The 72,089-nt window shown below is 34.7% G+C and overlaps 1 protein-coding gene and 1 long non-coding RNA gene across 2 annotated transcripts; one reads left to right on the top strand and one right to left on the bottom strand.

Annotated features, from left to right (window-relative positions):
• The first annotated feature begins 13,418 nt into the window (after positions 1–13,418).
• Positions 13,419–19,857, top strand: LOC131042592 (uncharacterized). Its single transcript, XR_009371506.1, has 2 exons — positions 13,419–14,302; positions 19,085–19,857. It is a non-coding gene; the product is annotated as an uncharacterized LOC131042592 (long non-coding RNA).
• Positions 19,858–22,144: 2,287 nt separating this feature from the next.
• On the bottom strand, positions 22,145–26,353 carry LOC131042591 (polygalacturonase-like). Its single transcript, XM_057975903.2, has 4 exons — positions 26,002–26,353; positions 23,620–23,748; positions 23,345–23,509; positions 22,145–22,457 (listed from the first exon to the last, which is right to left on the bottom strand). Exons 1-4 carry the CDS (start codon positions 26,212–26,214, stop codon positions 22,386–22,388), a joined length of 579 nt encoding a protein of 192 aa, XP_057831886.2. The 5' UTR covers positions 26,215–26,353; the 3' UTR covers positions 22,145–22,385.
• Positions 26,354–72,089: the final 45,736 nt, after the last annotated feature.

Here is a 72,089-nt window from a genome sequence, read left to right on the forward strand (position 1 = left end):
TAGCAATCATACCACAACACAATGATTTACGTGGGGAAAACCCTTTCGGGAGAAAAACCCCACCCTCCAAAAGCAGCTCAATATTTTATTCAGCAATCAAAAACAGATTACAAAATACTTGCAGAGCAAGCTCTTCGCAGGAGTAGCACTAATCAGAGATTCAGAGACAACTCAATAGCCATAAGACTCTTTCACACAACCTCTATCTCACACACCTCATAAATAGGAGATACAATACAAGAAACCGTCAAACGGTATTACAAAACCATGGGCTAAAACCACCCAATAAGGTGTAGCCGACCTTATCTCCCTTCTATGACATGTTAAAGCACACATCAACACGTGTCGCTCCCTTTTACAGCTCATTTATGTATCCGATACAAATTATTTTTCCTATTTCAGGAGTACAAACTTCCGGAGGCCATAACTTGAGAACCGGGTGTCCGATTGACGAACCGTTTGAAGCGCCGGAAAGCTCGCGAAGTTCTCTATCACCTCGTAACCCGCTTCACTGGTTATGGCAACTTTTCAGGGAATTTCGGAGCCTCTAAAGTCCCCAAAATTAAGTTTAAACATTTTATTGCACCCCTCCAAGACGAAAACTTTAATATCTTCAAAACTAGCTGTGACCTTGCGACGCAACTTTACCGGAATGCTTATCTAGCCAACCAGAAGCTTCAGGGAGAGTTTCACACCATTTCGTGCTCAAATGAAAACTTACTATAAATAGTAACCTCACATAAATGCAAGGTTGAGACACCATTTTTCCCAACAAGAGATTGCTCATTTTCAGATCCATGGAGAAGTGATACCCCAACAACCCATAGTTTTTTGTAAAGGTATATGGGTTTACTAAAAGAATCCAATATTTTTTGGGTTGGCGATTTTGACTGGTGAAGAGTTTGGAGGACATCTTCCGAAACTACCTGGAAGCCCTGAACCCCTTAAAAATAGCTCTTTTATAGTTACCCTAGTTGTACGACAAACCCAGATGGGAAACTTTTTGATTTTTTTTAACTTCTAAATGGGTATCTGGAATATGTAAAAATATCTGGGGGTTATTAGGAAATTTTGGTGGAAAAGACCAAAAAATAGTCCAAGAAGGGCTAGTCAAATAGGCCTAATAACAGCCAGTAGAAGCAAGTTGAAAGCCTAGGGATTGGGAGGAATGTGCAGACCTTGTAAATGCATAAAATAACCTTTTAAATACCTACACAACATTACCATAACCTTTGAAAATTCTTTTAGAGTGAAGATCCTTGGTGGAGGTCTTTCGAGCCTAGTTGGAGCTTTAGGAACCTAGTAAGAGACCATCTCAAAATCAAAGATTTGGGTCAAAACCAACAAGAAACCTCAAGAGGCTATACCTAGGAGGTAAGACAATAGAGTTTAGGCCTTGGAGGTCTAAGGAGTGTACCCTAACAAGTTACCTTGAAGGAGCTTGAGTAGAAGGGTGAGTTAAGGAGTTGGGGTGAGTAAGGGTGAATTGGAGAGCTAGGCACAAGATCTTTGCATCACTCCTCCAACTGAATCTTGAGCTCACTAAACTCTTGTGTCATTATCATGTAGGGTGCCTTAGAAATTGGTTGTTCTCTTAAAAACAAATCAATATAAAATCCACCTCATGAAGGCGTGGCATTAAGGAAATACATCTACAAACTCTCTAAGAATTGGATGATAATCTAATGATGCCCCTATGAATCCTTTGACTTATCACTTATGGTAATAATGAACATCTAACATCATCTTCTCATACACCACTTGAGCTAAATATATACATAAACATAAACATATACATATACATATACCTATACTTACACACACACACACACACACACACATCCAATATTTTTTGGGTTGGTGATTTTGACTAGTGAAGAGTTTGGATCACATCTTCCAAAATTGCCTGGAAGCCCTAAACCCCTTAAAAATAGCTCTTTTTCAATCACCCTAGTTGTACGACAAACCCAGATGGGAAACTTTTTGATTTTGTTTAACTTCCAAATGGGTATCTGGAATATGTAAAAGTATCTAGGGGTTGTTAGGAAAGTTTGGGGGAAAAGACTAGAAACCACTCCAAGAAGGGTTAGTCAAATAGGCCTAATAGCAACTGGTAGAAGCAAGTTGAAAGCCTACAGCTTGGGAGGAATGTGTAGACCTTGTAAATGCATAAAATGACCTTTTAAATACCTACACAACATTACCATAACCTTTGAAAATTCTTTTAGAGTGAAGATCCTTGGTGGAGGTCTTTGGAGCGTAGTTGGAGCTTTGGGAACCTAGTAGGAGACCATCTCAAAATCAGAGATTTGGGTAAAAACCAACAAGAAACCTCAAGAGGCTATACCTAGGAGGCAAGCCAATAGAGTTTAGGCCTTGGAGGTCTAAGGAGTGTACCCTAACAAGTTACCTTGGAGGAGCTTGAGTAGAAGGGTGAGTTGAGGAGTTGGGGTGAGTAAGGGTGAATTGGAGAGCTAGGCACAAGATCTATCCATCACTCCTCCAACTGAATCTTGAGCTCACTAAGCTCTTGTGTCATTATCATGTAGGGTACCTTAGAAATTGGTTGTTCTCTTAGAAACAAATCAATATAAAATCAACCTCATGAAGGCATGGCATTAAGGAAATACATCTACAAACTCTCTAAGAACTGGATGATAATCTAATGATGCCCCTATGAATCCTTTGACTTATCACTTATGGTAATAATGGACATCTAACATCCTCTTCTCATACACCACTTGAGCTATATATATATATATATATCTGTGTGTGTGTGTGTGTGTGTATGTATATATGTATATGTGTATATGTATATATATATATATATATGTATATACATATATACATATGTATAGATACATATATACATATATACATATACATATATATATATATATATATATATATATATATATATATATATATGTATATACATATATATATGTATATGTATATGTATATATATATATATGTATACATACATATACATACATATACATACATATATTTACACACACACACACACACACACACACACACATATATATATACATAAATATATATATATATACATATATATATATATAAATATATACATATATACATATACATACATATAAATACATATATATATATACATACATATATTTATACACACACACACACACACATATATATATATATACATACATATATATATTGTAGCGTCCTAAAATTGCAACACTTGCAATTTCGACTGCATTTGGGTCTTCACGATGGCAGTGCAACGTTGAACCTGAATGGAGACCCCGAAACCTGTTTACGACATCAAAAACTACATATTTCTGCACCTTGGCCTGATCCACCTTGCACCCTGCTGTCCCGGGAGGTGGGACCATGGCGCCCAGTGCCCTGGTCCTTCAGGACCATGGCGCCCAGTGCCCTGGTCCTTCAAGACCATGGCGCCTAGCATCCTAGTCCCTCAGGACCATGGCGCCCAGTGCCCTGGTCCCTGGCCCTATTTTGGGCCCGGTCTCTTGTTGGGCATCGGGTCTTTAAGTTTGCAATTCGGAAAATAATGCTTCTAGGTCGGCCTAAGGTCAGAAAAATCAGTCTCCTAACCCTAATTGACAAGTATATAAAATACATTCCCTCTCCCAAAAGAGGGAGGAAAAACATATGTGTGCAAGAGGCGGAAGCGATATTCAAACATTCAAACATTCAAGCATTCAAGCATTCCTTCAAGCAATTGAGCATTCTAAGTCTCCATTCAAGGATAAGTGTTGCATTCAAGACAAGGATTCAACCATTGAAGAGGAGATCACTTACAACATACAAAATACAACATTCATTACGCCTTTGCATGTAAGAATACAAACATTCTTACAACAGGGTATCAGTACTTGATTACATTACAAACATTTACATTTACAGCATTCTCATTTCTTGGTTAATTCCAAAACCAGGGTTTGACATAAAGGCAAACCCCTAATCCCTAACCCCCCAATTGTCCTCTCTTTTCTGTGTGTAGGTTGTAGGTACGCAGCTATAATTGAAGATCTGGAATCCTTGTGCAGAGATGAACAGATCCCCCTTCGTTTCGCGGATTTTTCGGAGGACCGTGTGCACTCCGGGCACCATCGTCTTATCAACTTTCGCTCAAATTTGCAGGACAGCATCATCTTGACATTTTATTGCTAATTTCAGGTCCGCAGCTTCATCCCATATCCCTATCTCCATTTATAAGCAAATCTTTCTTACTTTACATGTACTCCTAGTTCAATCTTTCTATCTACATTCTTTACAAAAGAGGGTATCCTTGCTGTCTCAACCCTTGAAACTCATCTAGAATTCAATCTTGCATTGTGTGGGATTGGATCTTATGAGTTTTTACCCCTCTTTTGAATGTAAAGTCCCTCCTAAGTGAAAACCGTCAATCCTAGTGACCTCCTTTCTCCTTGGAGTGGGGGAAACACCTAGGGTTCAATTTTTCGCTTTACATTTTGGTGAACCCGACGTGAACATCCTAATTGATTATTCAAAAAATTTTGCTTCCTTAATTACATTTCCATGTTTGATCTTTTGCAAATTTTAGAGGTTAATTGCACAAAACCCTAAATTTTCTTTTTAGTAATTGAGCTTGTGAAATGTTTAATTGTTAATGCTTGTTTCAGATCTACCCTTCTATTCCAAATTGTCAAATCATATTTGTGCTTTAATTTTGAAAATTAAGTGGTTAAGTGTCAAAACCCTAATTTTTAAAACCCTCTTGATTCAACCTTTGACCGATGATTTTACTGATCAAAACACCTCCAAATCGGCTGTAACTTTGGATTCCGCAACAAAATCATAATATCTCTCATCCCTGAAAATTTGGAAAAAAGTTGCGATGACCGTGTGCACCCCGAGCACCATTGTCCTCGACATTTTCTCCAAAATTTCGGGACCTAGATCTTACTGTATTTTTCTGCTAAAATCCAGAGTTTTGGCTGATTTCATTAATTCTAACACTTTCAAAATTAAAGTCAAAGTTGGTCTAGTGATTGCCTGGATTAAGGCTTCTAATCATTCTAAAATTGTTGAAGTTAAAATTCATGTCAAAATTGTGCTTCTTACTATCCTAAATCTGAAAAGTGTGTTGGCATTCATTCGAAATTTCAGTGCTTTATTCAAATTTTTGCAATTTGTGACTTTTGAAATTAAATGTTTAATTGCAACAACCTTGATTTCCACTTTCAAAATTGAATTTTGCATGAAATTGAGTCAATTTTTAAATTTCAGAACCTGGATTGCTTTTAGTATTCCCTATAAAATCATAAAATTCAAAATTTCAGTTTCCCTCTCTTTTTCAAAATTCAAATTTTGTATTTTTCAACAATCTTGGTAGGGTTCAATTTTGAGATTGCAACTTTAATTTGGCCTATCTACAGATCGTTAAATCACTCAATTTTTTCAGATTAGCTTTAAAATCATCATAACTTTCATCCCTGAAAATTTCGAAGAAAGTTGCGAGGACCGTGTGCACTCCGTTCGCCACGGTCCCTGACATTTTTTCTGAAATTTCGGGAGATTGTCCTGATTGTATTTAATAGCTTAAATCTAGAAAATTGGCTGATTTTATTGAAATTTGCTACCTCTAAAATTCAAAATATTCTCTCTCTCTCCCTAGTGCATGAGTTTTACAACAATAAGCCCTACTTACACTATTCCTGTTAGACGAAGCCTTAGAATTAAGTCTTTCCAAGGTTTAATTACTGAGGAGATGGAACCTAATTTGAATGGCCTTTTTAACAAGGACACATGTAATTCCTCTAATCCTCTTAATGATGAAGAAGCTCTCCATGAGGTTTCTATAGAACAACTTTCGAAATTGGATAACCAATTTGATGATTTTTGACAATGGATGTCTCAAGAATACCCCGATAGTCAAGCTCTTCCCTTAATTGAGGGTCTAAAACGTATGGTTCAAAATGATAAGAATGGAATTGATATTTTGCGTAGTATTGCACACATTGTGGATTCGAATGTGATGCCTATGAAGAGTTGTGCTGAAACTTTGGGTTATACACAACCTCCTACTCAAGTCAATCATTCTATCCCTTTGACAACTTCTACTGCTAGTATACCTACTTTTACATCAAATATAATGACTACTTCAATACAAGACATTCCACTTATGATCACCAGTCATGGGGGCAATCCTTCTTCTTCAATTAACCCTCTTCCTTCATTCAATCTGATTTCTTCATTCATTCCTTCAATGAGTGTCCCTATTACATCTCCACAAATGAACCTGGCGCAAGGGGGCAATTCATTTAACCATTCCATTCCTCCTTATAGTGTTCCTCCTTTCCAATCATCTCCTATGACTAACTATCATAGTGTCCTGCCACCTTACTCTCAATCAATACCTTCTTTCAATAACATAATACCTCCATCACAATCTAACACATCTAATATGAACTCTTCGACTGAAGCGACCATTAACAATCTTGCACAAACTGTCTCTTCTTTACAGCAACAAATTGCCTCTATGAATCAATCTAAGTTTAGTGTGCCCACATTTGATGTTGCGAGCCCACTTTCTCTTGACATTGTTCGAGCTATTCCCCCTAAGCATGTTGAAATCCCATAGTTGGAGCTTTATAATGGTAAAGGTGATCCTCTAACACATGTTAAGACCTTTCAAACAATATGTACTGATTTTGCTCATGACCAAAGATTGCTTGCAAAACTGTTTACTAGAACATTAAGAGATAAGGCTCTACAATGGTATTGCTCGTTGCCTTCCTATTCTATTACTTCTTTCCAACAACTTGCAAATGCTTTTATTCAACAATTTCAAAACAATATAAGTCCTAAAGTTACTCTGATTGATTTAATGCATTGCAAACAAGGTGTTAAAGAAAAAGTGACTGATTTCATTGGTAGATATAAGCATTTGTATGCTCAAATTCCTTTTCCAGTACCTGACAATGATATTCAAAGAATCTTTATTTCTAATTTACAAAAAGATATTAGAGAAAAACTTCTGTTTTCTGAGTTTACTTCTTTCCAATAGTTGTGTGCAACTCTTCACAATTATCAACTGACTGTGAGTCAAATGGAACAAGCAAATCCTATGGCTCTGAGTGATAAGGGTGATAGTAGTCAACAACCATTTGGGAAGTTTAAACTGAACAGAGAGTCCATTAAATTCAATGAAAACATCATCAACAATAATGTGAATGCAGCATCAGGTGTGCCTCCTATTTCTAAGTTTTTCAAGAAAGAAAGAAAGTTTACTCCTTTGAATGAATCATTGCATAGTATTATGAATAAGTTATTGGAACAAAATGTGCTTACTCTCCCTCCTATAAAGCAAATAGATCCTGCAAAGATTAATTCACCCTATTTTGATAACAAATTTTTTTGTCAATTTCATTGTCAACCTGGGCATGATACCAAAAAATGTTTTGCTTTAAAGGGTAAAATTCAAGATTTGATTGATAATAATACTATCTTTGTTTCAGGTGTGAATGATAAAGGCAACACATCTGTAGCTCCTCCTAACCAAAATCTTAAGATTTTTACTGATCCATTACCTTCTCATACCTCTAATGTGATTGAGACTAATGATTCCTCTTTCTCACCTGATAGTCTTGTGTCTATGACTCCGAATGTGATTAACTTTGTGGAACAATAGAAAATCCCTGAAGAACCTTCCATCACATTTGATTCCAGTGAAACTATCAGGGCACCTAATGGTCCTCTATATATAGTTGCAAAAGTCAAGAATACACCTTGTCGTGGAGTGCTTATTGATCCTTCTTGTATGGTTAATATCATTACTGAAGAATTTCTTTTTACTTTGCAATTGAATCAAGTGATCTATGACAAAACAAATGTGGTTGTGAAATTATTTGATGCATTTTCTTCTCCTGCAATTGGTTCTATTACATTACCTATTGAGGTTCATAACAAATCCCTTGATGTGATCTTTGCTATTATTCCATCGTCCGAACAATTTCGTGTGAAGCTAGGCTATCCTTGGCTATCTTCCATGAAAGCTATTACTTCTCCTATTCACAAGTGTTTGAAATTTCCCCATAATGGTGAAGTTGTTACTGTCAATCATAGTCTCTTTAAACCAGCTGAAAGAACTTCTAGTGTTCCTATTGATTATTTTTGGCCTAAACAATTCCAATCTCTTCCACCGCAAAGTGATCATCTTTTCAAATCTTATCAAAAGTGGAAAAAAGATATGATCCTATCTCTAAGTGAACCTAGAACACCCAAACTTGATATTCCTATCACTCTTGAGAAGGAAGTTCTTCCTTTGAAAGATAAAACTAATGTCTTCCCTCAAGAAGATTCCCAGCCCATCCCTATGGATGTGACTATGTCTATGCCTAATAAACTTTCTAAAGGTAGACCCATACCTCCTCATCATGATGGACTTGGTCTCCTTCCTAAACCAGATATTCCTCCTTTATATGGAGCAATTCCTCCCCCTTCCTCTTATAGAGAGAACAGACCTTCCTCTTCTCCTATTATCCAACCTAAGAGACCACAACCTAAACACCCAAGTGATAAGGATGAGAACATTCCTCCTCCTCAATCTTCTCAACTTCCTACTAAGACTAGACGAAATCGTTCTGCACGTGAACGTCGATGAAAGTGTCGTCTTAGAGCTTGTGCAGCTGCTTCTCAAACTTTGCAATCCCCAAAAACACCTTCAGCTAGCATTATTCCATTTTCTCCTCAGCCAAAAATTGAGCCAAAATCTCCTAAACATAAGATGCATGATGGTCTTGATCCTGTGCGAGTTAAAGATCCTATTTTTATAAATCTTGATGATGATATAGATGAAAATGTTATTCATGATGAAAATGTTACTTCTCTTCATTCTGATAGTGAATATGAATATGTTGATGTTGATAACCATTTATCTAACGAATTTTCTAAAGCACTTATCCTAGCTCCTAGACAAGAACAACGTGGCTTGGAACATGAACATAGCCCTTGTTTGGATCTTGTGATAGCTCCATCTGCTGTGTTGGATGTTCCTCCTCTAGCGTGTTTCCTACCTTCTCGAAATATTGATCAGCAAGATCGGGGGGTAGATGACGTGCTAGACTAGTTTCATTAGCATAGCAGACTCTCTCCTCCTCTCTTGATCTCTGTTGTTACTTCTTCTATGTGTTATTCTCATTCTTCTATTTGTTGTCCTTAGTGTTGTCTACTTGAGGACGATGCAAAGCATTGAGATCTCTTTTGGTCTCTCTCATGTTGACTCAAAAGACACATGTGTTCCCTTCTTCTAGGTGACATTCCTTGATTGGGGAATGAAGAACAATTATGCATACATACATATGATATATATGAATTATCATACAGCATACTGACCCCAAGGAAACCGAAGTCACCTTGTGCTTTGTGTTTTGTGTCTATTATCCTTGGGCTTATCTCACACTTGGGGGCTAAATCCTTGTGATAAAGTGCTCCTTTCCTTTTTCATTTCCTATATATATCACTACCTTAAAGCAATCACCCCCGATGAGGCATGTGTGATCGCTTTAACATAGGGGGGCATACACCCCATTCATATCTCTTCAAGATACTTGAAAATTTCTTGGCGAACTTAGCTTTGCCTTGAAAATTTTTGGTATTTTTCTTGCATGACTCATAGTGAGGGAACCTTACTACTGATAGTCATGGTTCTCCCTCGTGAATCTTCCCTTTCACTTTGTCAATTGAAGTCGTAAGATCCTTAGTCCACTGGGGGCTTGCTGTATCTTGCCTCCTTGATGTGGTGAAAGTCTTTCAATGTTGTTTCCTTGTACTTTACCGGAAGTATGGGCATACGCTTATACTCCCGCTAAAGTGGGGGCTAAATGTAGCATCCTAAAATTGTGACACTTGCAATTTCAACTGCATTTGGGTCTTCACGATGGCGGCGCAACGTTGAACCTAAATGGAGACCCCGAAACCTGTTTACAACATCAAAAACTGCATATTTCTGCACCTTGGCCTGATCCTCCTTGCACCCTGTTGTCTCGAGAGGTGGGACCATGGTGCCCAGTGCCCAGGTCCTTCAGGACCATGGCGCCTAGCGCCCTAGTCCCTCAGGACCATGGCGCCCAGTGCCCTGGTCCCTGGCCCTATTTTGGGCCCGATCTCTTGTTGGGCATCGGGTCTTTAAGTTTGCAATTCGGAAAATAATGCTTCTAGGTCGGCCTAAGGTCAGAAAAATCAGTCTCCTAACCCTAATTGACAAGTATATAAACTACATTCCCTCTCCCAAAAGAGGGAGGAAAAACATATGTGTGCAAGAGGCGGAAGCGATATTCAAACATTCAAACATTCAAGTATTCAAGCATTCCTTCAAGCAATTGAGCATTCTAAGTCTCCATTCAAGGCTAAGTGTTGCATTCAAGACAAGGATTCAACCATTGAAGAGGAGATCACTTACAACATACAAAATACAACATTTATTATGCCTTCGCATGTAGGAATACAAACATTCTTACAACAAGGTATCAGTACTTGATTACATTACAAACATTTACATTTACAGCATTCTCATTTCTTGGTTAATTCCAAAATTGGGGTTTGACCTAAATGAAAACCCCTAATCCCTAACCCCCCCAATCATCCTCTCTTTTCTATGTGTAGGTTGTAGGTACGCGGCTATAATTGAAGATCTGGAATCCTTGTGCAGAGACGAACAGATCCCCCTTCGTTTCGCGGATTTTTCAGAGGACCGTGTGCACTCCGGGCGCCATCGTCCCGTCAACTTTCACTCAAATTTGCAGGACAACATCATCTCGACATTTTACTACTAATTTCAGGTCCGCAGCTTCATCCCGTATCCCTATCTCCATTTATAAGTGAATCTTTCTTACTTTACATGTACTCCTAGTTCAATCTTTCTATCTACATTCTTTATAAAAGAGGGTATCCTTGCTGTCTCAACCCTTGAAACTCATCTAAAATTCAATCTTGCATTGTGTGGGATTGGATCTTGTGAGTTTTTACCCCTCTTTTGAATGTAATGTCCCTCCTAAGTGAAAACCGTCAATCCTAGTGACCTCCTTTCTCCTTCGACTGGGGGAAACACCTAGGGTTCGATTTTCCGCTTTACATATATATATAAATATATACATATATACATATATACATACATATATACATACATATATGTATACACACACACACACACACACACACACACACACACACATATATATATATATGTATGTATGTATGTATGTATGTATGTATACATACACACACACATAAGCGGGAGTGAGGAATGGATATATATATATATATATATATATATAGAGAGAGAGAGAGAGGGTTTGTGTGTGAGAGAAACAAAGATATAGAGATAAAGGCGGGGAGGGAGAAATAGAGAGTGTATGTTTGTTTGTGAGTAAGAGAGAAATATGGAGATAAAAATAAAGAGGGGGAGATATATATAAATAGATAGAAAGGGATGGAGAGGGTTAGAGGGATAGAGAGAAACAAGGAGGAGATTGAAGATATGTAGAGAGATATAGAAAGAGGGAGGGATAAGGCAGAGTGAGAGATAATATAGAAGGAGGGATTGATATAGAGATCTAGATATAGTGTGAAAGAAAGAGATGAAAGGAATGGTAAGGAGATAGAGGTAAGGGAGAGATAATTATATAGAGAGGAAGAGATAAATATATAAAGAGGAAGAGATGGGAAGAGAGAGGAAAAGGAAGAAGGAGAAATAGAGATTGAAAGAGGGAGAGAGAAAGAGAGAGGGTGAGATAGAGGGATTGATAGTTAGAGATAAGAATTTATATAGAGAGAGTGTTCTCAAAGGTGAATTTTCATATCCTTGAACATTCTACCTTGGGTATTCCCTAGAGTCATTACTATCCATAGATAATTAACGTGAAACAACTAATTAAATGTTAGTTTCTCTTTCTCTCTTTCTTTCTATATAACTTTTAATTTAGATTTTAGATTTGAAATTTATTTTATTATGTAAATTAAATAAAAATTTAAAATATAATTATTTTACAATAATCATTTAAAATTTCAATAAAATAAATAATTAGAAACTAAATTAATTCTAATAACTTTCAATTATTATATGCAATTTCATAAAACAAAATAAATAATTAAAATGAAATTCATATCTAAATATAAGCAAAAAGTTATATAAAATAAACTAAATACAAAATCAAAATCTATCCAAATTCAAATATTAATAAAAATAATAATTAAAAAATAAAATAATAAACTTATGAAGTTAGTAAATAATAAACCAATGTTGGAGATCAATTCTATTCCTGGACACAAAAAAGATAGTGAAAATCAAAATACTTGTATAATTGTTGAAAATGAAAAAAATTAAATTAAAAATTAAAAGTAACGTTTTGGATAATCTTCTATAAGATTTCTTGGAGACAAATAAGAACCTGCCTCAATAGATTATAGGGAAAAATAATTTATCAAAAAAAACGCTAACATTTTAATGTCAACTCATAAAGCAATTAATGAGAATGTGGAAAATGAGAAACGTAATGAGAAGTTTAGGCATTTTTATGAAATTAAAAAAGAAAAAAAAAAAAAAAAGGATGAATCACTTAAACATGTTATATATACTATTGCAAGTGTGATTAAATCTATAGTGAATGAAACAACTTTATATAACATACTTATATTTGTATAGCATTAAAACTCAAAGATCCAATCTTGTATTAGCATTAAAATAATAAATACACTCAAATATGAATTACTCTAAAAATATAATAATAATTTTTACACTAAAATAAAATTTCCATGTATAATGAATCAAACTAATACATCATCAACATTATTCCTTCACTAGCAATTTTAGAACCAAATCCGCCAATCTAAGTAAATATTCCTATTCATAGACCCAATCTATTACTTGAATGTAAGTTGTTCATGTAATTATTATTTACATCCACTTATTTTAAATAAATAAATTATATTATAACTTTATCCTTTAAAAATATGCTCCAAATTTTTTGAACGTGTCTAATCTGACTCCAAAATCACGCTATCGTATGAGCAATAATTATTCGTGTTATGTGAACACAAAAACTGTAGAATAGATAAGAATGACTGCGAGGCTCACTAGAAGCGTTGCGGCCACTATTCCCCACTATAATATAACACAAAAATTATTGATATAGAACAGATTTTTTGGAGGCAAAATAGCTACAGCTAATTTTTTTTCAAAATTTACTTTTTTAAATGTCAATGGTCAATGGTCAAATGGCCTGCTCATGATTGTCATTATTATCTTCTTTTATTTTAATGGGTAGCACATTATTGTCAAAATTATTATTTAACGGATGCAAGTCAGTCAACAATATAACAAATGGTCAGTAGATAAGTTGTAGCTTTGTTCGATTTGTGTCACATCAGGGGACCCGCATGAGAGCTCTACATGAGAAAAAGAGAAAGTTTGAAAAGAAAAAGCTGGAATTGAAAGGAAAGAGGAGAAGACGAGGGAATAGGGATGGAGGGTAATGGCGCCATGACAGGGGAAGGGAGTTCAGTTGCAGCCACAATACTCTGTAAGGGTCACCATTGTGGCACAAAAACCAATATGCTGAAAAGATTTTTTAAAAGCTATCAAACAAATGCAATTGGGAGGTGTTAAAGCGAGATTTCCCAATCTTTGTCGGAAGTCTATGGAAGTCTATCAAAGCAAAAGAAGCGAAGAATTTCGCCATAGAAAAGGGGGTGCTTGTGATTATGATCTGTATGCTGCGAGATTCGCTCTTCGAAGCAAAGCTCACAAAAATGGACCACCGCTTAGGAATCTTATCAAGATTGACAATATAGTGGGTAAAGAGAGCCCAACAGTTCAGCAGGTAGAGTATTGTATTCTATAGCAAATAAAAGGTTCTAGATTCAAATTTTAATTAGTTAAGTTTTGATCTATCTAAATTCGACATATCTTATAAGAAATTAGAGATCGACTAAATTTGCCATTACTGTGGAGATCATTTCCAACAAGAGGATTATTCAGAAAATGGGAAGAGAGATGTAGGACAGGCAGCTGCTATTTGGGAAGTTCTATTGACTGAACATGGGAGAGAAGCTACACAACTGAAAGATGGCAGAAATTTGAAGGGGAAATAGAGTAGCAAAAGAGACAAATCGGGAGAGTACGTGAGGGGGAGAACACCCATAAAGGAAAATAAAAGGCACACGAAGCAGAGACAGATGAGCAAGGGAATTTCTTTGAGGGGAAGGAGTTTTCTGGAGTAGCTGTCATGAGAAGGGATGATCCCATCGTCTGCATCAGAAACATCTCCAAGTACTTTCCTCCTCCGCTTTACTTTCATCTATTAGTACGCAAGTTTTAACTATTCACTCTTACTGCCTAAAAATGATTCATCTAGGCTGGTTATTGGATAGGTAGATGACAGTTAATCTGTAGTAGTTGTAGTATTCAAGAGAACATTAAGTTACTGCAAGATTAGTGATTTTTTAATGATGGATCAATGAGTTGATTTAAAGTGTCGATCATAAAAACATACACGGCTAATCTAGAAGCAATTCTTATAATATGAACTGTGGAAAACTTATATCTATTATTAAGTTACTGATCGAGAAATAAAATAATTATCCCTCTCTTCCAGCTCAAATAGTATAAGAAAATGCAAATGTGGAACCTTGTGAGCTATGGTTTTCCTTTGGAAATGGATTTTCAAAAATGACAATATGTTACATTGTTTTGTTTTAGTCTCTTCTATAGTATTCTTGAAAGTTATATATAGTGGTTAGGAAATTTTGGGTATAAGAATCTATTATTATGGTTTCTTTGAAGAGATTATATGGGGTTTTGTTCTCACCTAGAAGCGAGTATGTAGACAATCTTTGGGTGAAGGAGGTCCCCTTGACCAGGAAAGTTTAGGGAATAGCTCTAGGTTTGGAGTTGTTCCTAAATATGACTATCGATCATTTTTCAATATACTTTTGCTTGAAAATAAATTTGTAGTAAATGGCAATGACCTCTCCTTCCAATTAAAATGCCCTTACTATATAAATCTAAGTTAATAAAAAGTAATCCATCATCATCAAGGTTCTCTACTCTAAGGTTTAGTGTTTTTGGCTCTAGAAAATTTACTTTAAGTATTGGTTGAATTTAAATAGAGTCATTGTTATTATAGTATATCACTTTTTGAATGTGTAAGAATGTGTGAAATATTATATGTAGTAAAATAACCATAGTGTATGTGTCAAACATTATGACCTTGTGAACTAGATCATTAACTATTATGGAATGGCATATGTTAGCCTCTAGACCTATTGAGATCTATTCTTCCAAGAAAAAAAGGCATGATAAATTTAGCTATGATGTGGCTATGACTGATTTATGAAAACCCGGTAATTTATATTCAATTGTGATCTAAAAGCTATTGTGATCTCAAGAGGTAAATATCTCTTATTTTGCATGGATTTTCTACTTATGCTAAATTTGTGTTGGGCCTAGGATGGTGTTCGTTATGACCAATTTTATTAACTATGGGTGATTACCCTTCAATATTATTGAATATGCTTTGTTATATTGTTTGGTAGTTAAATGCATGATAAGTGTTATGACTAATAATTATGAAATGTTATGTACTGTAAAGTACAATATTGTCAATATTAATACCGTGAGTTGATGCCTATCTAATAAATAGCGTGTTTATGAATAACAAATAAATGAAGTCAGCACACTTGATTCTTTATGAGTTGGTAATAGTTTTGTATGTGTATTTTGATAAATTGACATAGAGATCTATGATAATTGTATAGTGTAATTTATCCATTTAGGGTAATGTGATTGAATTTACTAAACTAGGGTGTAAAGCATTTAGATAGTGCATTTTAGATAATTTGTATTATACCCTCTTATATCATAGTGTTGAACTAATATTTATATATAACTTTCTAGCATGACATCTACGATTGAGCAATGGACTCTATTGAAATCATAAACACAAGATAATTGCACTCTTGCCATTATTATCCTTAGCTCATCATTGTTATTGTAAAAATATATGAACCATTTATAAATAAGTTTATAATTATTGTATGATAAGATTCAAGGATTGTGCTAGAACAAAAACAAGTATTTGACCATACCACAGGTTTATCTTATTTTTTATTGTAGCATGTAGTTGTTAGATTCTAGGAAACTATACCAAATTTTACAAGGTTTAGATAATCTTTTTCTAGTGACATGTAGATGATGGATGCCAATATCTTCTTATCTCAAGGGCTTAGTATTAGCATTGGGGTGTTAGAGGAGATGTATATGTCGCCTATGTTGTATCTATCTAAGGTATGGTTTTGTTGTTTTGATTATTATTTCAATCTAGATAGTTGATAGTATAGGCACTAACCTTAAATCTATGGTAAGAATTTTAATAATTCTTGATTATATAAACTATCTAGTTGTACATATGATGATGTAGAGGGTTAAAAAGAGTTAATGGTATTACAAAAGTTATTAATGGCCTTACATGTATTTTTTTACACTTGGCCTTATCTAGTGAGGATCATAAGTAGTATGTGATTTATTTTCCATCATTGCAATGGGTGCAAGTTATTGAGAGAAATGTTGGGATCCATAGTGTAGTATTAGATGCATTGACATTGCTTTTCCAAATGAGATCTACTTATGAGCTTATACTTTAGTGAAATGTGAGAAGTTAAAAAATATTATAATAAGGTTGCAACTACTTCCTATTTGTTAGCTAATAACTATGTGTACTTGTGAAATTGTTAATATATTCATATTATTTATATGTGTTGGGTACTTGAGCTAGTCACACAATGCATATGCAATGCATGTATAATTTATTATGTTGTGTATATATAATGTAAGTTGGAATTGTTGGCAGTACATATATTTGTTGTAAGTTGGGATTATTCACATTGTGTATATGTGATATATGTCTAAACTAGTCATCATGCGTACCTATAATGTGGCTATGAGTTACTCACCTTATATATGTGTGGTATTCTTGATTTAACCACATGTGTACCTATGAGGTGCATAACGAATAATCACTTATATGTGAAACAAGTAGGAGCTACAATTATTTTGTATAAATAACGTATAATTGAGCCATTAATTTGGGGACATGTGATGTTATAATGTTTTGGTCCTTGTGTGGTTTGGTGTGTCCTAATACACTAATATTGGCATAGAATCAACACATGGCTAGAATTTTTGGGTTATCATTCTATTATAATTGGATTATTTTTTAAGTATAATATCAAGGAATAGTTATGGTTTGAAATCAAAATCAAAGATCACATATAATAAGAAAAGATGAATTCTCTTTGTTATTCGTATACAAATTATGGAACACTTAATTCCCAAAAGAGATATGTAGCTAGAAGCATTATGAATGAATCTGCCAGGGTTTAGGGATAACCCTAATATCTAGAGCTTACCATATTTAATGTTATTTTATGAATTGTGAAATAGAGTTGCCACCCTAGTATTGATGGAAAATTAAGAACTTGGAACTTCTAAATTAGATGGAAGATGCTTGGTTAATTTAATAATCACTATGGATAAAACCTAATAAGTAGTAGCCAAGAGGTAGTTATTACATTATTATTACTAGACCATGGTTAAAACACTAAACCTATACAGTTCACTAGATGCTAGATAAAGTAGATTGTTTTGTAGTAATAGTCCACTATAACTAAGTTTGCCACTCAATATGAATGCAATTTCTTTGAATATTTCCAATGAATTCTTAAGCTCATGAGAATGTTTAGCTAGTACTAATTTGGATATATTTATTATGAAGCAAAATTAGAGTGTGTAGTGAAAAGGTTATTGTATTTAATAATTGCCATCTCACATAAATTAATTGTTGCATTTGAATCTACACATAATGATGTGATGATTTTCACTCCATATTTTAGAGTGTTAAGAATCATCCTCATGGTATAAGCATTAATGCCTATGAACTTAAAATGCAATTAATTAGGGGTATAACATTGAATAGGTTAGTATGTGTTAAAGACAGAGATGAAACTATACACAACTTGATACATTAGTATTAAATAATCATTGATATAGTTGCAAGTTTGAATGAGTTCTTTGATGTATAGATCTACCATATAACTTATAGATACATTGAGAGAAAATGTGTATTGTTGATGTTATAAGTATGATATATTTTAATACCTAAATGTATGTACATGTGCATATAGAAGGAGTACTAGGTAGTTAAAAATTGCTATGCGTCAACTCATAAGAATGCATTTCTAACCCAACATGGTGCAGTTAGAAAAATTAAATTGTAAATAACACATAGGTTTGTGTTTCCATTCTTTGACAAATAAGTAAACTTTCTTAAATTAAAAAATTTCCGATATTGGTTTAGTGGGAAACTAGTTGTATGTATTGTAAGCCTCCTTAATGAGTTACTTGATTATGGTCGTGGCACTTAAATCGAAACTAATGAAATTGATTTGAATATACTAGGTGTACTTAATTGTAAAGAGTGATCGTTGATGTGTAGTGTTTTATTACATTCTAAGAATTAATGTGTGTAATTAATAGCATACAAAATGTCCTTTCTTGCAAAATCAATACATAAATTAATAAATATAAGATTGCCTCAAGCAAGAATGTATGTTTAAAGATATATCTTCAAATATGGACCTTTAAATCTAGTAAATTTGTCCAAACTAATCAAATTATGGGAAAAAAAAAAACACTTAACAGATAATAGTAGATTCAAATTAGTGATAAATATTTCGTATCAAATCTTTAAAATCACACTGAAAAACTCTTGTGTATTAATAGGGATCATATACAATACTTAAAATTGCATTCAACAAAAGAACATTAAAATTAAATTTACAGGGTGTACCTTTGACATAATTATTAATAAATTAAAAATTAAAAATTTACATCTTATATGCTATGTAGACAAAAGTATATAGTGGTGACGAATCTCCTTTACTTTGAGATAGGTGGAATCTTACCTTGTCTTTTGGCATTGAGATGGTCCACACTGACTAATAATAATGTCCCATGGAATATTTACTTTAATATAAAGTATATTATTTTGGTCAGGTCTCGTCAATTCTTAATGGACTTTTACAGCAGAGAGCAACCCACATTCACTTTACACGTTTGAGGGACCGCAACGGCAAATAAATATTCGATTGGTGGACGCAAACAAAATCTGGAAAATTGACGTAATGCAATTTTCTCAGTCATCTCCTAAAGCGTAAGAAGCAAGCATAGTAAAGCCAAGGAATAAGGCATAAGGACAAAGAAAAAGAACAAAATCTGATTTACTTGTTCTGCTTTGCTTTATTTATAGTGAACAATGGAATATAAAAAAGGCTTATAAGTCGACAAGCTACCCCGGAAAGAAAATGATCTAGTGCTACTGTTATAAAAAGGAAGCCTCTCCATACAAAGGTCATCGCTGAATATATTACAGGTAAACAAGAATTCACTCCTCTTGAAGTTTTTCTTGAGGCATTCATTACAAAGTTATCATCTGTGACTGCTGCAGGTTATCTGCTCCAACGACCGAGCCATAACAGTTTTACTTTCTTTTTGTTTTTATTGAAATAATTTTTTTTTAAATTTAAATTATTTTGTGAAGGTTCTTGTTAGAATTGGTGTGTTCACAAGCTTCGTATTTTTATTAGACTATCAAACTCATAAAAAATCATTCTGTCTGATTACTCATCTAGCCATACTTTCAGTGTTATCATTGATCAATTAGATATGTAAGTAAATTTCTTTATAAGAGAAATCCACTATAAATGGTTTTGTAAATATTTAAATTAAGGTTTTATCAAGCCAAGTGAACAAATAGGGATTTTTTTTTAGTATATTGTCTATGGAACATTATGAAGTGAGATTTATTTGTTCTATCCAAAGTTAAGATTTTGGAAACATTTTTTGGGAACTGAAGTCTTAGAGGTAATTGTAAAGCTTCAAATTGAAAATTCTATGAGACTCTGAAAAGATAAAATCACATAATAAAAAAACAAAAGTTTGCTTGGTATCGATAAAAAAAAAAACGTTTGCTTGGGTCCTGTTTAGGAGACCAGGGAGTCTTTGTCGTGATCTTTTCAATATTTTCTGTTTTTGGGGGTTTATTGTTCATGATGACAAATATGGTGATGAAGGTAACTTTTGGCATGTTAGTGAACCCCATTTCATTTAGATAGTGAATTGGTAAATTAATTTGCTTGAATCTTATTAATTAAAATATCACATATGAAATAAACTTGATGTCCCATTAAAAATCAAATTTTCAGTAGAGGCATTGGCATCACTATAAGATATTCATTGGTATCACTATTTGAAAAAATTGATTATATTGAGTCTCTACTTCTACTATTACAATGAATTATGAGACCAAAATCACCATTAGAGCTATGGATTTCATGGCCACTTTATTATAAGCAAGTTCTCTATTCATCATATGAATGTATGGAAATATCAAGTGATGGTGCATCATGTGGGTTCAAGTATAAGATCATATTAGTGAGGGGGTGTCATCTTATTCTTCAAATTTATCCAAGAGAGGCGTTGCTTCTACAAAATAAATTCAACTTCTATTTAACAAATTTGTAACCTAGCAAATCATTCTCCTTGTTGTTCTAGTATAACACTTTATTATAGTAGGTTTGCATCTCAAAATCACTTAAGCACATGATGGGTTTCACGTGGGAAGTGGTAGGTAGTTGAAGGAGGTGGATTTTTTTAATTGTGGAGGTTTCTAGTAATGAAACAACAAATAATATTTTTAGACAATCTACTCATTCTAACGAGAACCATCATATCATTTTTATGGAACATAATTACTTCAAACAAATATCATATTTCAATCCACTAATTAAGTAGTAGAAAATGGATAAGTGCTATAGTCTAGTTGCATAGATGTTCAAACAACTTTGGCACTTGTTGATAAATTTTGTTTGGTGTAGTTTGGTTAATGCACTAGTGGAATCATTATGAAAACTAGGGATAGCACAATTTAAGAGACCTTTCGAAAATTCTATTATCTTGTTGTATCACTATTAATATTTCCTATCTATTCTTAAATTTTCATGGAATCACACTCCAAATTAAAATGCGTGATGTAGATCTTCCAAAGAGTACATATATCATGCAAGCTAAAGTATTTCTCAACTTTGTGAAGCCAACTAGTGGAATAAACAACATCAAATAGTGTTAGAATATTATTTTAGAGCATTGTCTTTAGAGGATAGATCATTCTCATAGCCCATTATCCCATGTTTGAGGTATCATTTGGCTAACTTCTCTCATCTAACTACTTACCAATGTATCACATATTACAAATAATTAAAGGCTACTTAGAACAGGTATATATATATATATATATTGATAATTAGGGTATGTAGAAGATCAAGGCTCTAAATAAATGTTGTTTGAGTCTTTGTATTAGAGCGTATACTCTTCATAGGGGGTCTAACTTAGTTAGTAATGACAAGTCTTGTGGATATTTGTAGACCCCCAACATTAGTAGGCATGAGTTTTCCACAATCTATGTAGTATGTGCAAGATTTGTTTCTGAAAAAAAACTGTGTATGCTTTTTGAATTGACTTTTCCTCTTCATGATAATGGATTTCTAAGTGCAATACAAAATGCCGATTCAAAAAACATACTAAGTTTTTTTCCAAAAACAAATTGTACAAACCCCCAACATAATATTTTTTATCCTAAAAAATAATTAATTATTTTCTAGTAAAAATTGCTATATTCAGAAAGGAATGCTTTGTCCTAATATTTTCCCAATCACTTTTATTTACAAAGATCCTAATAAAAAATTGATACATAATAGTAAAAAGCCCCAATCTCGTGCTAAAAATGTTCCTTATATAAAAAATAGCAATAAATCATAACAATATGTCTATAAAAATCACATAATGCTTAAGAAATAGTCGAATCGTCATGCTTATTTCTGAAAGCAACCTCTTTTAAGAGCAATACTCTATTTTAATAGACACTTCCAAGATTACTTTTACTTCAATACAACATCAATGTAAATCTGTCACAAGGAGCGACTTATGAATTACAACCAACAACTGGAAAATATAATATGAAACATAAAGTTTTGAACATAGAATATAAAACATGTCTTTGGAGAGCACTTGCAATGATTAGATATCCAATTTTGGCAACCAAGTAGAAAAATCCCTTAGTGGGAAAAAAATTGAAGTAGACTGCTGCAAGCGCATAATTTGACCTGTAGGACTTCCTTTTAGATCTAGGCTACGGTTCCATACTAACAAAAAGATACAACTTTCTCAAAAACAAGGTTTAATTGTTGTATGAATTCCCCAGGAATCGCACAAAGCTACGTGTAGTGAGAAAATGTACTGATTAATTATGTTTTGGACCGCCTCCTTTGTGACAAGGAGCTGTGGGAAGTAGGCGACGTTCCACCTGCTTTCTCTGCAATCAAAAGAGAAAACATTAAACATTAAACAGTAAATGTTGATTGCCTTAAAAGGGGCGCCTTTTCATTAGACTCAAGCTAAAGCATTGACAACCTATGCCATTACGTTTTCGAACTTTCATGACCTGCAAATCCTTGTCATAATTATCTAACACATACAAATCATAATATGTAGGGAAAAGAAAACAGTATCACTCAAAACACAAAAATTTTCAAGAAAATTGAAGAACAAATTTTTAAATTAAGACACGGAGTATTAAGCATAATAGCTATACAAATAATTATATGGAGGCTCTCCCTATTTTGTATGATATGAAGAGAGGTTGTGGTCTTGGTTGGAAAAGGATTATTTGTGAATCTGATTCACAAGTGGTGGCGAACTTGTTGAATGAGCAGCGGATGGATGATATTAATTGGCATTTAGTTATAGTTATTCAACAGACGATTGAGTGGGTCTTTGACAATAAAGAGGGGTAAAAATTTATTCAAAGCAAAGAGAGAAATACATCAAAAGAGGGCAGACTGCCCAACAAAATGAAGACTACAAAGACTTATCCTGATCCACATGTTATCTTTTCTCTTATTCCTAAGGAGTGAAATACAGTTGCAGACTGTCTGGCCAAATAGGCTTCTGATCGAATGGAGGGCTGGAATATTGTAGATAGACGTCATTTGACTATGGCTTTTTCTTACATGTTGGAACAGTTAGTTTTGGAAGATAGAAATGTGTAATTCTTTGTTTTTACTAGACTGTATGTCCTTCTTGCTTTGTAATTCTCATAGTGTTTAATAAAATTTTATCCTTTTTTGAAAAAAGACACAAAATATGATACAAAAATTTCTATTAATAAATTCTCTTACTTCAGTAAAGTTTGGCTCTTACTTGTTCATTAACCAAAGTAGATTGCTCAGCCCACCCCTTTACATCCTTCCCATCAATTATACCTATGCCCATCAGAGTAAAACTTTCAGGTTTAGCGAATTGCAACAATATATCTGTATTCTTCCCACTTGTTGGATTTTCGAGTGCAGCTATGATCCCATCTACCTACACACACATGCAAAAAAAAATGATTTACTTAATTAATCAATCAATTAATTGATTAATTAATCAGTCTGACTACAAGTAAAATAAGCATTTCTCTTCAAGTTATTGACCTTAAAAATGAAGCCAGGTTCGCATGGCCCCTCAAAAAACAAGTCGTTTACAAGAAATTTCTTGCCAACTGGCACTAACAAAGTGGCTGATAACTTTTTACATGCTGCATTCCATGCTCTTACAAATGCCTGTCAACACAATTTTTACATAACATAAATTAGTTGGCAATCAATTTGTTCTTATTATTTTAAAATCTGCATATAAATGAACTCTCTTGCATTCTGATGATAGATCACGGAGTGTGATCTGAAATATTGATGTTAAAAAATTGCTCACACAATCAAATCCAGAAACTTCAAACAATATTTATATTGAATTTAAGTTCATGAAAACTTTCAACTCTTTTTTCTGTTGACAAAAACAGAGTTATTTTTTTTTACTAACTACTAAAATAACTCTGCTTAACAGTTGCCACTATTCATATATATTAATACTCACATTCCAAAACAAAAGGACTGGCTGGGTGATGAGAAATCAGCCAAGAATTATCTTGATCCGTGATCCCTATAGTAAGGTAAACAAAAAACAGAGCGATACAGGGGAAAACTAGTTTAACTCTGATATAATTGAAAAATATTTTACAAAATTTATATGTACTAATTTTCATGATTAAGACATTGCATCCTTCTTTAATTTGAAGGGTTTATCATAAAATTATGTATTATTTTGAATTGTTTAAACTTCTGTCGGCCAAGTATTTGATGAGAATATATGTTGGCTGATTCGAAGCTTCTATAAAAAAATCCTATTACTATGGCGGGTCTTAAATTTGTTTGAACTAAATTTGTTATCTTGATAGAGTTCAAACTTTAGTCAACAAACTTCCTAAATTATTAATCTTAACCTAAAATAATAAAATGTCATCTTCACATAAAATGGATCCTATAATGCAGACTGTATAAACGACTTACAACAAAATACTCAACACTATGAACCAAACAAATTAGTGTTAGACCTTGAACACATATAATCACCTTATATCTCCAATTACTCCAGCTATACTCTCATATCCACACCATTTCAAAATATCCATTTTTATACTTGATTTGCCCAAATCAACACAATTTGCTCAACTAGTTTTTCCATAACCATAACCGCCTGCTCTATATATCCAACGGCTTCAAACAAGAAACAGGCAGCAATCATAGGAAGCTTAAATCAAAGCCCAGTATAACAGAGAAAGGATGAAAAGCATTTAAATCTTATTCTACAGACTTCTATCATATTTGTACAATTTCCCACTCATGGTACTGCAGCATAAAATCTTGTTCATACAAACAAATAAAACAATAAACTTTCATGCCCTTTGTATGGGTTCATGGGAGATTTGTTACAGGAAGTTCTGCTGATGCACAACCCAGGTCTCTGCCCTTAATTGCTTGCCCCTCTTTTTTTTAAAAAGCATAACAATTGAAAATTAAGCAGCTCCTGGATTTTGGGCATCGTCTATAGAATCAAGCCTGCTGAGATCTCTTAATTCATTTGGAAAAACAGATATAAAATTGTGCGACTAAGGGACACTGAATTGCTGCAGAGTTTTCATGGATGATCGTGGAGAAAACTTCAATGCGTACTGCAAACTTCTCAGTGGACTTTTTCACGGTATAGAGCATTGTTTTCTACCTCTATTAAAATTAATTTACAACTCCGTTTCCTTTCCCTTCCTCTGATATCATCATTAGCCCAGGAGAGGCAGAATAAAAAAAGATTACCATCCCATTTCATTGGAGGAATGTTTACATTCTTATTTTACAGGCAGACAAACAAAACAATTTAACTGTCACATAATTGAAAAATATTGTGTAAAATTTAATTAAATTTATATGGATGTTGGAAATAAGTCACATCCTAATCAAAGATGGGTTGGTCTTATAGAGTTCAATAGTTCAGATCAGTTCAGCAACAAATGGGAGGTTCTAGATTTGAGTCCTAACTGATCCATATAAGCTTAATATGACATTTGAGTCAGGCTAGGAGCCCCAAGCATTCTACTAAAATGGTTTAAAGGTATTGGAAATAAGCTACATGCGAACCAAAGATGGGCTAGTTCTATAGGGGCAGTAGCTCAGTGTTAGAGTATTCCAGCAGCAAATGAAAGATTCTAGAATCAAATTCTAACTGGGCCATAAAATTTAAGATTCTAGATTTGAATCCTAACTGATCTATGAAAGTTTAACAATGAAGACGATAATAATACTGAAATAGCCATACTTTATTAACATAAAGAGCTCTTGATTAAAACAGGGCATAATAAAATAGGACATTTGATAGTTGAATTTAATAATTGAAAAAAAAAGGTTTGTGTAGGAAAATTCATGGTATCCATTAAATCTTCCACATTGCTATTAATTAAGAATAAGAAAACAAAAATGGTGAGTTACCTCGGTAGAATTATGCCTTCCATCCCCTACTGCGCCATATTTTTCTACATTGAAAACAGTGGCAGCATCATCATCAGAATCAAGAATTGTTTGTGATACTGTAAGATTTTGCTTCATATCATTGATTGAAATATTCCCGGGAGTTGTTGCTGCTGTTGCTATCATAATGCATTGCATGACCATGAAAACCAGAGACAACCATTTGAGGGCCATTTTGATACTGAATAAATGTTTTATCAGATGGACTTAAAGAAATGCTTTCGCTTGATTCAATTGAATTCTTTGTATCTCAGTTTGATATACTTTATTCTTTCAAAGGTTTATGAAAAATCTCTTGGAATGTTTATTTGAGTTTCAATGATGGGTACTGTTTTTCTTTCGTTTAAATGTCTAATTTTCAAAGATTCTTTTAACGAATACATTTATCGTCTTCGAAGATTCCTTAATTATAACGCAACAGTAAAGGGCGGTCTAAACCGAGCAAGGTAGGAAACTTCTTCTCTCCATAACACTAGATAAGATCAAATAATCTAGCGTGGCCGTCAAGCTACTTAAGGCTTTTACCATAATGCTTTGTTAAGGGTAGATAAGATCAAATAATCTAGCGTGGGCGTCAAGCTACTTAAGGCTTCCCATAATGCTTTGTTACGGGTAGATTAGTCAATGCAATTGGATAAAATCTAGTTTTAGAGGAATTTGGATATCCCTTTTCAAATAGTTTACTATTATCAATGATGTGGTAATATGTATATTTATAATTGATATTTATTTCTTATAATTAGTATATCTATATTTAAAAAAATCTATGTAAAATACATCAAGAGATATCAAATTTGAAAGTATATAATATTCATAAATAATAATAAAGATTTTTATTGTAATGAATTTGGAGCAAATTTTTTAACAATCAAGATGAGATAATATCTTAATCTAAGAATATAGACATTTCAGTTGTTCAACAATATATAGCTCTTGCAAGCATAGCGCAACATTAAAGTCATCATCTTATAACTATATCATTTGGATTTTCTACAACTCCAAAATTATTTGATTAAGAATTTCACCATTAGAGTTTTAGTTTGAAAAAGTAAAGTCAGTAATGGGTTTTTGAATTGTTCACCAAACAAAATCCAACAGGGCTCTTTTGCCTCCATTTGAGTGTTACTATTGATATTTCTAACCATCCCCATTAATTAATTTACATGGTCTCACAACATTTATTGAAATTTAATTCAGGGGTAAGCAAGCATAAAAATAAGACAATCGTTACATGAAAAAAATCAAAATCACTGTGAGAATTAAAGATCAAATAAAATGTTCCATCAAGTTCATCTACCAATTCACAGTCACCCAAATGATTCAGATCACCTAAATTACATGTTTAACTCATATCAAACTTAGATTAGACAATCATTGCAATTGCATTATCACTAAGGAAATAAAACAATAATGTAAGGGAAAAAAACAACTGTCCAACCACAATAAGTGCATAGATGACAACCCATTGTGGCTAGAAGACGATGAATAACAAAAGAAACATAGTATTAAATTTTCTAAGATTCTATTCATAACACACTCAATGAATTTCTTCATATTGCTAATGACTCCTTCCACTGATTCTCGATCGGGAATAGATGATATTGTCATCGTTTATGATATCGTCATGACTTCTTTCCTTGCTCAATTTAAATAGGATTTTATCGTTGCATCTTTGATGATATATATAGATAATGATATAGCTATAGATATAGATATAGATATAGATATAGATATAGATATAGATATATTAAACATAGTGATTGTACATATATTTGTTTGTAAACCGAAAAACAACATTGGATTTACAATGAGTTTTTTCTACACAATTGATAGATTTTTTAATTTGGTTTTTAAAACAAAAAATATTATCTTCATAAAATATAATAGAATATCTATTTTTCAGTTTTCCTTAAAGAAGCATTTCTTTTATCAATTTAATAACAAAAATATCATCTATTTTGTTTGAGTTTTTTCTTTTATTATTTTAAAACATTGTATTAAAAAAATGTAATAAAATTTTATTTTCATGTTTTTAAAATTAAAAACATTGCTTTTATAAAATTAATAAAAAAATAGAATTTGTTTTGTTTTTGTTTTTGTTTTTGTTTTTGTTTTTATTGACAAAGGTTCTTCCATCCATCTATGACCATTATACACCTCTCATATTCACATATGGATGTCATCAAGAAAAACTAGAAGCATTTAATTTGACGTGGTTGTGATACTTAAATGCATGAATATATATATATATATATATATATATATATATATTATTTTTTTTAATTTGATTTTTTTTTCTTTTGATGCACTCAATGAACTAATTTTTAATTATTTAGTGCTAATTATATCTTCACATCGACCTTTCAATTGTCACACACTCTGAGTTTAACTCACCAATCAATTTGTCTATGCCTATGTCCATAATGCAATTAATTTATTTCGTAATTATCTCAATCTAATATTATTAATCATATCTTAATAATAATTCAATATTAATTAAAATATCGTAATATAATAATAATAATTTAATATTTAATTTAGTTTTGTATAAAAGTGGCTAAGCCACTAAATTTCATTAATTTTAAAAAGTTTTTACAAGAAACTTGGTTCAATAGAGCATACTGGCAGGAAAGAACCAGGAAGAAAACCTCTGGTTGTAGCTCTAATTCCAAAAAAAAACAAAAAAACCACCCAATTACATCAGTTGCATAAAACTTATCCAAAGTGATGGACCAACACCCAACCTACACCAGAACAAAAAGAAAAGGTCAATATACAATGTTTGACAATGGTATAAAACACCATATTACAAGAAGCCCATAGACACTAAAAATAGCATGACTAAGAAAACCTTGCACTTGTACTTTCATTAGGAGGTACATTACTGCTTGAGAGAGGAGGAAACATTTGCAAAGGTTCAGCCACCTCACGAGACCAAGATACAATCACCCGAATCTCCAAAAGAGAGAGAATACCAGTGAATACATTAAGAAAAGCTACTAAATAGAAACATGGTCAATCATACTCTCCAATTGTAGAATTGAATCATCATAACAATCACCAATTAGTCTACACCTAGCTACAAAAAACAATTTTACATTCCATCCATTCACAAGAAGCTCAATAAGAGGTATAAAACCACTAAAAGGGAGCATACCATAATCAATTGTAATAAGACAACTTTCATAATCCTCATCACTAACAGATCAAAATGATGAGACCAAGAAGGTATCAACCAAAGCCCGCAAAAATAATTAATCCACAGGGATACGACCAACACAAGAGAAGTTAAAGCAGGGCGTCATAACTTCAATTAAACTCCAACAAAGTATGATGACAAGACAAGAGGGTTGTATGTCCAACACATTCCTACAAGTAATCATTTCAGAATAACCATCCCAAGATAGCCGACCACGGGGGAAAAAGGGTAGCAATAAAGTCCAGTCCTATACCCCAAGTCAGCGAAGCAGGCACTAGCATAATATTTTGTAAAGAAACTGACCTCGAAGGAGCAGACCCCAAGTCCCAACCAATTGAGCTACAAGTGGTGGCTAATAATAATTTAATATTAATAACAATAATAATATAATAAATTTTTAAGTGGAATAATGAGCAAATATGATATCTTTCAGCCTACTTTAGCTATATTCCTCTAAGTATAGGTATGCTAGTTTTATTTAAATGATAGTGGAGGTTTAGTTAAGACCACGATGTAGATTTAAAGTGAAAAAATAGTCTGGCGATTATGAGTAGAAGTAAATATATTATTAAAAGATATTTATCTTTATAATTTAAAGATGGGAATAATTAATTCAAAGTGGAAACTATATATCTTCTAATATTTTTGGAATATTAAAATAATTACAAGTGTGAAAAATCCACTCACACACTTTAACTATAATGTCAACACAACATCAACAAGTCACAATAAATTACAAGGAAATGATTTAGCAAAGAAGCTTGAGAAGTGGGAAGTGATAGAAGAGGAATTGAAGGGTCTCTATGAAAAGGTGGACCAGAAGGAGGATAGAAAGGAGATGATGAAGATAATTAAGGTTCTACAAGACAACCATACGTCCCTAAAAAGGAAAATGGAGGAAATGATATAGTGCAATGAAATGTCAAAGAACAACTTTGTGGCTCTATTGACCATTTAGGAAGAATTTGGTGAGAGGAAAGCTAAAAAGAAATATCACTTGGATTCATCCCCAGCTATTGGTATGGAGACATGAGTGTCAAAGGTGAAAGATACACCTTGAAATTCCCTACTATTTATTTAGGCAAAGGTTCGAACATGAGGCTCTCCTTCTCTAATAAAGTGAAAGCGATGAGCTGGGATTTAAAAATTGAGAAACCCACCACCAAGTAGGCCATAGTTTTTTGTCTTTGGTGGAGGTGTGACTCTTTGTTTTTTATGTTCATCTAGTCTAGTCTAGTGTCATCTTCTAGTCTTGTGCTATTTGGTTCTAGGTGTCAGCTAGGTTTTGTTCTTTTAGTAGTTGGCCTTTTGGTTTGAGGCTCCCACTCCTCGTGAGACCCTAGGTTTCTTTTCTTTAGAAGATGTGTAATGGTTCATGCCTCTCGTAGTTTAATCTAATCATGACAAATCACAATGAACTAACTATAATTTACTAGTGTTAATTTAATCTGATTTAGGTGGGTTTATGCTTTTTTTTATTTAGAACAAGTTCAAATGGACCTCACACTTTTAGTTAGGCTACAATTTCAATCATATTTGATTACAATGGGGAAAACGCATGAAGTTGTGGTACCAAAAAGGTGCCACACTTCAAAAAAAGGTTGAAATCTCCATAAGGCATACGCCTTATAGGCTTGGCATCCCAAACCTATAGGGCATGTGCCTTAGAAGGCATGTGCCTTATTCATTTGTTTTAAACAAAAAACCTGCAAGCCCACATTTTGGGCATTTGATCTATTCCCAAGACTGTGTTTTGGTGTTTTATGTGAATTTGTGTTGCACTATCCCTTTGTAGAAGAAAGATATTGGGCCCTAAGTTGTCCATATCTCATAAAAATGCTGCCACAACATCGAAGATCTTGAAGAGTTATGCATTTTTATTTTCTTATTGTCAAATTTTTATTAAGTTGAGGATTAAACTAGGTTTCTTGATTTAAATTTATTTTAATCGTTAGGAATTGAGACTCCACAAGAAAGTGTTGAAAACACTCAATCATCTCCTCGTGAAGACCATATTGAAGAACAAGCACATCAATAACCTCTGTCAATCCCTAGACATCCCATAGGTACACAAGAAAACCTATTAGGAAAAAAGAGCTTGACGATTTAATCACAAGGCTAGAAGATCCCACTGGAATGAACTCTCATAGGACAAACCTTTCTAATTCTCTACAATCTATTGTGTATCACATACAATTAGTGTGTGGGAGAATCAGTTATTGGTCCAATAAAAAGGAAGAACAAAAACAATTTTATGATGACAAATTATCATATGCGATAGTGAAGAAAAAGAAAATTAACAAATTTGACTTGTGTGCCCTTTTTACGGATCCCCGAATATGCAGAAGGTTCCCTATCCATTAGTGTCACCATGAAGAGATTAAGAACAATTTTTGGGATAGGTGGTGGATGGTATTTGATCAAAACCCATGCAGTAATCACAAGGTACCCCAATACTTTTTGAGGAAATTGTACTGTGAGTTTGTTCTTAATGAGATCACAAACTATTTTGATTTTCTAGATTTTCAAGGTAGAGGTGGGGGCTCCTCACATGATAGAATGGGTGCACAATGTGACCCTAACCTCCCACAAAGACCCTTGGCCATACCTATGGTGTACCATGTCATTATTCCTTCCATTGTGAAGGAGAGTGTTGAGGTCAAAACTTTAGACTCCATTGGCTCACTCGCTCAAACCCTTATACAGTATGCCAAGCCTCTAGTAGAGGGTGATGCGTGTGATGCAGCTTATTCTTCTAGGCATTGAGTTCCAACTCTTTTTTTTGATCTTGTGGTTCTCTTTGCACTTTTGATCCTAATAGTACTGACCATGCATGTGCACGAGATGAGTTTGCTATAGAGAACATTGTCATGACAGAATCCTTGCTAAATGAAACATTTGGCATTGATACCCAAGTCAATTTCATTACAAGTTCATTTCATTCTTTTTATCAAATTTTATATGGAAATTTAAGAATATATCTAAATTAGTAAATGATTATGATAATAAATTAAGGTCAAAGTATTGAGAATACTAGCAACATTCTTGTAGCACCCTCTTTCATGACTTTGTCGACTCCACGGGTATACAATGAGTGAAGAAATATAATTATTATATGTGAATAGTTGAATATTATGTGAATGATTTTCTAATTATGTCAAATAGTTTGATGTTGGAGCTTCCACATCAACACCTCGTAGTGTAGCTCATTGACAACCTTTCACCTAGGTAAGTAGTTTATTCTTTAATGTTATTAAATAATATAAATAGTTTTGGTGATTGATTAATATACTTTGTTTAATTTCTAGATGTTGACATATGAGACTCCTCCTTCTATTCATGTGACAATAGAATGTGGTGTTGTTGCAACAGCAGTAAGTTCAATTGCTTTGACAAAAGTACGAGACATATTAGTAAATTTAGCATTACATTTGTTATCTTAATAGTATATTATTGAAAATTCTAACGATACTTGTATTTAGTTTAATTTATATCATGATGCCTATAGGAGGGGATTGTCACTCCAAATCATGAACGTGTGCCTGTTGTGGATGAACATCATGATTATTTTTATGATTTAAGTTATTATTCTATTATATGTCATTCTAAAATTCAATTTCTTTATATGTTAACATCATTCTTTTCATTGTATCAGGTGGAGTTACAAAAAAGTATAGAGAGGAAGTCGAGTGGCCACACTCAAAAGACACCCGCATCATATACATCTCCATCCACTCGACAACCAAAGATATCTAGTGATATGTTTCCTTCCCCTAGAGAGAAATGACTAGATTAGGGTCCTATGTTGTATGCCTATATGGAAATTTTGAACACATGTTTTGTATTATGAATACGTGACATTCTATGTCTATATGGCTCTTAGCAAGCCCATTTGACTTTATTGGATATTATGATGTATGCCTGTATGGCAATTTTGAACATATGTTTTGTTTTAAGAATACATGGCATTCTATGTCCATATGGCTTTTGGCAAGCCTATTTTACTTTATTCGATATTATTTTGTATGCCTATATGGCAATTTTTAACATATATTTTATATTACGAATACATGACATTCTATGTCCATATGGCTTTTGGAAAGCCTATTTGACTTTATTAGATATATTTGATACTTTTATCGGTATATAATGATATGGATTAATAGATTTTTGGTTAATGCAAATAATTTATCATGGTTATCCATAATTATAGTATACATGATTAAATGAATAATTGCACAAAGTTGATTGTTTATTAGGCTTCGAACCTAAATATGAGTCTCTAATCCAAGGCACAAGCTTATAGGGATCAACACAAACTCAATTGTTATAGTCCAAAAAAGAGTAGAGGAAATCTCTAACATTCACATTAATACAAACCACAATTTAATAGTAAATTTTAAATTTTATACAGGTTTGATGGATTTCATATTCAAATAAACGTAGTCATGGGAGTGAAACAAAATTTAATAATATATAAGGGAAACACGAAAAAGAGCCAAAATTAAACAATGTAACACATCATTGTACCAATACGCATTCTAAAAAAATGCATAGCCCCTATAGTTCTATTAATCTAATGCATACCTTTTAAAGCTACTTTAAATGACTCCCAATAATTAATAACACTTAACCGTAAGTAATGAAACCCAATCAAGCTCCCAATTTAATACTTGCTTGAATTATAACACTTGTATGTAAGTAAATCAATCTTTCAAATAGAACCTCATCATCAGTGATATGCTTACCATCAAGAGAAATAGAACATCTACCATGGATTATACTAGCTTTTATATCTCCAAATCTTACTACACCACCATCATACTTTTCCATACTCACAAATTTACTCTTATCACCTATCATGTGATGAGAGCAGCCACTATCAATAACCCATTCATCTTTCTCTTCAACTTTAGCAACAAAAGATTTATCTTCAACAATGCAGCTAGTAGAATCAATAGTCATTGGATCATATTCCTTGATAGAAAAGAACACCCATTCATCGCCTGAATTTTTTTTCTCAGAATCATCATCTGTCACACCTTTATCAACAACATAATAACACTTCTTTTGATATTTAGGCTTGTAAGGATTCAAGGGCTTCTTAGGATTCATGTCTCTTTCAGGACATCTTGACGCAAAATGTCCTATCTCATTACATGAAAAGAACTTAAGAGGAAACTTACCTTCATACTTACTAGCACCCTTAGGCAATCTTCTAGCAATTAGGGCTTCAAGCTCTTCAAGCTCTCATTCTTCTTCTTCAAGATCTTTTATCTCCTTCTCATATCTGGATACCCTTGTAGAACTTTCTCCCGGATCATATTTCTTCTTCCAGGATACAATAGCTTTAAATGAGGATTCTTATTTAGAAGGGACTTCACCAAATTCGCTCAACTCAAAAGCAGCAAGATTCCCAATCAATATGTCTCTAGTCACATCTGTCATAGTCCAGATCTCTTCAATAGAAGCAGTCGTGTTCTTGTAAGAAGGAGGCAAGCATCTCAACACTTTAGCTACAATCTTAGATTCTTCCAATACTCCACCGACACATTTGATATTCAACACTATCTCATTCACTCTCGACATAAAGGAGATAATTCTCTCATCTTTTCCCATCTTCAACATCTCACACTTTCCCTTCAAGCTCTGCAACTTAGCAACTTTAACATGACTATAACCTTCATACAAAGTCTCTATCTTTTTCCAGATCTCATTAGCGATCTGCAAAACCATCAAATTAGTCACCTCAGCATCAATCAAGGCACTCAACAATGCTTCCTTAGCTCTAATATTGAATTTTGCTTCCTTTATCTCATTCGAAGTAGTAGGACCATTATGAGGAATATTATACACATTTTTAGTAATCTTACAATAGTCTTCACCGATACATCTCAAATGACATTCCATCTAGTTCTTCCAAAGAGTATAATTCGTTTCATCAAACCTTGGACTATCCTTATTAAAAGCAAAGGATGCCATCTTGGATCTTCTGAAGTGACCAAGATTCTTCTAGAGGATCTAGTTCCGATACCAATTATTGGCAACAATGCAACAAACTAAGAGGGGGGGTGAATAATTTTGCACAAAAACTCTACACAACTCAAACTTAAATTCTGATCGGATAATAAGCAGTTAAAACACAAATTAACACCACATCAATAACACACATAACACCAATATTTTTGACATTGAAAACCTGGTTAAGGGAAAAACCATGGTAGGAACCAACCCACAATGAGATAATACCCTGTTAGGAGTAAATGAAATATTACAATGGGGAATGCACATACATTCAAGCATAGTGCCTAGAGCTCAATGCTAAAAAACAACAAAGGGCTACAACCCTAGGGAAGACTCTTTGTCTTACAAAATTTTTGGACAACAATCTAGATTACATGAATTGAGAAAATAACATCTCCTAATGCTTCATTAGAGTTCTAGTTAAGCACATAAACTCAAACTCTGCACTTTCACACTTCTTCACAGTTCTCCTCTGCTATTGAAAGATTAAATCAATGTTCGCACATGCACATACATCTCACAAATGAATATTACATATATTTATATAATTCATCAACCTATATTTGAAGGTTGGGTAAACCCTCAACACAAATTACAAAATAATAACCATACACTCTACAACAACACATGCGGACTAGAACAATGGCCCCGAATCAATACCACAAATATGAAACACCTCCAAGAATTATGCCTCAAACATCCACAACATGCTACAGTCACCATAAATATTGCATAACATGAAGAACACCACCAGATCAATAAAATGATCAATATCACACACAACGATCAGTGCAAACCAACAACACGAATAGAACACAATCTAGAAACATCAACAAGCAACATGACTTACCACAATAACAACTGTTGGAATTTTGATGATGTTTTGATTGTCATTGATGGGAATACACTTTCTTTATGTATGAGTTATGACTCAATCGGTAATTGTTCCAACCGGAATTGTGTATTATTGAATGTAGTCTTTAGACTATCAGTATTTTGTAGAAGATGTTTACTGGTCATAGATTGACTGAAGAGCTCAAGCGATATGGAGACCCCAAGTAGTTCGAGGATCTCAAGCGGTACTAAGGAACCAAGTGGTAGTTAACTTTTGATCGGAACACTTCAATCTACCAATCTTCATTTTTGACAAACCGGTAATTGATATATTGTATTAACCAGTATTACTCTTTGATGATTTACCAACTAGTATTTCTGTAATGTGTGATGAGTTATCATCCACCGACACTTTGGCGGTGATTTTGTGCCATGTTACCAAATGTGTCTAGATGCACTGAACCTAGGAACTTGTAGTCAAATCCTATTGGACCGACATGAAATCAGATTCCTTCATAAGGACATCATGTCTAGGGTTTGTAAGTATGTGAGAGATGTATGTGAGATGTGTGATTGAAAAGGTTATGTGCGATCATTTTAGAGCAGATTAGTTCTATGTGAAGAGTTAGAGTGTGGAGTTATTGAAGATTGAAGTAATGCTAAAATGCATTAACAATGAGCTATCAAGGATCTAATTAAGCAGACTGCGTTATTTGCTAGATGACTCACTTGTTGATTACTCACATCTTCAACAAGTCTAAAACCCTTAATCGGGCAGGCCCAAGAAAGCCTTTGTAAATCCTCTAACAAGGTTGTTCACAACTATGGATTTGAAATCCTCTAACAAGGTATTCTTTAACAAGACTTATCTCCTAACAGAGATCTAGATTCCTAATAGGATCCATTCTAGTGAAGAACATTGTATGACCTTAACCGGTCTGGTTTCTATTCTGCAGATAGTTACTTGTGAGTTTCTGCTCACCATGGTTTTTCCCATTTGGGTTTCCACGTCAAATATCTTGTGTTATGGTGATTGTGCTCTTATGGGTGAATGCTTTGTTTTCTATTTGGTTTGCATTTATCTTAAGCATTTTTTTAGTGAATCTTCTGTATTGGTTATCTGCTAAACTATTTAGAAGTTTGTTTACAGTATTTTCTGGTATACTAATTCACCCCCCCTCTTAGTATTCATCAATTGGTATCAGAGCCAACCTTTCTATAAGTCTAACCACTTGGAAGGAGATATGGGGGAATAGAGTGTGAGGGGACTTACTCATCGTCTCACTAGTTGAAGAAGTTGAAAAACTGAGTGAATCTAAAGCCAACCTAAGAAATGAGTTGGAAGGACTGACTATTAGAATGTGTCAAGAGCTTGAGAATAGAAGGACAGCTGAAGATATGGTTATAGACAAAGATCATGAGATCTCCAAGCTGAAGCAAGAAATTAGTACCCTTACCGCTCATCTCCAAGAGAGTAAAGTGGAAAAAGAAGAAATGCAAGGTGAACTAAACATGGCCATTTTTGAGAATGCAACCTTGACAGAATCCAATGTTGCTATTTCCAAGGAGCTTACTGAGTCAAAGGAGATACTTGCCAAATTCAATTAGAGTATTGCTAAGCTAGAGAAAAAGTTAGAATCGAAAAAACCAGTAAAGAATACCATTGGACATGGTTTCTCTGGGTATGAGGAAGGTGATACCTCTGGATCAAAAGCTCAAGCATCAAAGAAGCAACCAACATCCAAGGATAAAGGTAAGAAAAATTTTAAACCTATTTTCTTTAATTGTCTCAAAGAAGGACATACTGCTAATGTGTGTAGAAGCAATGCCTACAACAATTTTCCTTATTTTCTAAACAATAAGCCTAGATCAAATAGATTCAATGGAAACTATTATGCAAGCAACAAGTTTGGGCATAGAGCATTTGAATGCAGGTCAGTTTTGCACAACACTAGGAGATATCCTCCAAGGACTGAAGGAGTTATCTAGGAACCTTCTGTGAACCGGAATCCCAATCGATACAATACCTATGACCATTGGTCAGATGGTTATGAAACGATAACTGGTTGGAGAGAAACCTTTTAGATATATCGTGGTAGCGGTCACATTGCTGCAACATGTAGAAGGAAGAATGGTAGTATGAATAATGGACCATGGAGAACACCTAGAATGGTAGGCTATCATTGCAACAAACTGGGACGCACTGCTAGAACTTGTAGACTGAGAAAGAACCTATCGGATGATATACCGATCACTCCAGAAGGGAAGATTGATGTTGAAACCATTCAAATAGAAATGAATAAAACTTGGAAAAAGAAACCAGAAGAAGTGTCATAGGATGAACCGGTTTCTGCACCTAGTGTGGAAGTCTCTGAACCAGCAAACTGAGCTTCAGAAAAGCTTGGGGGAACATATCGATGAAATTTTTTTGAACCCCCGATTTATATCGGTAAATACCTTAACTGGTATATGTTACCTATCAATCGGCAGAAGATCTGAAGTGGTAAAAGGAAAAAATAGGGTTTATGCCCTAGTGGTGATCTGCATTTATTATGGTAGGTGAAAGTTTGTTTAAAAGGGGTTTTTGTCATCATTTTTCACTTATCAGTTTTTGAGAGAAGAATTTTCAAGAGCAGAGCGACAAAGAATGATTCATCTAGCGATTCAAAGTGAATTCAAAATCTTGCAAAGAAATCCAACGATCTTTTCAATCTATTAGTGAAGAACACTAAGTGGTAATTGAGCAACTGAAGTGGTGTATTATGAGCAACATTGGAAAACCCTAAATTTCAGATTATGAAGCTATTTCTCAAGTTTCTTTTTGATCATGGCTTCTGCATTGCACTCTAGTTCTAGTGCACCTATAGATTTAGCTGAATTTCTTTGAAAGAAAGAAAAATATAATGCCCTATCTCAAATACCCATCAGAGTTATTGTTGAGGAAGACATTTCAGGGTATATTGACTGTAAATTGGAAAACCTATGATCCCTAGTGATTCATTCCCAGTTAGGTCTATTCTGTGGGGATGATAAGAAGATCAAAGCCGAGTATAGTGTCCTTGAAAAGATGAAACTGCACAATACAATATACTTTTTGGAAGAGTTCACAAAAGAACATATCCACATCATTCTCAACAAAGTACATGGTGATAAGATGTACCGTGAGCGGATGCATGACATCACACTGGAAGCAATTCATGCCATCACTATTTTCTGCAACATTGGAGAGGTACCAGCTCTAAGGAAGGTCACCAAGACTGAAATGACTAAGCTCACCAATTCTATGAGTGACCAACGAGTGATGACCGTCAACACCATCAAAGATGATCTGGTGAAATATGCTTGCATGGTGATTGGTTATCGGATATTCTATGCCAGCAGAATGAATTATGTCCCAACTATTGTGGTGAATGCCACTTACAAAATGATCAAAGAAGACACTACATTTGACCTATGTACTTGTCTATAGAAGCAATTGCTACTGAACCTGAATTCCATCAAATAGGACAATGCTCTAAGGTTTAGGTTTGGACAACTTCTAGTTGGTTTATTCTTCTACTTTCAAGGTTATTTCCCTAGAGTAGGTGATGTGCAATGGTCTGTTGACCTACCAGTTTCTAGGCAAATCAAGGAAAGTCTACAAGTAGTGGGAAGTGGATATCCTAAGGTTCTAAACAAATATTTCAATGAATTCAAGCTTCAAAATGAACCAAAGAATGAGGATATCTAATGATATTGTGAAGGAATATAAAGATGACATTTGCTTCACAATAAAGGTAGATGAATGCATAATGGAAGCAGTGGAACCGAGAAAGGAAGCAGTTGAACCTATGGGTTATGAAGTGGTGAATGACCTATTGATCGAGTATGCCTCTACCCTACTTGCCTCGCCACTGGATGCGAAGAAAAAGAGAACCGGTACCTACTTGGAGAGGGTCACACCGGTTGAAGAACCAAAACAGAAAAAGGACAAAGCAATGCCATTGGTATCCACACCGGTTACCTTTGTCAGTCTGAAAGTGACCAAGTGTTCACCAACTAAGAAGAAACTTGAGGTTATTCTAGCTAAAGTTTTTGAGAGGAAGCGAAAAACCAAAACCAACTCACCGGAGTCAGAGGACACTGAACCGAAAATTCAACCAAAGAAGACAAGGCAATTAAGCAAGAAGACAAAATCTATCGGTAATGTTCCTACAACTTTAGCATCGGTAAATATAGATGTTTCCTCTTATAAGCCAATGACACACTGTCAGAGGACTATTAAGAATATTAAGAGGAAAGTGCTTGATGATTTAAAGGAGTATTTTGATGATTTTACTGATAGTGAGAAAGAATAAGTAGAGAAGGAAGTCATCAAATATGTGTGTTAATGACCGGTCACCATCAGAAATTAGATCGGTTACAACAAATTCTTTGTACAAATGGCACATTGCCATTGAGAAAGAACAGGAGATCAGGGAGAAAATTTTTGCACAATACTTTCTTGATGCTTCTAATTCAGAATTATTTGAGATAATGGATAAGAACAAAGGCCTCTTCTTCATGAGAAGGAGAAGACTCAGATTGCTAGAAGGCAGAGCCTCTGAAGTGGAAAAGGACACACATTTACATGCTAAAGCTATTGTCAGCTTACACCAAGTATCCGAAGCCAATAAGAAGGCTGAACAAGAACCTGACCTATCCTCAGGAAAACCAGATGAGGCATTTGATAGTGAAGGAGAAAGAGTGACAAAGAAAATTGACACTATTGATGTTGATGCTTTAGATATTGAGGATGTCACTCCGGACAAAGAGAAAGAGAAACGGGACAAGGAAAAAGCTGAAAAAGAGAAACAAGAAAAAGAACAAATGAAGAAAGAGAAAGAATAAAAAGAAAAGCAGGAAGAAAACAAGAGAAAAGAGGAAGAGAAAAAGAAAGAAGAAGAGAAAAGGAAAGAAGAAGAGAAAAGGAAAGAAGAGGAGAAAAGGAAAGAAGAGGAGAAGAGAAAAGAAGAGGAGAAGAGGAAAGAAGAAGAAGAAAGGAAGAAGGAGGAAGAAAAGAAAAAGCAGGAAGAGGACAAGAAGAAAGAAGAAATGGAGAAGAAGAAAGAGGAGAAAAAGAAGAAACAAGAGGAAAAGAAAAGAGCAACAGAGGAGAAGGAAGCAAAAAAGACTAAACAAGTGGAGACTCCTAAGGCAACCAGTGGTCAAGCCAAATAGGTTGACACCACCAGTCCTATTGATCTTCAATCTACAGATGAGTCTGAGCTACTTCAAAGCATAAAACTTTCACAAGAGAGACTGGAAGCATTGCGGAGGAAGAAGGAATAGGATGTCATTCAAACTATGGTTGACACCCTTACTAGTCTGATTCCTGGTACTAAACTCCCCAGTACCGATTCCTCTCTATCCAAGCTTAAACTTCTTTGTACCATAGTGGAGGACCAGGTCCAATGCTTGGAAGAGGTTGCTGAAGCCACTGCCAAGAAGAATCATGAAAAGGCACTCAACAGTGCCTTAGTCTAGAAAATGAATGATCTCTGATCACAATTTCTGAAGTAGAAAAAGGATATCAGCATTGCTATGGATGAGGGAAAATTACTTTTGAGTAAAATCTACCAACCCCATCTATTTTGTGATGATATTCTTAAACAAAAAGATAAACTCCAATCAGAGTTCCAGGCATACATCAACACCTTCAAGATGCCATATGATTCATTCACTACATATGGGAAAATGGTTCATCATTATCAGCTTAAAACTGTCAGGATGGACTCAGAGATCAGCAATTGGACCAAAGATTTGCAGGAGCTTAAACCGGTCTTATTGCTAAGACTATAGATTCTTCAAAAAAAAATTCTCAACCTGGAAGCTATCATGGTAACTCAAGAGATGAGTACCATTGATGTAATGGAAGAATTGGTATTCCAAATGTAGACCAAAAGTGAGGTTGCTACATCATTACTTGAGTCATGGACATTGGCCATGAAAACTTTTATGCAGGACTTTAAATCTTTATGATAAGTTTCATTCCTTATTGTCATAAACATTTACTCTATTTTTATATATAAGGAAACAGGGGTTATTCTGCATTACTTTGTCATTGTTGGCAAAGGGGGAGTAGTATTTAAAATTTTGGTGAATGTTATCATTTCATGTATACTTTCATGTTACCATTTTGGGGAATAGTGTACATTGTAATTTCTGCAAAAGGGATAGTGTATATGCTTAGGGGGAGTAATTTTGATTATGGCATTTTTTTTTTGTAAAACACTTAGATGTCAAAATTTTCCTAAGTGTTGCCATCAATGCCAAAGGGGCAGATTGTTGACATTTTGATGAGTTTTGATTGTCATTGATGGGCACACACTTTCTTTTTGTATGAGTTATGACTCAACTGACAATTGTTCCAACCGGTATAGTGTATTATTGAATGTAGTCTTTAGACTATCGGTATTTTGTAAAGATGTTTACTAGTCATAGATTGACTAAAGAGATCAAGTGGTATGGAGACCCCAAGTGGTTCGAGGATCTCAAGTGGTACGAAGGAACCAAGCGGTAGTTAACTTTTGATCGAAACACTTCGATCTACTAGTCTTCATTTTTGACAAACCGGTAATTGGTATATTGTATTAACCGGTATTACTCTATGATGAGTTACCAATTGGTATTTCTGTAATGTGTGATCAGTTATCATCCACCAACACTTTGGCAGTGATTTTGTGCCATGTTACCAAATGTGTCTAGATGCACTGAACCTAGGAACTTGTAGTCTAATCCTATTGGACTGATATGAAATCAGATTCCTTCATAAGGACATCATGTCTAGGGTTTGTAAGTATGTGAGAGATGTATGTGAGATGTGTGATTGAAAAGGTTATGTGCGATCATTGTAGAGAAGATTAGGTCTATGTGAAGAGTTAGAGTGTGGGGTTATTGAAGACTAAAGTAATGCTAAAATGCATTAACAATGAGCTATCAAGGATCTAATTAAGCAGATTGTGCTATTTGCTAGATGACTCACTTGTTGATTACTCACATCTTCAACAAGTCTGAAACCCTTAACTAGGTAGGCCCAGCAAAGCCTTTGGAAATCCTCTAACAAGGTGGTTCACAACTGTGGATCTGAAATCCTCTAACAAGGTAGTCTTTAATAGGACTTATCTCCTAACAGAGATCTAGAATCCTAATAGGATCTATTTTGGTGAAGAACATTGTATGACCTTAACCAGTCTAACCTTAACCAGTCTGGTTTCTATTCTGTAGATGGTTATTTGTGTGTTTCTACTCACCATTGTTTTTCCCATTTGGGTTTCCACATCAAATATCTTGTGTTATGGTGATTGTGCTCTTGTGGGAGAATTCTTTGTTTGCTATTTGGTTTGCATTTATCTTAACTGGTTTTTTAGTGAATCTTTTGTACCGGTTATCTGCTAAATTATTTAGAAGTTTGTTTACAATATTTTTTGGTATACTAATTCACCCCCCCCTCTTAGTAGTAAATGAAATATTACAATGGGGAATGCACATACATTCAAGCATAGTTCCTAGAGCTCAATGCTAAAAAACAACAAAGGGATACAACCCTAGGGAAGACTCTTTGTCTTACAAAAGGTTTGGACAACAATCCAGATTACATGAACTGAGAAAATAATGTCTCCTAATGCTTGATTACAGTTCGAGTTAAGCACATAAACTCAAACTATGCACTATCACACTTCTGCACACTTCTTCACACTTCTCCTCTGCTACTGAAAGATTAAATCAATGTTCTCACATGCACATACATCTCACAAATGAATATTACTTATATTTATATAATTCATCAACCTATATTTCAAGGTTGGGTAAATCCTCAACAAAAATTACAAAATAACAACCATACACTCTACAAAAGCACATGCGGACCAAAACAATGTCCCCAAATAAATACCGCAAATACGAAACACCTCCAAGAATTATGCCTCAAACATCCACAACACACTACAATCACCATAAATATTGCATAACACGAAGAACACCACCAGATCAATAAAATGATCAATATCACACACAACGATCAATGCGGACCAACAATATGAATAGAACACAATCTAGAAACATCCACAAGCAACATGAATTACCACAGTAACAACCAAAACATCACATCTTACAAGAATATTTATCATCATTATATTGAACCTCAAGAAGACCAACTCAACTAACTCTCAAACTGAAAAATTCACTTGCGGACCTTCAAACCATGAACTATCAGAATTGAGGACACACATGAACATTTGAAACACTTCTCCAACTCCGCAAACCAAGATATTGCAATTCTAGAATGATGTGGAGCACAAACTAGAATACAAAATAACACGAACAACTAAAAAAAAATCCTAAATACCAGATCACACAACTTGATTAAATCAACATGTAGGCCACTGAAACTTATGTTGACTCAACTAGATATAATTATCTCAAAACCCATTAAACTGCAACATACTGACCAAATCAACTCATTTAATCTGACTGCAACATTGGAACACACAAAAGAATATGCTGACATCAATGACAAAACATTGTTCCAACAAACTTATCAACAATACCCAGCACATCTCACTACCTCATGGGATCAGATGGCTCATTCTTATGTTACATGGGTGCCAAGAAACGTGATGCCAAATTTTGACAATTTTTCACACTTTGAGAACTTTAGGGATTTTGTTGCTAGGGTGTGGCCCACATCGATCGGGTGAGTTGGTGAGCCAAATGAATGAATTCCTATCATAAACCTGGACACATGGATATGTACACACTGATGATTTATTTCCACAATGAGGGGATTGAAAGTTAGGGCATAATGCAACTTTTCATTGAACTCATGTGATGTTTTTTGTCGCAACCAAGAAAGTGTCGCCATGGGAAATTGGATCCGACTCTAACAAAACCGAAAGAGGATTTTTTAGAGTTTCATCTCATGATCTTATGGGATCACACAACTCATTCCTATGTCTCATGGGTGCCATGAAACGCAATGTCAAATTTTTACAATTTTTCACACTTTGAGCATTTTAGGGATTTCGCTGCTTGGGTGTGGCCCGCATTGATTGGCTGAGTTGGAAATCCAAATGAAGGCATTCCTAGCATAAACCCAGCCACCCGAATGTGTACTCACTAATTATTCATTGCCATAATGAGTGGATTGAAAGTTAGGGCATAATGCAATTTTGGGGCTACTTGTCAAGTGCATTAAGAAAGTTTGGGCAAAAAAGTGACAAATCATGCAACATTATTACAATACTTATGACATTATTACAATACTTATGCACCAATAGAGGGCCAAATTACATGATTTTAAAACTCATTGGTTACCCTAGAGAGGGTTTTTACCAAATTTGGAAGAAAATACAATTTTTTTAAAAGTTATTACAAAATAAAAAAATTTCATACAACATTGACAACAAATGAGCAATTTTTACATCTTTTACCATAGTGGCCTAAAACGTCACAAAATGATCCTATATGATCTCTAATGGTCTGAAATGATATTATTTACATAAAACAACACAAAACAAGATAAAAAAACTCAAATTTTGATATTACAATGTCACTAGTATTCAAAACTACAAGTCATATGTACATATATCGAAATATGGTTGAGATTACATTTTTTGCATTTATATTTAATCCAATGAACCATTTGGATCTGCTCTACTCTTTATCATGTTTATTATTGCCTCATGGTTAGACTCACAAGCCTTCCACGGGTTCTTGTTCAATGGTCTACCCTTGTATTTGATCAATTGAACATTTGACGCTACAACAAGGTTAGAATAATGAAGATTCTTCCTATGTGTCTCAAAGTCCTTAAACAACCAAAAGTTAGCCTTCTTCACCAAGTACCTTCTAAGCCATATACCAGTAACAACCATTGATCTTGTGGGGTACTCAATATTTTCTCCATCTACCACAAGGTCATCCAATTTCTTTTTTGCCTCCACATAATGACATAGATAATAATCCATTTCTTCATTGTCTTCAGCTGCAATAACTACATAAACATGCCCTACAATGATAAAATGAGATGAATTTAGCAAACAACTAAGGTAAAATATTGAAGTAAAATATTTTTCAAGTGGATAATTTACTCGATTGGACTAAATCTGGCACACGGTCAAATTCAACTAATGCTTGCATCTGTGTGATTTGTAGTGCATTCAGAGGTTGATATGTCTCAAGTGGGATTAAAGGCCTCATACACCATTTGTCCACCCACTCCCTTGACTCACACTCATTAAAGTCACCATCTCTACATGAAGAACAATAACATGCCATTTGCCATGTATGGATAGTCCATGAACCTACATTACAGCTTCAGAAAGAGTGTAGCTCACTCAATCCTACCACTATACAACAATATTAGAATTTTTTAATAGTATCATCTACCAACCAAAAAAATCTACGAACTGAAGACTTACCTTCATTACTTGGATCCATTATAGCATTTCACCATTGAACAATTAATTTTGTATCTTTCAAGTTTGCATTCTCTTTGTACTTTAGATCTTCTCATGCTAAAGCTCTTTTAATACATGCTCCTACACCATCATGGTCCCCCTTTCCATGCCCAGCCTCAGAGAAATTCCACATATGCTAAAATTCAGTCAACATATGCATCCTACTCAACCAATAAAACATCTAAGAATTCTTGAATTGTGATGCATAATTATCTGACCATGTGATATGTTGATAGAATGATGTGCCCCTCCTAGCCAAATTATGGTAGAATATGTTGGCATTATGTGAGCTGGTATGTGGACATAATGACATTGTATGTTGTCATTGATGTCAATATGTTGAAGAGGTGTGAACCAGCATATGTGAGAACTGATATAACACTGTGAACCGACATTTATGCCAAAGTGAAGCAGTGTGCTTGTTCAAGGTGAACCGGCATATGGCTATGGGAACCAACACATGGAAGTGTTGTATGACTACCAGTTGGTAGTCTCAACTTTAGGGTTTTTGGTTGAAGTGCTTCAATCCTGTATGGCTCAACTGGTGACATTGTGTGATGAGTTAGCATTGTAATGAAGAACAGATCATGTTGCCATGTCAGCCTTGTGCGTGTGAAGGATCTTGCATAAAGGAGATTGTTCCTATCTACCTCGGGAATGTACAAAGTCTGTAAAACGGTGATAAAGTGTGATGAGTTATTAGCTGCCATGAAATCGATGAAAATGGATGATGGAGAATATTTTGAGATTGGATCAAGACTATTGCAATTAATGGAATGTTCTTAATGGTCAGGATTGAACCGTTTGAAATCCGTAACCTAACAGGTTTAGGGTTTAGGGTTTATGCTACTGACCTATCTGTTTTCCTATAAGGTCAATGTTGTGTCTCTTTCTGAGGTTGTTGGCAAAAGTTGTGTGTGTGTGTCCAAGAGAAGGGATACGTGATTCTTGCCAGACCAAAAGGAGAGAAGTGATACCTACAGAGTGTAAGTACAGAAGGTGAAGAGGAGCTTAAGTGGATCTACATTGGCATTGAGTGTTGTTACCAGATCATTGTAATACCTGTTGATCTCTAACCACCTCAATAGTTGGAAAATCCCTTAATAGGGTAGCCTTAACTAGATTGCTGAAAATCCTTTAATAGGGTAATTCAAAGCTACTGAGCTCGAAATCCTTTAGCTATTGAGTTCTTGAAATCCTCTAACAAGGTAACCTTTAATAGGGTTTAACCCTTAACTGGGTATTGTAGCCATCCCTTAACTGGGTGATCTCTAACAAAATCGGTTCCTAGCAGAACCTTTTGTAATGTCTCTAACCGGACAAGGCTCCTAACAGAGTGGACTTCTAAAGAGTTCAAAAATAGCTTGTGGGTATTCATCCCCACCGTGGTTTTTCCTAGTTGGGTTTCCACATGAAAAATATGTGTGTCATGTGTGATGCTTTGCTATTGTTTGTCAAGCATATGATGGTTATGTGTTTTATGCCTGTCAATAAAACATGTTGAGCTAGCTGTTATTATGATCTGATGATAGATTACCTATTTATGCATAAGGGTGAAATGGTAGTGTAGTCTCGAGTTGAGTGAAAAGCTAAGTGAGTAATCGGTTAATTCTTGTCTCAAACAATCTTAGCTTTATCGGTTGCATTCTGTTTCAAACCGGTGTCACTATGTGCTAGTCATTTGAAGTGTCTGCTGTCAAACTAGTTTTGGACTATATTTTTGTCTATACTGATTCACCCCCTCCCCCTCTCAGTACCAGTCTGGTACTATTTGCTCATCATTAAGTTATCAATTGGTATCAAAGCGTCCTTTAGGTCCTATGTGTTATAAGCTTAACCGCTTGAGGTAAAGATCCCAGTCTAATGATGAAGAGGGAAGGTCCAAAGTTTAATAGAGAAAATTTCAGTATATGGAAAGACAAAGTGAAGATATTCATCAGAAGCATGGGTTCTCAACACTGGAGCTATGTTGAGACTATCTATGTTGCTCCTACCGGTACCCTTACTGATGACCAAAAGAGAGAGATGTAGGAGAATGGGAAAGTCATGGAAGCTCTAATTAGTAGTTTATCTAACACTGAGTTTATTGATGTTCAGGATAAGGTAAATCCCAAAGAGGTATGGGATACTCTTGAAAATATCTATGGCAGTGATGAGCATGTTAAAAAAGCTAAGGAAGATAGCCTTAGAGGGAAGTTTGAAGAAATGCGGATGGTTGAAGGTGAGACCATTCAATAGTATGGAATAAGGATCAAAACCGTTGTTGGAGATATCAATAGTGCAGGTGGTAAAATAGAAGATGCCACTGTGGTAAGCAAAGTCCCGAGATCCCTATTGCGGGTCTATGCAATAAGGGTTGCTGCTATTCAGGAGCTGAGATCAATAGACAAGACTAAGGTATCCTTAGACTCGATCATAGAAAAGTTGATAGCCTATGAGCTAAATAGTTTTGATGGTAGTGTTCAAAATACTAAACTAGCTTTTAAAGCTTTTGTTGTACCATCCAAAAAAGGAAAAGAAGCTAGCACTAGTGGTGAACCAAGACAAAGCAGAGAAATGGATGATGAGGAGATTCTAATGGCATTTGAAGCTCTCCTTTCTAGGAAACTTCCAAAAGGAACTGGAAAATACAAAGGTAAGCTACCTTTCAAATGCTTTTCTTGCAACTAGATACGACATATTGCTGTAAACTATCCTAATTGCGACAACAGGACAAACCAGAAAGGTTCAAGAAATTCAAAGGAGGAAACCAGAGAAACTATTTTGTGGCAGTTGATGAAGGTGTCATAGATGAAGAATTAGAGGATGAAGAAAATGAAGATATTGTGTTTGTTGTTGTCAAAGAAGATGTGTTAGACAAGAAGGCTCTTGTCTCCCGGTTTGATAATTCCAATGAGTGGATCATTGACAGTAGTTGTTCTCACCATATGATTGGTGACTAGAGAAAGTTTATATCCTTGGAGGAGTATGATGGTGGTGTGGTTTTCTTTGGCAATGATGCACCATGCATGGTCAAAGGAAGAGGTTCCATCTCTCTAAATGGAAAGAGTAGTGCTGACAATGTGTATTGGGTTGATGGTCTCAGACACAACCTTTTGAGTGTTGCCTAGCTAAATGACAGTGGCCTCACTTTGAAATTCAAGAATGGAGTTTGCAGAATCAAAGGAAAGAATGGTGAATTGGTGGCCATTGGCATGCAGACCAAAGGTAACCTATTTCATCTAAATGCAAATATAAGTACATGTCTTATGGAAAAATTTGATGATAGCTGGATATGGCATAGGAGACTCTGCCATGTAAACTTTGATAACATTGTGAAAGTTAGTAAGATCAAGGCAGTTAGAGGGTTGCCAATGCTAAGCCAATTGGATAATACCTTGTGTAGAGAGTGTCAATTGGGGAAAATGTCTTCCTCAACCTTTAAAGGTAAATCTTTCACTGCTGACAACTTGCTTGATATTGTGCATACTGATTTGTGTGGTCCTATGAAAACTAGAAGTGTGCAAGGTGATAGGTACTTCATGATTCTCACTGGTGACTTCTCAAGAATGATGTGGGTCATATTCTTGAAAGACAAGTCTGAAGCCTTTGTAAAGTTAAAAGCTTTCAAAGCTTTAGTGGAGAAGGAAAGCGGTAAAAGGATCAAGTGCCTGAGAACTGATCAAGGAGGGGAATTCACTTCCGGTGAATTCAACAAGTACTGTGAAGAACATGCACCAAGACGCAATTGTCTGCCCCCTGGACTCCACAGTAGAATGGCCTAGCAGAGAAGAATAACCAGACTATGGTTGAAGCAGCTAGAACCATGTTGATTCAAGAAAAGGTATCTCACACCTTTTGGAGCGAAGCAGTGAGCACTGTAGTCTACATAATGAACCAGGTACTCATCAAGAAAGGTAAGGATAAAACTCCTTATGAGTATTGGATCGGTAAGACACCTATGGTTAGCTACTTTAGAGTGTTTGGTAGCAAATGTTACATCAAAAGGAGTGAACACCAAAACAAATTTGATGCGAAATATGATGAGGGAATATTCCTTGGATATTCCACCAAGAGAAAAGCTCTCAAGTGTTTCAATAATAAGACTCAGAGAATTATGGAAAGCATCAATGTAAGAGTTGATGAAACCTCTAAGAAAACTAAGGAAACTGGTAGTGAGCAAGTGATAAACGAACTGGTTGCAACCTTCTGGGAACTGGTTGTCAGTCAGCTGAGTACTAGTAACAGTGTTCCTACACCGACAAATGTAGATGCTGATACTGATGGAGATGAGGATGAAGAAGAAAAGCAAGAGGAATCCATCAAGACCATTCCTCGGTATGTCAAGCTGAATCATGATCCTAATCAGATCATAGGAGATAAGGATGTAGGAATCCTTACAAGAAGAAAGGTCAGAGAAAACTCATGTATGATCTCTGAATTTGAGCCTCAATCATTTAAAGAGGCACATAAAGATGATGACTGGATACAGGCAATAGAAGAGGAACTTGACCAGATAGAGAAAAATGGTACATGGTCTTTGGTACCCAGACCGGAGCATAAAACTGTCATTGGTACCAAATAGGTCTTTAGAAATAAGCTGAATGAGGATGGCACAGTGATTAGAAACAAAGCCAGATTGGCATGCAAAGGATATGCTCAAGAAGAAGGAGAAGAATATGGAGAAACCTTTGCTCCTGTAACCAGATTGGAATGGGTCTGTATGCTTCTTGCATATGCAGCTTTTAAAGGTTTCAAAGTATATCAAATGGATGTAAAATCTGCATTCCTAAATGGTGTACTTGAAGAGGAGGTGTATATTGAACAACCAGATGGGTTTTCCCTATCTGAAGACAGTGAGATGGTATGTAGGCTACATAAAGCCCTATATGGACTAAAGCAGACACCTAGGGCATGGTATGAACATCTGCATTCCAATCTTGTGAAGATTTGATTTGAAAGAACAAGTGAAGATAGCAATATCTACTTGAGGTCTGAAGGAGATCAGATCCTGATCTATGAGGTATTTATTGATGACATTATCTTTGGTGGAGATGACAAGATGAGTCATGAATTTGTAGATGAGATGAACAAAGAGTTTGAAATGTCACTCATAGGGGAGATTAAGTTCTTCATTGGACTACAGATCTAGCAGATGAAGGATGGAATCTTTATCACTTAGTCCAAATATGTCAAAGAAGTGTTGAAGACTTTTGGCATGGAAGATAGCAAATCGGTTGGTACACTGATAGTGACCGGTTGTAAACTATCCAAAGAGGATAACTCAGCATTGGTTGATGAAAAGGAATATAGATCAATGATTGGTAAATTACATTATGTAGTGCATAGAAGACCAGATATTGCACATGCAGTTGGCATTACTGCAAGGTTCCAGAAAAGTCCAAGAGAATCCCACTTGGTTGCAGTCAAGCAGATTCTTAGGTATCTAAAGGGAACTGTTGACTATAGATTGTGGTATCCATATAGCAAGGATTTCAACTTGAAAGTGTTCACAGATGCTGATTGGGCTGGTAATGTAGATGACCGAAAGAGCACAACCGGTGGTGCATTTTTCCTCAGTGGTAGACTAGTCTCATGGATGAGTAAGAAGTAGAGTTGTATCACTCAGTCTACAGCGGAAGCATAGTATGTTGCAGCTTTCATGAACTGTACTCAGATAATTTGGATGAAGCATGTATTGAATAGCTTCAAAGTTCCTGTATCTGAATAGGTAAGTATATTTGTGACAATACTAGTGCAATTAATATCTCCAAGAATCCGGTTTTACATTCTAGAACCAAGCACTTTGAGCTTAAGTATCATTTCTTAAGGGAAAAGGTTCAGAACAAAGAGATTGCACTGGAACATGTTTCTAGTAAGGAGCAGTTAGTAGACATATTCACCAAGCCTCTCCCAAAGACTACATTTATATACTTAAGAGGTGAATTAGGGGTATTGCCCCTTTAGGAGGTGAACTAAAGGTATATGCTCCACATCAGTCATGTATTGCATAGTCAAATATTTCTTCAGGATTGATGTGCTGAAGGATGCTATTCCTCATGGGGAGCAGCATAATGGAATAGGGAATCTTGTGCCTCCACTTTGGCATTGTTGTCAAAGAGGGAGAAGATGTGAAGTGGAGAAGATATCTGCAAAAATTGGGGGAGAAGATGCGAAATAGAGAGATATCTTTGTATATTGCCATCAATGCCAAAGGGGGAGATTGTTGGCATTATGTGAACTGGTATGTGGACATAATGATATTGTATGTTGTCATTGATGTCAATATGTTGAAGAGGTATGAACCGGCATATGTGAGAACCGGTATAACACTGTGAACCGACATTTGTGCCAAAGTGAAGCGGTGTGCTTGTTCAAGGTGAACCGGCATATGGTTATGGGAGCTGGCACATGGAAGCGTTGTATGACTACCGGTTGGTAGTCTCAACTTTAGGGTTTCTGGTTGAAGTGTTTCAAGCCTATATGGCTCAACCGGTGACATTATGTGATGACTTAGCATTGTAGTGAAGAACAAATTATGTTGCCACATCAGCCTTGTGTGCGTGAAGGATCTTGCATAAAGGAGATTGTTTTTATCTACCTTGAGAATGTGCAAAGTTTGTAAAATGGTGATAACGTGTGATGGGTTATCAGCCACCATGAAATCGATGAAAATGGATGATGGAGAATGTCTTGAGATTGGATCAAGACTGTTGCAATTAATGGAATGTTCTCAACGGTCATGACTGAACCATTTGAAATCCGTAACCTAATAGGTTTAGGGTTTAGGGTTTATGCTACCGACCTATCTATTTTCCTATAAGGTCGATGTTGTGTCTCTTTTTGAGGTTGTTGGCAAAAGTTGTGTGTGTGTATCTAAGAGAAGGGATACGTGATTCTTGCTAGACCAAAAGGAGAGAAGTGATACCTATAGAGTGTAAGTGCAGAAGGTGAAGAGGAGCTTAAGCAGATCTACATTGGCATTGAGTGCTATTACCAGATCATTGTAATACCTATTGATCTCTAGCCACCTCAATAGTTGGAAAATCCCTTAATAGGGTAGCCTTAACCAGCTTACTAAAAATCCTTTAATAGGGTAATTCAAAGCTACTGAGTTCAGAATCCTTTAGCTATTGAGTTCTTGAAATCCTCTAACAAGGTAACCTTTAATAGGGTTTAACCCTTAACCGGGTATTGTAGCCATCCCTTAACTGGGTGATCTCTAACAGGATCAGTTCCTAGTATAATCTTTTGTAATGTCTCTAACCGGACAAGGCTCCTAACAGAGCGGACTTCTAAAGAGTTCAAAAATAGCTTGTGGGTATTCATCCCCATCTTGGTTTTTCCTAATTGGGTTTCCACGTGAAAAATATGTGTGTCATGTGTGATGCTTTTATCTTGTGATGCTTTGCTATTGTCTATCAAGCATATGATGGTTTTGTGTTTTATGCCTATCAATGAAACATGTTGAACTAGCTGTTATTATGATCTGATGATAGATTACATGTTTATGCATAAGGGTGAAATGGTAGTGTAGTCTCAAGTTGAGTGAAAAGGTAAGTGAGTAACTGGTTAATGCTTGTCTCAGACATTCTTAGCTTTACTGGTTGCACTCTGATTCAAACCGGTGTCACTATTTGCCATTCATTTGAAGTGTCTGCTGTCATACCAGTTTTGGACTGTATTTTTGTCTGTACTGATTCACCCCCCCTCTCAGTACCAGTTTGGTACTATTCGCTCATCATTAAGTTATCAGAATATGTGTAAACAACCTTGCACAAACTTTGTAGAGTGTGTACGATCATCATTGATGTAAAAATGATACTCCATCAATATCTTCCTATCCTCCTCTATACTATCACATGCATGAACAAATGTTATAAGAACAAATATAGCAACCTGTGTGGAGTTGTAATATTATGATTACACCTCATTCTACAGTTGTAGTGTGTAGTTATCTAGAAATTCAACAACTGATATGATTGTATCAAGTGGAAATGTATCCTTGCACAACTTAAATTGAGATTCCAACCAACGAGATCAATTGTTAAGCCTTGAATACTCATGTACACTACATTCTCAAGAAAGATTCCCATAAATTGATACACAAGAATCTTGTCATTAACCAATTCACACCTTTTTGCTTCTTTGCCATCATTTAACTTGTAGGGAAGCATCTTATATTTTCCAAATTCCACTAATTCATTACCAATTGCATGTGTACTCTCCATATGTTGGAAAATTTATAAATGTCAAAATCCACCACAATGAACACATGTGCCATCCATGTAACACTTATTGTAATATAGTTGACCATCCACTCTTTCACATAAGATGCTAGATATGAATTCCCTTGAAGATGTCGGGGGACCATTTATGTTGCATTTTTGCAAAACATTGTTAGCATGCAAATCGATACATATATGTGTCGATAAACATCATAATGGTTAAAAAATCCAATATGTACTTTAAAAAAACAAGTTTTGCATGTGTGATTTATTTTGACATAAAAAGGCTTTACCATTTCAAAGAATCCTTGACTAATTTTAATTTGAGGATACATACATTGAAGCTTGGCAAAAAATTGTGTTTGATTGATATCCAAAAAAGTTTAAGATGTGGATCACAGATTTTACTACCAATCCTCCTTCTTACAATATCTCTTTGATTTGGAGAGACCCTTGTGTTATTCTTCCAAAAATATTCAAATAGGGATCTCAAGGCTTCAACAATTCTTTATCTTTCTATGGTAGTCTACCGGAGAATTCCCATAACTCATTTTTATTTGGATTCTCCGCTCTTTGATGCCTTCCCATAGCTCTCATTAGAGTTTTTCTACTTATCTTCAATGCTTTACTTGTCTTTCTAATGAGGCAATCTTTCTTAGTTTGAGTGCTTACAATTGTTGATGTAATGACATGTCATGTGGAATTTCTATCTTTTGTGTGTGAGTTAGAACCCACACTATCATATGCGTTCATTATATTCTTGACAATAGATTTGTTGCTTAATTCACTCAATTTTCTTAGCCCAATAATCTTCATTATGAGCCTAAATTTCACATTTCTCGTCATTTCAACAAATAGTTGACATCTTCCTATCTGATTTAAAGGCTCAAAAAATAATTTCCATATTTGGTTAGCATGTCTTTGACAAGTATGCTTCATAATCTTATCAACCATTGGTTTCAAAATGTTAGCTTCAATATCAATCAAATACTTAGGCTTTCTATGCAAAACTCTAGGAGGTATTCTCAAACTTTGAGATGCCCCAACATTAGGAATGCCAACAACATTAGGTATAGATGACATACCTTCAACCGAAGATAAAAATGATGACATACATTAAAATTGAGGTGTAGAAGATGGTGTAACTCCAACACTTGATGTCAATCGTAATGTACTTGAAATGTCAAATGTCATAGAGGGAGTGCATTCAATATGAGATGTTGTAGATGTTAATGGTGTGCCAATAAGAGATGGTATTACTTCAAATTAAGATGTAAGAGATGGTTTTCCTTTAACTTGAGATGTGTTAGATGGCATGCTCTCAACCTCCATATTCAATTGTCTCATTGGACAAAGTTTTTGCATCTGTTTCCTTTGTGTGGCTAATTCTACACCTCTCTCAAATTGAATGGACATTTCATGATCATCTTCAATTGGCACCTCTTCATCTTGTAAAGTTCCGATGCCAATAGATAACAAGATGAGAGGGGGGGGGTGAATCATACAAACTTAATCTTCCAAGAAATCAACAGATTCAACCTCGGTAACTTATACTTCAACAATATAATCAAAAACTGCTAAACATGCAAACTCATATACACATAATCATCATAACACATATAACACCAGATTTAACATGGAAACCCAAATAGGGAAAAACCACTATGGGATTTCAGACCCACTAAGAAATATACTCTTCTAGAGTATGCTCGGTTAAAAGCAAATCCTGTTAAAGATTACAAACACATTGCTAGATGTGACCCGGTTAAGGGATTTTCCTCAGATTTGTTAGGATCTTCACTTTGTTAGAAGTGACCTTGTCAAAGGATTTCAAACACTCATTTAGAATGTTACCTTGCTAGAGGGTTTACAAATAATACTGTTAAGTCCACTTGGTTAAGAGATTTTCTGCCACTTACAAAATAACAGTAATAAAATATATATTTGCAACTTCACATCTAAAATGCTAAAGCAAATTCTATTTTGCTCAAAACAATCTTGTCATAGGACTTATCTTGTCCCTCTGTTGGGCTCCCTACTCTATTATTCAAATAGGTCTTCAAGCTTCTATTGTCGGTAATCACTATGTAGTATCCTTGTGCTTACACTTGCCCGCATCCATTGTTCATCAATAATTTCTTATCAGATCTTCAATCTTGACTAGGTTCAATGCATCCTTCAATCTGAAAATGTTTTACCTCACCTTGGGACTTGCATTCCTTTTTTGGAACCTGCACAAGGTTATTGCGGTTCAATCTGCGTTCTAGATCTTCCTCTTGATTTTCCATTTCCGTAGATCCTTAACAAACTCCATGTGTGGCATACCAATCATTTATACATCTCTGGCTCATCAGCATCCTTCATTGAATAATGCTTTTATCCATCCAATGTGATCTATCATAACTCGGTTGCAACTCGGTAAATACTAAACTTTACTCGGTAGACATTCCGCCTTCATTAACCGATATCGATAACCTTAGGGTATACCGACTAGGTTCCTTGCTCAGTGACATAGTATAGTATTAACCTTACAATTAACAACATTTGTAGGATATCAAAACAATCTAAACATCATGATTTCATCATTGTTTAACTCGGTAATAGTTGCCCATTGAATAACTTATTTCTCCCCTTTCTTATCACATTCTTTTTGTGTCACTTACCGACCACTTAATACTCATCAAAACATACTTCTTAAGATATGGCAACATCATACTGAATCAGAAAATCTATTTCTTGACATCAATGATAAAAAAATGTTATAAAGATAGTTATCATCCTTTTTCAGTTATATCAAATAATCTTCAACAACCTTCTTAATATCCTTAATGAATATCAACAATCTCCTTCTATTTAAATGCCAACAATCTCCCCCTTTGGCATTGATGGCAAAACAACCTTTTAAATGGTAATACCAACAAGATATTCAAATTGATTCGGATTCAGATTGTTGTTAGACTTCTCGTATTATCCTTGAGCTGTTAAAATATCCTAAAGTATTCTCCCTTTTTCATTAGGCTTCTGAGCTGTTGTCTTACATTTAGTCTTCTCCCTTTTGTAATCTCTTCCCCCTATCATTAGTCTTATGTTATCTTCTTCATTTAGGATTTTACCATTTATTCTTCTCCCCCTTTGACAACAATGCCAAAAAGTAAAAGAACTAAATCATGATTTCTTCCTCTATGAAGTGATTTGCCTTGTTGTGTATCATCTCAGTCTCGGTCAGAGCAACTTGTCTTGATTCACTATTTCCTGCACACCTTTAGAAAACCTTCTAAAGTGCATAAATCAACATCAATCCACACATAATATTTTGTAGATTCATCGAATTGATGCTTTCACTGAACTCTGTCAATGAGTAGAAGATAGGGGTAGGACCCCTTAACTTGCTTCTGAGATACTCAAAAGTGTCCCTTGGCAGTGGCTTTGTGAAGATGTCTGCTAATTGCTCCTTTGAACTAATATATTCCAACACAACTTTCTTCTCTTGAACTTCTTCTCTAAGATAATGATACTTTATAGAGATATGTTTTGTCTTAAAGTGTATTACCAGATTCTTTGAAATGTTAATGGCACTCGTATTATCATAGAATATAGTTACTGGCTCGGTAACTTTCTCATTTATACCTTTCAATAGTTGTTTGATCCATGCTATATTGGTACAATTCAATGTTGCAGTAACATATTCAGCTTCTGCCGTTGACTGTGAAATACATCCTTGTTTCTTACTAAGCCAACTTACTAGTCTTTCTCCCAAAAAGAAAGCTCCACCACTTGTGCTTTTCCTGTCATCTATGTTGCCTGCTCAATCAACATTAGTATAAACTTTTAAATCAAAATCATTTCTCTTTTCATATACTAAGCTATAATCTTCAATGCCTCTCAGGTATCTGAAAATTCTCTTGATTGTTGTCATATGGGTTTCCTTGGGATCTGTAGAAAATCTTGCAACAATACCTACTGTATGTGCTATATCTGGTCTACTATGCACAACATATTGCAACTTCCCAATCATAGATCGGTAAAGTGTCTCATAAATAGATGCAAATTCATCATTCTTTGATAGTTTACAGTTAGTAGTCATAGGAGTACTTACTGGTTTAGAATCCTCCATTCCAAATTTCTTCAAGATTTCCTTTATGTACTTGGATTGAGTAATGAAAATCTCATCTTTCATTTGCAATATTTGTAAACCTATAAAATACTTTTATCTCACTGATTAATGACATCTCAAATTCTTTGCACATTTCATTTCCAAAATTCTTGCATAAGGAGTCATTACCACAAAAAATAATATCATCAACAAATATGGTTGAAAGTAGTATACCATTCTTCTCATCATTCTTCATGTACATATTGCTGTTTTCACTTGTCCTTATAAACTAATCTTGATTAAGTAAGAGTGCAGTCTCTCATACCATGCTCTAGGTGCTTGTTTTAGACCATATAAAGCTTTGTTTAATTTACATACCTGATCTTTACTCTTGTCTTCAACAAATCCTTCAGGCTGTTCAATGTAAACTTCTTCGTCTAGTATACCATTCAAAAATGCAGATTTAACATCCGTTTGATATACCTTGAAATTTTTGAAAGAAGCATATGCCAACAATGTTCTTACTCCCTCAAGTCTAGTCACAGGTGCAAAAGTCTCACCATAATCTATTCCATCTTCTTCAGCATAACCTTTGCAAGCTAGTCTTGCTTTGTTCCAAATGACCTCACCTTTTTCATTTAGCTTGTTTCTGAAAATCCACTTTGTACCGATTAAATTTTTGTCCTTCGGTCTTGGGATCAATGTAAATGTGTCATTCTTCTTGATTTGATCAATCTCTTCTATCAAAGCATTTACCCAATCTTCATTGTTAAATGCCTCTTTTACTATTCTCGGTTCAAATTCAGATATTAGACATGTGTTTTGTCTTAGTTTGTTCCTTTTCATCACTGGATCATACTTATCTCTATAATCTGACTTCATGCATGATGTCTTCTGACATATTTGGCTAATATAGGCTCGGTAGGTTTTGTATGATCTTCTTCATCACTCAGTAACTGGACATTATCTTCATTTTCTTCAGCAACTTTCTTGGTAGGACTACTCGGTTGAACATAAATGAATTCTTCATAATCTTCTGGTTCTTTGGAATTTCCTTCATCATTTCTTTCTGCAAATTCATCAATTTTCACATTTACACTTTTGACTATTTTGTTAGATGATTTGACCAGACATTTAAATGCTTTACTTCTTGAAGAATAACCAAGAAATGTTCCTTCTTTACTTTTTTGATTAAACTTTCCATTTTTGTCATCTTTGTGAACATAGCATCTACTTCCAAAGATTTTTAAATAACTTACATTAGGTTTCTTGTTATACTAGATCTCATATGGTGTCTTCATAGTTCCTTTCTTCAATTGAACTCAGTTCAAGGTGTAAACTGCAATGCTGATTGCTTCTCTCCAAAATGTTTGAGGTACCCTCTTTTCTATCATTAGGGTTCTGGCACAATCTACAATTGTCTATTTCTTCTCTTGGCTATCCCATTTTGCTGAGGTGTTCTCGGTGCAGATACTTGTCTTTTTATACCATGGTCATTGCAGAATAAGTTAAATTCATCAGAAGTGAACTCTCCTCCTCTATCAGATCTAAGACATTTCAACTATCTTCTTGTTTCATTTTCAACTCTTGCCTTGTACCATTTAAACGTTTGAAAATATTCTAATTTTTCTTTTAAAAACATAACTGACATCATCCTTGAGTAATCATCCACAAATAATATGAAATATTTATCACCATAATAACTTTGAACTTTTATGGGACCACAAAGATCAGTGTGTACTAGATCTAAAATTCCTTTATAAGTGTAGGACTTACTTGTAAATCTTGATCTTGTCATCTTACCCATATGGCATCCTTGATGTATAGCATTCTCAGGTTTTTCTAGACTTGGTAGACCTCTTACTCGGTGCTTCTTGCTTATTTTAATCAAATTATCAAAATTTACATGACAAAACCTTTTATACCATAACCAGGTATCATCTATATTTTCATAAAGACACTTGTTCCGAGTTGAGTGAAGATGAAATGTATTACCTTTTGTTTGTGTTCTGGTAGCAGCTAACTTTCCATGATTGTCATGAACTTTGACAATTCCTTTCTGAAATGCTATTTGGTATCGTATATTGTTTAGTTGTGCTACACTCAACAAATTGTATTTCAAACCTTCAACCCAGTATACATCATCACATTTAGCATTGTCAAGAAGTGTTATAGATCCTTTACCTTTCACTGGACATGGTGCATCATTACCAAATCTTACATAGCCTCCATCATAGTCTTCTAATTTAACAAACTTGTGTTTATCACCTATCATGTGATGTGAGAATCCACTGTCTGTGATCCAAGAATCATTATTATTTATGTGAGATATTAGGGCCTTTTCTTCATACCTTTCTTCATCTGATCCATCTTTAATAGCCACATAAACAACTTCCTCTATATCCATTTCATTAGATTTGTCTTCGTTGGATTCCTCATCAGCTACTAGGCATGTCTTTCTATCTCTCCTTCTGAAGTCTCAGTGTCCTCTATATTGGTTGTCTTTCTACCTGTTATCTTGGTATTCTCTCTTTTCACTAGATTCTTTGTCAGGGCAGTTAGAAGCCATATGTCCTATTTTATCACAATTGAAACATTTTAAAGGTAGCTTTCCTTTATACTTACCTTTTCCTCTTGCTAACCTTCTGGCTAATAATGCTTCAAACTCTTCCTGCTTCTTGATTTCCTCATACAATTTGTGCACTTCTTCCATGTTCTTTCGAAATCTTTCACTTGCTCCATTGTGATTCCCTTCAGAGTACTTACTCATTCTATCATTATAATCATTAGATTCACCAATATGAAAAGAACTAAATGCAGATTCTACTTTATTTACCGAAGACCCACTGTTATCAAAATTACTTAACTCAAATGCATGTAGCTTACCAATAGTAGCATCCAAAGAAACTAGCATGTTAGGTACAAACCTTAGTTCATTGATTGCAGAGATTTGAATGGCATAAGCAGGTAGAAGGGTTCTCAACAACTTACTTGTTACATCCTTGTCTTCAATAGTTTCTCCTGCTCCTTTAATTTGATTGATAGTCTCCTTTAACCTTGTACTGTATTGGGTTATGTTCTCACCTTCATTCATTCTCATGGATTCAAGTTGTCCTCTTAGATTATCTACTTTTTCTCTTTGGACATGTTCATCACCACCATACACAGATATGAGCTTGGTCCACATTGCTTTTGCATCATTGTGGCCTTCTAGATCATTAAACTCTGAGTTGGTCAATGTTGATGTTATTTCAATCATAGCTTGAATATGTTCTTACTTTGCCTTTATCTCTTCCAAGGTCATTGGGTTGGTGCTTGGTGGTATGTAATCATTCTCCAAATAATATGTTGCATATTCTCCAATTCCTGATAAATGCTGCTTCATCCTTTTCTGCCATGTGAACAAACTTGACTTGTTCAACTTTGGTGCATCCCTTTTATACATCTTCAAATCTTTGCCTCAAGTACCTTTAAAATTTTCTTCCAGAGTCCAAAGCTCTGATACCAATTGTAAAGTTATGATGCCAATAGCTAACAAGATGAGAGGGGGGGTGAATCATACAAACTTAATCTTCCAAGAAATCAACAGATTCAACCTCGGTAACTTATACTTCAGCAATATAATCAAAAATTGCTAAACATGCGAACTCATAAACACATAATCATCATAACACATATAACACCAGATTTAATGTGGAAACCCAAATAGGGAAAAACCACTGTGGGATTTCAGACCCACTAAGAAATATACTCTTCTAGAGTATGCTCGGTTAAAAGAAAATCCTGTTAAATATTACAAACACATTGCTAAATGTGACCCGGTTAAGGGATTTTCCTCAGATCTGTTAGGATCTTCACTTTGTTAGAAGTGACCTTGTCAAAGGATTTCAAACACTCATTTAGAATGTTACCTTGCTAGAGGGTTTACAAATAAGACTGTTAAGTCCACTCGGTTAAGAGATTTTCTGTCACTTACAAAATAACAGTAATAAAATATATATCTGCAACTTCACATCTAAAATGCTAAAGCAAATTCTATTTTTCTCAAAACAATCTTGTCATAGGACTTATCTTGTCCCTCTGCTGGGCTCCCTACTCTGTTATTCAAATAGGTCTTGAAGCTTTTGTGCTCGGTAATCACTATGTAGCATCCATGTGCTTACACTTTCCCGCATCCATTGTTCATCAATAATTTCTTATTTATAAATAATTTGGTAACCGATGAATCTCCTTGATCACATTTCCCATGATCAATCATAGTCATCAGATCTTCAATCTTGACTAGGTTCAATGCATCCTTCGATCTGAAAACATTTTACGTCACCTTGGGACTTGCATTCCTTTCTTGGAACTTGCACAAGGTTATTGTGGTTCAATCTGCGCTGTAGATCTTCCTCTTGATTTTCCATTGCCGTAGATCCTTAACAAACTCCATGCACAACATACCAATCATTTATACATCTCTAGCTCATCAACATCCTTCATTAAATAATGCTTTTATCCATCCAATGCGATCTATCATAACTTGGTTGCAACTCGGTAAATACTTAACTTTACTTGGTAGACATTCCGCCTTCATTAACTGATATCGATAACCATAGGGTTTACCGACTAGGATCCTTGCTCGGTGACATAGTATAGTATTAACCTTACAATTAACAACATTTGTAGGATATCAAAACAATCTAAACATCATGATCTCATCATTGTCTAACTCGGTAATAGTTTCCCATTGAATAACTTATTTCTCCCCTTTCTTATCACATTCTTTCTATGTCATTTAACAACCACTTAATACTCATCAAAACATACTTCTTAAGATATGGCAACATCATACTAAATCAGAAAATCAATTTCTTGACATCAATGACAAAATAATGTTATAAAGATAGTTATCATCCTTTTTCAGTTATATCAAATAATCTTCAACAACCTTCTCAATATCCTTAATGAATATCAACAATCTCCTTCTATCTAAATGCCAACACTTCTATGGTATTCAATTTCCTTGCTTCATGAATTTGCCTCATTCCTTGTCTTTTTTTTTTGTATTCTTAGCTTTGCGCTCTTCTGGTGTTACATTTTTTGGTCATTTCCATGGCATGATGATGATTTCTACATGTACATGTACATAAAAGAGAATGAAGTTAGTTCATAAAGAGAGTTCAAGAGTCATAAGAAGTGGAAATCTTAACGCATCTATGATAGTCCTAATGAAATAAGGTTTGTTCAATTTAATTAAGGTTGATTGAATTTAAGCAAGGATGATTCAATTTAAGAATGCAGTTTCAATTTAAGAACATAAATTATAAAAAAAGAACAAAATCAAATTGATATTACAAATGGATATGTTAATATGGATATTAAAAATTCCAAATTATGCATAAGTTAAAATGGATATATGAAATTGTAAATTATTTCATATTCTTTTTTTAAATTATTTTATAAGATCTTAAAATGGATGTATGACATTGCAAATTTTGTTTTAAACTACTCAACAAATAATTTTCTTATGCAACTTCCTTCAAATTGAATGCTAAATCTAATGTAAATCTAATAGGATTATAATAAATTTTAACAAGAAAACTTCTATTCTAAAATTTAAACAAAATTACACTTAATAAGTATTTTAATTCTAGAAACATGAAAATATTACCTCAAACATTCAATTTTGATCTAAAAAACTGTATATCTTCCTCTTCTACGTTGTCAAATGAATAAAAAGGTGGTGGAGAGGTGATGGAATATACAAAATAAACTTGAATCAAATATCCACACCATGGAAAAGTGTTTTTTTTATCGAATCATGCACAAAAAGAAGACAAAATCAGAGAATGTGGGCTTGAATCATGGGTGAAGGGTCTTACATTACCATTTTTTAGTGCAACTCATTTGACTAGCACCAAATATGACACTAGCTAAATGACTTTCATTGAAATTTTATAACATTTGATAAATTTGTAAAAACGTTGGAGAGGGATAAGAGGAAAACAAAAAAAAAGAAGGAAGGTGAATAGTGAAAGACAAACATAGACACATGACGCTCACCCATAAACATTTTAGCCTTAATCAAAAACTACAAACTCTATACAAATACTCTAAAAAGTCAAGTATACTTCAGATAATCTAAACCATATAATCAATACCCATAACCCTATACTCTATACTCTATACCCTATACTTTATAGCCACAACCATAAAACTTAAACCATTTAAACCCTATACCAATACCCTAGACCATATAACCCAATATGCTAAATCCTCAACCTTATACAATTATTGTAGACCCTATAAACCCATATGCTAAACCATCAACCCTATACCTTATACCTAGAGACATACAGTGACGCAGAAAGTGCTGGATTTCAAGAACACTAAGAGGGGGAAGGGGTGAATTAGTGTTCTACTGGAATGAACAGTTTTTAAATTTCTAGACCATGCATATATATATTGGTAAACAAATAAACATATGACAAGAAGAAAATAAACCATCCGCATAAATGAACACCATAACACACAAAATTTATACATGGAAAACCTCAATGAGGAAAAACTACGGTGGGATTTGTGACCCACAATATCAGTTCACTGGCCATATGAAAAGATATTACATATAATAGGGGCCTGCACTTGCAGGAAGGCACACTGCCTAGAGCATACTACTCATCACTAAAGAGCCTCACTGACTACAAGCTTTTTGCCAAAGTAAATTACTGAAAATGAACTCAAGAATGCATCTGCTATGCCAAATAGAGTTCTGGTTCTAGTTCTGCTCTGTACTGGTTCATAAACTCTGAATTGCTACCGGTATCTATTATCCTCCAAGAATGCTTTCCAAGCTATCTATAGATAATTGTATGATATAGCATTCGTATACAAAATGATCTCCATACATATATTTCGCATCATACAGTTCTACTATATTCTCCTATATCCACACATATCATATGTCTCCTTTTTTTTTTTAAATAACCTAGCAGTGTGACCTATATACCTGTTACAAATGATATGATTTATGTCGGCTTACAATACATTTACAAAAATGTCGGCCTTGACAATATTAATTACAAAATAATTTAAGTAAATCCTCTTTGATGTCGGCTTCCAAAGAAGTATTGATGCTAGTGTTGGTGTCAGTGTAGCCCTGAATGCTCCAAAGCCGGTATCTATCGATATATGCTTCCTAGTGCTGGTTTATGAATTCCATCATATCTTGTTGCCATAAATGACAACAAAATGAATCCAATGAGTGTCAATTGCCAACAATCTCCCCCTTTGGCATTGATGGCAACACTCATGTAAAAAATGGATTCCCTATCGATATGCTCCCCTTGAGAAATACACTACATCTTAAATGTGTTCCCTGATATTTTTTGCCTATGGACGTACTTCCCCTTTGACATTAATGCCAAAGATAGGTGAAAAAAATAAATAAAAGAATACTGTTAGTTTCACTAGAGCTTAGTCATCTTCAGGATTTCTGGGTATGCCTTTTGCAATAATTGAAGATATGTATCCCAACCAGATTTAAAGGTATCAAAAATAGATGCAAGGACACTTAGTAAGTGGGAAAGTGTTTATTTCTCTTGAATATCTTCCGGTGTGGGTTTAGCTATCATATCCATGCACTCTTTCTTGTGAATACCCAGTGAATCTAGTTTAAGACTTACCAATCCTCTTATATTTCTTGCTCTCCTCATGATTTTGTCTCTCTCCTCCAAAGCAAAAATTTGGTTCTCCATGGACAAAATGTGTCCATCAACAGATGTAGTTAGTGTAATCAATCCATCAAAAGAGTTAGAAATTTTAGCCATCTTATCATAAAACTCCTTCAATCTTCTATCTACATTAGCTATAATACTTTCTATGTTGCAACATACTTTGTAGATATTTGTACATTGTTTTGAACAAATCTCAATAGGGATAAGTTTGTCCTCAATTTTCTTCTTCCCTGTTTCTATAAGTTGATCAAAAGTTGTTCTTTTTGCTGCTGTGAAATTGCCCAAATCCTGTCGGTCTGCTATCTACCTCAAAGATTGAAAATTGTTGGATATGTGCTCTGTTAGAGTCTTGAGCTTACCACAAGGGCTTGCTCCATCTTCAATCTAACTGTCAGGTAATAATCTGTGTAATACAAAGACTGATTGATCAATTAATCCTTTATCTACAGTGGCTTCCTTTAGTAATTTTTGAGTAGCCATCATCATTAATTCAGTTGGACTCAACTCAAAGACTGATTTATTCTCAACATGAGAAGTGTCAAGTGCCAAAACCTTTGCTGGGGAATCAGTTTTACCTCTCAGTATGGACTCAATGGATTTTACCCTATCCATCTCAACCTCTATTGCATGGGTGGCTTTGCCACTTGGTGCAGTGTTGGTTATTGCCGGTGGAGTATTATCCATAAAATTTCCAGTGTCTTGTACATTGCCTTTCTCAAAAATTGTTTGTGCCAATATAGACTGTACACTCTCCTTAGCTTCCAGTTGTGTTTGAGTATCTATAGTTACTATCGGTTGTGTCAAAACTATAGTTGAACTGCCCAAAATACCTTTCCCTTTTGATTTGTTAGGAATGGTGGAAGATGTTGCCCTTGCAAATTCTTCTTGAGATGTGAGAAAGTCTAGGTTTTTTTTAAATAATTTGGTCCATCCCTTACTTGTCTCATTTACCACCTCATTTACTCTCCCCATCATAAGGCTTATCTATCAAGATTTACTACAGAAGATTTTCCTATTTGCAATGTCAATACATCTTTACATTTCCTCATTATTTATAGTACCACACAATTCCAAAAGTGCAACTTCTTTGATTTTCCTATCTCTCTTGACAACGTCAAGTCTCCTAGCCTCGAGTTTATTATACAAGGATAAAGGTATCTCCTTCAAAATTTAAATTAAGGCTTTCTTATTGATAACTATATACAAAAAAATAGCCTCTTCTAATTCACTTTTCTCATTCTCTTCTAAATCTTCATAATACTTAGATATATTTTTCAATATTCCATCTTTTGTAATTTCATCAATAAGCTCAACATAGGTCATTATGGTCTTACCGGTTCCAGTATCATCACCCTTCTGATTTTTGCTTCTGGTTGCTGATGTGACTAGTTTCCTCTTCTACATAGGCTTCCTTGTCGGTAGTGGAGGTGCAGTAGGCTTAGTTACCTTTCTAACAAGTCTTCTCCTAGGCTCTGCCTTCTTCTGCTCTATGAGTAGTTTTACCACATTCTTCCTTTGTACCCTTCTAAAATCCAAAGGCTCATTATCCTTAGGATCAGAGTCAAAAGTGATATGGGAAATGTGAACTTGTGGCTTCTTCACTTCTGCAGTACCAACCTCTGTCAGTTTAGCAACCTATTTTGATTTAAAGCCTAGTTGAGTGTCTATCTTATAAATCACATCTTGTACATATGCAAACATCTTTTCTATTTTTTTTTCTCTTCTCTTCCTGTTAAAACTGATTTTCACTTCAAGAGCCTTCTCTCTTGTTGTGCCAAAATGTTATGTCTTATCATCCAATGGGGCATCTAGCAACATCTTTGCATAGAGTTCAAAAATTCTATCATCCACCTCATATCCAAGCTCAGTAACCTAGATTTGCCTCGGTTTGACTGCTTCCATAAGAGTTTCATTAGTTTTTACCATGAAATAGATATGAGTGGAATACTTCTCCACAATGGTCTTTGAAATTATGTCCCTTTTCCTCATGTTTTCTTGGAAAATCTTAAATACCCCCAAAGTTTCTCATCTTTGCTGGTACCAAGACCAGTGATAGCTTCCTTGATCTGTATACTTGAAGGTATGTCATAAGCCCAATGCATCTTCCCTATACCAGGTAGCTCATTTAGGAAGTAAAGAAATAAACAAACAATCAAGTGAGAATATCTAAAGGTTCCCTTCTTGATTCCTTTGATCTTTCCAAGGTTTAACATCAACTCACTCCTCATCCACTCATGTAAATCATATTTCACATTATTCCTCAGCATCTGATATGCGGCACGAATGCATGAACTAGCAACAGAATTCAATCAGTTGGATTGAGTTACCTTGTAACCTATGATCATGCTTGCAAACTTTACATCTGTGTTGATGATTGTGCTTATCCTCATTGATCTGCTATCAGGTGTAGCACCAGTGAGTTTTTCGACCTCTATGTTGAAAATTTTCTTACTAGGTTGTTGGCCGACCCTGGGTAAGCTGGTGACAACCTGAATTACCTCCTTCATGATCATGTAAGGCCTATCAAGCCAAATAAATTCATTGTGAAACTTGCTTAGAACATATCTGATCACCTCATTCTTGAATTCTAGTATGTACAGAATACTGGTTAATCCTAGATCCTCAATTACTTTTAATTCCAGTTTGATGGTTCCAGAGTCTCCTAGTATCACAGATTGATACATGTTTTTGATGTCTTCAGTGCCCAAATCCTCAAGGGTGTAGTGAATGTATGCCCTCACGTCTTCAACATACATTATGTCATCAAGAACCCTAGAAAATGCTCCCGTAGAGTCTTCCTTTTTAGCAATTTTGGGAACCTCCTTACAGACTGGCCTTAACCTATCCTTGACTTTGACAATGGTGGGATTTGCAATAAAAGTAGGAGCTGAAGATCTAGATGCCATGTTGAAAAATACCTAAAAGTAAGTCTCGATCAAAGATTCATAACTGCTCGAAATATTTTCACAATGCTTATGCTTGCTCTTGACTCACCATTACTTTGCTCTGAATGCTTGAATGCTCAGTGAGTGAAAATGAATTCATTTACCCTCTTTTATCAGCAAATAAAACCCTAATTTTTTATAATAAATGCTTCACCAATAACCCTACGGATGTCGGTTTCACAGTTATGTGTCGGGTGAACCTTTATCGATGATGAACATAATTCTCCATATCTCTTTCTAGATCTTAGATCTCTTCTGGGGTAATATGCAAAATTTAGCAATGACTTTGCCAACCCCTAAGGTTTATGCCTCAGATACTAGTGGAATTTCCTATCGGTGGAGGAATACTCTCTTCTACTAGTGGATTTACTAGTATAGATCCATCTCCACTTGATTCTTCAAATTTTTTAACCCATCTCTTGGTGTGATCTTTTTGTATTTCATCTACCTTCTGCTTTCCTTTCTCATTATCTGTATCATTATTAATCGGTTGAGTCTTGCTTCTGCAATACTTAGCAATATGACCTATTTTGTTGCATGCATAACATGTAACATTGTTCTTCTGAATTGCTTTGACACATCCAGTATCATTTCTTGATCTACAATGATTAGAAAACTATCCAAACTTTTGACATGCATGAAATTTAACATTCATTCTGCAGTCTTCTGATCTATGACCATATTTCTTGCAGTTTGTGCATTGACCGGGAATAAAATTGTAGGTTTGATTTGCCTTATTTATACATTGTTTAGCCATATGCCCAAATTTATTGCAAACAAAACATCTACCATTGAATTTATAAGCATTAGATTATGTTACTAGTTTCCTCTATTCTGATGAGTTATGCATACTAGTTGTCTGATCTTTATTTGCAGTGTCGAAGATTTCACCTTGTACAAATCCAAGTCCTCTAGAGTCATCAATCTGTCTTTGTCTTTTCAATAAGTCATCGAATTGTGCAACACTGATCCTAAACTTTTCTTTATAATCACTTGTAGTAGTTAGATCATCTCTCAGAGTGGTTACTTGTCTTTCAAGTTCTTGCTCATTATTCTGAGAGTGTGCCAAATCAGTTCTCAACAAATTATTCTCATGAGTCAATTTGCCACATTCATCAATTTTTTATCTTCAGAGATATAACAAGATTATCTTCCTTCTTCTTTCTATCCTCAATGTCTTTTGATAGCCTCATAGTTAGATCTTGCATTTCATTCTTCATGAGCATGTTTGTTTGACTTAGTTTTCAACATTGTTCCTTAAGAGCATTTTTCTCCTCATCATTTGGTTGTTGAAAAAGTTCTTTTCTCTTAGCTTGAGCAAATGATAACCTTTCTTCCAGGATAAGAATGAATTCATTTGTAGAATTCAATTCTTCTTGCAATTTCAAGTTCTTCATCCTTTCAGCATCATAATCCTCAAGAGCCATCTCAAGTTGTTTCTCCATAGCCATGTTCAAATATTCCTATTTCAAGATCTTCCTCAAGATGTTAAACTTCTTTCGAGGAACCAGGCTTTGATACCAATTGTTGGGATTCAGGAACACTGAGGGGAGGGGGGGGGGTGAATCAATGTTTTGCCAGAATGAATAACTTTTAACTTTCTAGAGCATATATATATATATATATATATATATATATATATATATATATATATATATATATATATATATATATCGATAAACAAATAAACATATGACAAGAAGAAAATAAACCATCTGCATAAATGAACACCATAACACACAAAATTTAATATCAGTTCACTGGCCATATGAAAAGATATTACATATAATAGGCACTTGCACTTGCAGGAAGACACACTGCCTAGAGCATACTGCTCATGACTAAAGAGCCTCACTAACTACAAGCTTTCTGCCAAAGTAAATTACTAGAAATGAACCCAAGAATGCATCTGCTATGCCAAATAGAGTTTTGGTTATGGTTCTACTCTGTACTGGTTCATAAAATCTGAACTGCTATTGGTATCTCTTCTCCTCCAAGAATAATTTTCAAGCTATCTATAGATCATTGCATGATATAGCATTCACATACAAAATAATCTCCATACATATATTTTGCATCATACAGTTCTGCTATATTCTCCTATATCCACACATATCATATGTCTCCTTTTTTTAAAAATAATAACCTAGCAGTCTGACCTATATACCTATTACAAATGATATGCCTTATGTCATCTTACAATACATTTACAAAAAATTTGGCCTTAACAATATTAATTACAAAATGGTTTTAAGTAAATCCTCCTTGATGTCATCTTCCAAATAAGTATTGATGTCGGTGTCAGTGTCGGTGTAGCCCTGAATGCTCCAAAGCCGGTATATGCTTCCTAGTGTTGGTTTATGACTTCCATCATATCTTGTTTCCATCACTGACAACAAAATGAATCCAATGAGTGTCAATTTCCAATAGAAAGTGAGGTCAAGCGAGCTATAGACAAGAGTGAGGTGAGAGAGGGAAAAGGATGAGGTAAAGATGGAGGGTGAGATAGAGACGAATAAGGGAATAAAGGGTCTGTGACACTTAGAGA

The sequence above is a fragment of the Cryptomeria japonica genome, chromosome 2 (assembly GCF_030272615.1).
Source record: "Cryptomeria japonica chromosome 2, Sugi_1.0, whole genome shotgun sequence".
NCBI classification, from domain to species: Eukaryota; Viridiplantae; Streptophyta; class Pinopsida; order Cupressales; family Cupressaceae; genus Cryptomeria; species Cryptomeria japonica.

Bases quoted from the DNA above. Each gene is read 5' to 3' on its own strand.
- LOC131042591 (XM_057975903.2), bottom strand. From the start codon at position 26,214: ATGGCCCTCAAATGGTTGTCTCTGGTTTTCATGGTCATGCAATGCATT. The intron at 23,749-26,001 runs GTAACTCACCAT...TTGTGTTGACAG, and splicing joins GAAGGCATAATTCTACCGAG to GCATTTGTAAGAGCATGGAA. The intron at 23,510-23,619 runs GTCAATAACTTG...ATGTGTGTGTAG, and splicing joins AACCTGGCTTCATTTTTAAG to GTAGATGGGATCATAGCTGC.